The 72,089-nt window shown below is 38.6% G+C and overlaps 1 protein-coding gene, 1 non-coding gene and 1 pseudogene across 4 annotated transcripts; 2 read left to right on the forward strand and 1 right to left on the reverse strand.

Moving 5' to 3' along the window:
* Nucleotides 1-20,873: 20,873 nt before the first annotated feature.
* LOC107759885 (uncharacterized) lies at nucleotides 20,874-27,379 on the reverse strand. 3 transcript variants are annotated; one of them, XM_016577893.2, is made up of 9 exons: nucleotides 27,284-27,379; nucleotides 25,997-26,166; nucleotides 25,455-25,760; nucleotides 25,111-25,327; nucleotides 24,351-24,497; nucleotides 24,142-24,266; nucleotides 22,795-22,999; nucleotides 22,166-22,419; nucleotides 20,874-21,211 (listed from the first exon to the last, which is right to left on the reverse strand). In XM_016577893.2, exons 2-9 carry the CDS (start codon nucleotides 26,098-26,100, stop codon nucleotides 21,040-21,042), a joined length of 1,530 nt encoding a protein of 509 aa, XP_016433379.2. In that variant the 5' UTR covers nucleotides 26,101-26,166; nucleotides 27,284-27,379; the 3' UTR covers nucleotides 20,874-21,039. The 3 variants fall into 3 exon arrangements, with proteins under 3 accessions (XP_016433379.2, XP_016433378.2, XP_075075205.1); XM_016577892.2 differs by having other exon boundaries at nucleotides 27,117-27,297; XM_075219104.1 differs by lacking the exon at nucleotides 27,284-27,379 and adding an exon at nucleotides 27,029-27,280.
* Nucleotides 27,380-34,847: 7,468 nt separating this feature from the next.
* TRNAM-CAU (transfer RNA methionine (anticodon CAU)) lies at nucleotides 34,848-34,933 on the forward strand. The gene is given in 2 exon segments: nucleotides 34,848-34,885; nucleotides 34,898-34,933. It is a non-coding gene; the product is annotated as a tRNA-Met (tRNA).
* Nucleotides 34,934-34,993: 60 nt separating this feature from the next.
* Nucleotides 34,994-40,599, forward strand: LOC107759884 (guanine nucleotide-binding protein-like NSN1; annotated as a pseudogene).
* The last annotated feature ends 31,490 nt before the right edge of the window (nucleotides 40,600-72,089 follow it).

Raw genomic sequence — 72,089 nt, forward strand, 5'->3', positions numbered from 1 at the left:
ACGCAACTTATTAATCGATCACACACATAATAATTACAGCAATCATAAACAAATGACAGATTTGGACCAAATAAAAAGGTCTATTGAGATGAGAGGACGAACTGAACAGCAGGGGAAATCAATAAAACTAAACTAAGCAGACACATAGATAGAAAATCATAAATATAGAATAAAGGAAAAAGAAAAATACCTCAGAACCTCAGAATTATACGGACCCAAACTCGAACTCAGACCTAAGCACTTTGAGGTCGAACAGACTTTAATAAAAGTATTCTCAATTGAGAATACCTCGATTAAAGTCTATTAGACCCCAATCTTTCATTTAATTTGGACAGATTCCACGATTTGGAATTTTAGGGTTCCGTTTTTTTTAGATTTAGGGCTCGAGTGTTTCTAGCCAGATTCGAAAGGAACCAATGGTGTTTCAGGGGTGAGGGAAGCCTGGGGGTCACTTGGTATGAATTTGGGACGGATCTGGGTAAGTTCATGTTTGGCTCGAAACTCTGAGATGATTCGAGCCAAACGGTTTGAGGATCTGTGTTGGGGTGGCTAGAAGGTCATTGGGTATTAGTTTGGTGATCATCGGAGATGGTTGGGTTTTCAGGCCAACCTTCGGTTTAAGATTCGAAGAGTTGGGGCCTGATTCGAGGGGAGTTATGGTGATGGTTGGAAAGAGGAGGTCGAGGTAATTCAGGGGTGTTAAGGTGGTGACCGGCGGCGTCGTTGCCGCCGGGTTTCAAGTGAGAGGGAACTAGGGTGGCTAGAGTTTGGAGGGGTGTCGTCTCAGAGACGATGATGAACAGGAAGGTGAGGGGGTGTTTGGTTAGGAGGCTGGGGTATGAATTTAGTTTATATAGGGGAGGGGTGGTCTGATCTTGACCGTTGGATCAGGTAAGATCTACGGCCTGGATCAATTCATTTAACTACACGGTGTCGTTTGGTTTAGGTTGGGGAATGGGTCGGTCTCAGACGGGAGTGGGTCGGGTCATGGGGGAAGGCCTGGGAACCATCAGATCAAAAACAATGAACGGTCTCGATTAAATACAATCATACGGCATCGTTTGGTTTAATGAAAGAACTGAACTGGACCGTTGGACCTATTTGATCAACGGTCCAGATGAAAAATGCTAATACGGCGTCGTTTGGTTGTCTTGAGATTACCTGGACTGGCACCATCAAAACGACGTAGCTCTTGCCCTATACTACGTCGTTTGATGTTTTTTTGGGTTGACAGATCTAGGTCGGGTAGGAGGTGCAACCTTTGGGCCTGACTTTCTTTTAAAAACTGGCCCAGTGCAAATCTTTCTTCATTTTTGAACTCTTTTCCTTTTTCTTCTTTAATTTTCTAATTTAAACATAATTCCTAATTAATTGTAAAATCTAAATACAACTACAAATATTAATTAACACTTACAACAATTAACACACAAAACAAAACAAAAATGAAATCACACAATGGCACATTTAAAGGAAAAAATTACAATAATTACATATTTTTGTGATTTTCCTTCTTTTAAAACTCAATTATGGTTTAATTAATTCCTATTTGTAAGAAGCAAAAATACTAAGTGCACATGCCACATATTTTTTATTATTTCAATTAATTATAATAGGATAACCATTTACTGACAAAACACAAATAATTACTCAAAAATGCCACGCAAAATCCTAAAAATTGTACACCAAGAAAATGGAGGTTTTATTTTTTTATTTCTTTTGGAGAAGTTTTGTGAAGCAAAAATCTCGTGCTCACAAGTATTTTATCAATACTATTTAAGAATACTCATTTAATTAATTCTCCTGCAATTTAGGAATAGTTATTTAATTATTTCCTATTTTAATAGTCTAGAAAAACTAATAAAATTTTCCCTAAATTTTCGCGTATTGGTTTTACTCCCTACATTAGAATAGTTAAATACCTTCAAGGTTTTGGAGATCTTTTATGTAGTTAACATAATTCGGCCTAGCTGAAATTTTCTCCTCTTCCTCCGGCTCCTATATGTTGGAGTATTAAATGTTTTTATTTTGTAGTTAATAGAGTACCTTTTAGGTAGAGCCGTCAAAATGGGTTTGGACCGTGAGGCCAGCCTAATCTAGCCCGCTATTTGGGTAGGGTTAGGTTAGAATTTTTTGAGTTTAAAACTGAGGCTTATAAGCCCGGACCAAGTCAACCTGTTGGCCCTTGAGGCTTGATCGAGGCTGGGCCTGGTCAGCCCGTGGGCTAAAAGTTAATTAACTATTAAATATTTAATATTTACAAAAGTAAAAAGTAAAAAAACTATTAAAATAATCCCCATTCTACAATCCTAGATGTCTCATTTACCCTTCCATATCAACTAGAATTAGATTTTTGACATTCATGTAATATGACAAAATTAGTTTTTCTTTTGCTTAATTAATAATGAAGTCGAGAAGTTTTAGGTGGCCAATAATAATCTTTTTTCAAAAGAAAATATTATTCTAAGTGGCCAATGATCAGTTTGGATTACTTTAATACATTATTAACATTTAAACTGCTCTTCAGTACAGAAAAAGATCAAATTTAAATACACAAAAAAAAAAATTAACCACTAGCAAATTTCAAGAATTTTAAAATTTTTATGGATTATAATGATGAAATTCGCAAATGATGTTAATCCTAAATTTAAAAATCTCGGCATATAAACTTATTGAAGCAATCCCTGAATCTGAGAAAAATGAAAGAAAAGGTAAGAAAATATTCATGTAACTTTAAAAATGAAAGCTAGAGATATAGAGAATTTGCATTTCAATTACGAGATTCCTCGATAAATATCAAGATTTTTGTACGCTCTAAGCAAACAGAAGTTGTTACATGATAAATTGACTATATCACGAAAAAATATTTAAGGATTTAAAGAATTTTTTTTTAAAAATAAATAAATAAAGGGCAAGCCCGCCCTAGCCCGCGGCCTTTTTAGGGAAGGGTTGGGCTGATTATTTTAAGGTCCAATCATATGGCGGGTCGGCCCATCTTAGCCCACCAAAAATTAAAAGCTCACGAGGCTTGGATTGGATTGGGCTGGCCCGTTTTGACAGCTCTACTTTTAGGTTTAGGAGACCTTTTTGTGTAGTGAAAACGTTTTTGGCTAGCCCATATTTTCGCCTCTTGTTCAAATCCTTATGTTGGAGTATTAAATGATTTTATTTGCAACTAATGACTTCTAAGTTTAGGTGATTTTTTTGTAGTTAAAATTTTTTGCCTAATTCTCACGCACAATTTCTTTTTCTTTTTGATTAAGAGTGTTTATTATTTGGTAAAATCACGGTGTACCTAATCTCAATATGTAAATATACTTGCTAAAAGTTATATTTGAACATAAAATAAAAAATTTAAAATTTTGAAATGTATGAATGTTGATCCTATGTATAGCTAACTCAATAAAGGAAAAAATGGTACCTCATAAAATCCTCAATCATCATTCAATATGTTCAACATAAACATAGTTCCGGTTCTATATGTTCAACTTTTCACTTTTCAGAAGAATACATAGCTTTTGAAGATCTAAAAGCTTTTCTAAAAAATTGAAAAGCTATTTCAAATTCATTCTAATAGATATAAGAGAATTCTTTCTTTCTTGCGAGCAAAATACATAGAATATTATATATATATATATATATATATATATATATATATATATATATATATATTTAAAATTATTCTCATTATTTTAAAAACCTATACACAATAAATTAATTAACTTTTTACGTTTTGACAATATGCTCCATGTCAGACAAAATTGTAATTATGATTAATATAACTAATTTGATTTCTTCTAGCAAAGGTATTTTAATGCTAGCTAATATCTAAGAATTTAAAGCCGGCTAAAAATTACTACTCTAAGTTTTGGTAAATAAGATTGCTTGATTTTTTTTAAATTAAAAACCTGCCAAATAATTTGTATCGTACGAGAACTTTAAATTGGTGAGAATTATTTATGAACAAATATTTTATTCTCCAATAAAAGCAGTTACTACATATATAATTACGTAACTACTCAATGGTTGTTTATTAAAATTTTAAGGTGGTGTTTCTTTAAAAACGAAATGAAAGATTGTTTTCAAAAACCAAAATCAATTAAATAGGTCGCATATATGAATGAGTACATTCACATAAATTGAAAATTTATTGATGGGGTACTTAGAAATGGAAATTGTCATAATAAAAAATCTAAGATTTAAAAAATAACGTCTATATATGAATTACCTGTGACGACCCGGCCAGTTGTCTCATGAGTTACCGCTCTGTTTCCCCCATTTCTGCTTCTTATTGCTTTGTATAATGGTTCTACATGTGATCGGGTTGATTGGTTAGGGTTCGCAAAGGATTTGGTAAGGTTTGAGACACTTAGTCTCTTTTGAGGAAGGTTAAGTGGAAAAGTCAACCGGATGTTAACTTATATGTTAGAGGGTTCGGATGTGAGTTCTGATGGTTTGGTTAGCTTCAGGGAGTGATTTGGGACTTAGGAGCGTGATCAGAATGAGTTTTGGAGGTTCGGAGTAAATTTAGGCTTGAATTGGCTAAAGTGGATTTTTGGCGATTTTCGGTTGGTAGGTGAGATTTTGATACAGGGGTCGGAATGGAATTTCAAAAGTTGCAGTAGTTCCGTTGTGTCATTTGGGATGTGTGTGCAAAATTTCAGGTCATTCGGACGTGGTTTGGTTTGGAATACGGAAGATTTTGGAAACTTAGGCTTGAATCCGATGTGTTTTGGTTGATTTGATGTTGTTTGAGGGGTTTTGAAGATTGGTACAAGTTTGAATAAGGTTTTGGGATATGTTAGTGCCTTTGGTTGAGGTCCCGGAGGCCTCAGGTGAGTTTCGGATGGTCAATCGGACCATTTCATGAAGTTTGAAATTGCAGAAATCCGATGCTAAGTGTTGCAGACAAATGACCTTCGCGTTCGCGAGAGGGGAGCCGCGATCACGAATGGTTAGTTGGAGAAGGCTGAGATTTTGGCCTTCATGTTCACGAGGAAGGCTCCGCATTCGCAAAGGGCTGGGAAGTGATTCATCGCGTTCGCGAGGCAAGCTCCGTGTTCGCATAGAGGAAATTGGCTAGCTGGGTTTGAGGTGTTTTGTTCATCGCGTTCACGGGTGAGGGAGCGCGTTCGCGAAGAGTCAGGTTGTGGAACCATCGCATTCACGAGTGGCATGATGCGATTGCGAAGGAGGAATTTTGGTCAAAGGTGATTTGTGTTTCGCGAACGTGAGGCTTTGACCGCGTTCGCGAAGAAGAATTCCAGGCCTGGGCAGAATGTTTAAATACTCATCTTGTCCGCGATTTTGGGGTTTATTTCTTCCATTGTTGATCGTTTTTGGAGCTTTTTGAAGGGGGTTGAAGAGGGATTCAAGGGGAATCACTTGGAGATAAGAATTTTGGACTTAAAACTCGATTCTATTGTGAAATTTACCTAATAAATCATGGAATCAAAGCCAAAAATTGAGGGATTAGGGCTTGAGATTAAGAGACTTTAAAATCAGAATTTGAGGGGTGTTTGGACTCCGATTTCAGTGTTCTTGGTATGTATGGACTCGTGGGGAGATAAGAAATCTATTGATGTAAAAATTATCAAATTCCGAGACGTGGTCCCGGGGATCGGGTTTTGGTAATTTCGGAATTTATGTTGTAAATTGATTATTTTTGCTTGGGCTTCATTCCCTTAGCATATTTTGACGTCCTCGTTCTGATTTTGGATAGATTCAAAGCGAGTGGAGGCCGATTCGAGGGGCAAAGGCATCGCGAGCTAGAGATTTGACCGGTTCGAGGTGAGTAATGATTGTAAATGATGTTCTGAGGGTTTGAAACCCCGGATTGCACATCATAGTGTTATATTGAGGTGAGGCACACGCTTGATGACGAGCGTGGGATAGTGCACTATTGGGGATTGAGACTTGGTTTGTCCCGATTGATGATTTTACCGCGTATTTGACTGAAATCTATTTGCTATCATTATTATTTGGGTTGAATGCTATATTTGGGCCTTGTGTCAACTATTTGAACCCTTCGGGGATTTTTACTGATATTACCTCACTATTTTGACTTTATACTTGAACTCAGTCATATTATATTTCACTATTTTCGTACTCAGCCATGTTTACTTTGTTTTAAACACGTACATGATCTTTTAAATGATATTTTTGGGCTGAGAATCATGTTTTACTATTGTCCGAGAGGCTTGTGAGAATTTTGACTAAGTAAGGCCGAGGGCCTATGTTGCGAGGAAATATTTGATACTGATTATGAGGCCGAGGGCATGAGATATGTACGCCAGGAGGTGGCTTGATTGATATGAGGCCGAGGGCCTAGTGATGACGCCATGAGGTGGCTTGATATTGCGCTTGGGCCGTAAGGGGCCACTCCAGGAGTCTACACATCCTAGTGAGCGCGGGTACCCATTGTGATGTGAGAGTGAGCCCGAGGGGCTGGTATTGTTCTAAGAGGTTGCCCGAGGGGCAGATTGTTGATACTGTGCCCGAGGGGCGAACTTCCATGTGTTCATTTTTCCTTAATTGCCTGTCAATAACCTGTTACTTGTTGAAAAAGGATTTTTCTTATCTTTTCACTGGTTTACTATTTTCAAATGGTTTTTACTGCTTCATTATAGAATGTTTTGTGCCTTACGTATTTTCTTGCTTTCAGTCTTTATTTACATTTGTTACTCACTGAGTTGGAGTACTCACTTTACTCCATGCACCCTGTGTGCAGATTCAGGCATAGCTGGTCCCGCTCCCGAGTGCTGATCATTTCCAGCTTCAGGCGGATCCGAGGAGTCTTTAGGTAGTTGTTGGCGTTCGCAGCCCGGAGCTCCTCCCTATCTTATTTCTTTATGTCTTTAGTTTTTATATTGAACTCTGTAGTTGCATTGGGGTATTCCGTATTGTTAGATGCTCGTGACTTGTGGCACCCCGGTATCGGGCTGTGTTTGGGCTGTATTCTGTGTATTATACTATCATTTGCTTAAACTTTGGTTTATTTATTTATGTTTAGACTGTTTCTTAAATGCTTAACTGTTAATAATTGGAAAATGGGAAGTGTCGGCTGGCCTTGTCTTTACTGAGGCGCCATCAAGACTAGGTCTGGGTTTAGGGTCGTGACAAATTGGTATTAGAGCCTAGGTTACATAGGTCTCATGAGTCATGAGCAGGTTTAGTAGAGTCTCGCGGATCGGTACGGAGACGTCTGTATTTATCCTCGAGAGGCTACAGAACCTTTAGGAAAAACTTCATATTCTTGAAATTCTTGTCGTGCGTATTTGTTGATCCGAGTACTAAACTTTTGTTGTTCTATTCTCTCACAGATGGTGAGGACACGCGCTACTGGTCAGGATGGACGACCACCAGTACCACCAGATATGGCCACCAGAGGTCGAGGACGCGGCCGTGGTCGTAGTAGGGGCAGAGCAGCTAGGGTAGCACCTGTAGATCCACCAACTGCCCTAGTTTAGGATCAGGTCCCAGTTATGGACGCTCCAGCAGCACTAGCTGTGCCTATTGTGATTCTGGGTCTTCAGGAGGCCTTGGCTCAGATCTTATCAATTTGTACTGGCCTAGCTCGGGCGGTTTCAGCCACTACAGCCGCAGCTACTTCTCAGGCCGGGGGAGGCAATCAAACTCCCACCGCTCGTACACCTGAGCAGGTCGTGTAGGGACTTTAGACGCTGGGGGCACATCTAGCCCAGTCGGTTGCAGCTGCTCAGGACTATGTAGTTCCTGCCATACCGGAGGATGAGCAGCGTAGGTTGGAGAGATATGGTAGATTGCAGCCTCCGACCTTCAGTGGTGCAGAGGGCGAGGATGCCCAGGGCTTCTTAGATAAGTGTCAGAGGATGTTTCGTACAGCGGGTATTCTGGAGACCAGCAGGGTCAATTTCACTACTTATTAGTTTTCTAGAGCTGCCTTCACTTGGTGGGAGGCTTTTGAGAGGCGTAGGCCTGTTGGTGCAACACCCCTTACCTGGCAGCAGTTCTTTGTTCTCTTTTTGGAGAAGTATGTGTCGTAGTCCCGCATAGAGGAGCTGCGTAGGGAGTTTGAGTGTTTGCTTTAGGGAGAGATGATGGTGACACAGTACGAGATGAGGTTCTCCGAGTTAACTCGTCATGCTATTTGATGGTTCCGACAGATAGAGAGAGTATTAGGAGGTTTGTTGATGGCCTCACTTATCAGCTTCGTATTCTCATGACCAGGGAGAGGGTGATTAGTGCTACTTTCGAGGGGGTTATGGATATTGCTCTTGAGATTGAGTCTGTTCGTCGCCAGGAGCGCGAGGAGAGGGAGGCCAAGAGGCCTTGAGGATCTGGTAGTTATAGTGGTACTCCTTCGAGAGGTCAGTTTCAGCACGGCAGAGGTCGTCCATTCATGCATGCTCAACCAGCTTGCCCAGGTTATCGTGGGGCGTCATCGGGTCATGGTTATCACAGTTCTCATCAAGGCCAGTCATCACTTAGTGCCTTTGCAGCTCAGAGTTCATTCTGTGCTCCATTAGTTCAGGGCTCTTCTATGCCGAGCGCATCTGCTAGTCACTTCGGTGCGAGGGGTTCCCTTAAGTCCCCTTCTCCAGCACCTGGGAGTTGTTATGAGTGTGGTGAGATGGGTCATATATGGATGCAGTGCCCTCGTCGTCTTGCGAGCTCATCTCAGCAGAGGGGTCAGTCATCGGCTTCAGCGCCAGTTACTTCACCACCACCCGCCCAACCAGCTAGGGGTGGAGGTCAGTCAGCTAGGGGTCTCCCCAGAGGGGTAGGTCGATCAGGTGGCAGTCAGGCCCGTTTCTATGCACTTCCAAGAATACTCGATGCTATTGCTTTAGATGCTGTTATTACAGGTATTGTTTCAATCTGCCACAGAGATGCCTCTGTATTATTTGATCACAATTCCACCTTTTCTTATGTGTCATCATACTTTGCTCATTATTTAGGTACGCCCCGTGAGTTTTTTGCTTCACCTGTTCATATATCTACCCTAGTGGGCGATAATGTTGTTGTAGACCGTGTGTATCGGTTGTATGTGGTGACTATTGGGGGTTGGAGACCCGTATGGATCTTTTATTATTATATATGGTGGATTTCGATGTCATTTTGGGCATGGATTAGCTATTTCCGTGTCGTGCTATTCTGGACTGTCATGCTAAGACAGTCACATTGGCTATACCGGGTGTGCCACGGATCGAGTGGCGAGGTGTGATTGATTATGTTCCCAGTAGAGTGATCTCATTCTTGAAAGCACAACGTATGATTGGGAAGGGTTATCTTTCGTATCTAGCCTTTGTAAGGGATGTCGGTGCTGAGATTCCCAGTATTGATTCTGTTCCAGTTGTGAGGGATTTTCCCGATGTGTTTCCTACAGACCTGTCGGGCATGCCACCGGACAGGGATATTGATTTTGGTATTGACCTGGCGCCGGGCACTCAGCCCATTTCTATTCCGCCGTTTCAGGAACTAAAGGAGCAACTTCAAGAACTCCTTGATAAAGGGTTCATTCGGCCTAGTGTGTCACTTTGGGGTGCGCCGGTTCTATTTGTAAAGAAAAAGGATGGCACTATGAGAATGTGCATTGATTATAGGCAATTAAACAAGGTAACGATTAAGAACAAGTATCTTTTGCCTCGCATTGATGATTTATTCGACCAGCTTCAGGGAGTGAGAGTGTTCTCCAAGATTGATCTCCTTTTAGGTTATCACCAGTTGAAGATCGGGGACTCGGAAATTCTTAAGACAGTTTTACGACCCGATATGGTTATTATGAGTTCTTAGTGATGTCTTTTGGGCTGACCAATGCCCCAGCAGCATTCATGCATTTGATGAACAGTGTGTTCCGGCCTTATCTTGACTCGTTTGTCATAGTCTTCATTGATGATATTCCGGTATATTCACGTAGTCAGAAGGAGCACGCAGAGCATTTGAGAGTTGTGTTCAGAGATTGAGAGAGGAGAAGCTTTATGCAAAATTCTCCAAGTGTGAGTTTTGGCTCAGTTCAGTGGATTTCTTGGGGCACATGGTGTCAAGCGAGGGTATTCAGGTTGATCCGAAGAAGATAGAGGCGGTTCAGAGTTGGACCAGACCGTCCTCAGCCACAGAGATTCGCAGCTTTCTTAGTTTAGCGGGTTATTATTGTCGTTTTATTCAGGGATTCTCATCTATCGCATCGCCCTTGACCAAGTTGACTCAGAAAGGTGCTTCATTTGTATGGTCAGACGAGTGTGAGGAGTGCTTTCAGAAGCTCAAGACAGCTTTGACCACAGCTCCAGTGTTAGTTTTTCCATTAGCTTCAGGTTCATATACCGATTATTGTGATGCTTCGAGAGTTGGCATTGGTTGTGTATTGATGCAGGAGGGTAGAGTTATTGCTTATGATTTTCGTCAGTTGAAGCCCCATGAGAATAACTACCTCGTTCATAATTTGGAGTTGGCTGCCATAGTTCACGCATTGAAGATTTGGAGACATTACTTGTATGGTGTGTCTTGTGAGGTGTTTACTGATCATCGTAGCCTCCAACACTTATTCAAACAAAAGGATCTTAATTTGAGGCAGCGGAGATGGTTGGAGTTGCTTAAGGATTATGTTATTACTATATTGTACCATTCGGGAAAGGCCAATGTGGTGGTCGATGCCTTGAGCCGAAAGGCGGTGAGTATGGGGAGTTTGACATATATTCCAGTTAGGGAGAGACCTCTTGCGGTTGATGTGCAGGCCTTGGCCAATCGGTTCATGAGATTAGATGTTTCAGAGCTCAGTCGGGTATTGGCTTGTGTGGTTTCTCGGTCTTCCTTATATGATCGCATCAGAGAGTGTCAGTTTGATGATCCGCATTTGCTTATCCTTAAGGATAGAGTTTAGCATGATGATGCCAGAGATGTAACCATTGGTGATGATGGGGTGTTGAGGATGCAGGGCCGAATTTGTGTGCCCAATGTGGATGGGCTTCGGGAGTTGATCTTGGAGGAGGCCCATAGCTCGCAGTATTCCATTCATCCGAGTGCGGTGAAGATATATCAAGATTTGAGGCAGCACAATTGGTGGAGGAGAATGAAGAAAGACATTGTGGGATTTGTAGCTCGGTGTCTCAATTGTCAGTAGGTCAAATATGAGCATCAGAGACCAGATGGCTTGCTTCAGCAGATGGATATTCCCGAGTGGAAGTGGAAGAGGATCACTATGGACGTTGTTGTTGGGCTTCCACGGACTTTGAGGAAGTTCGATGCTATTTGGGTGATTGTGGATCGGCTGACCAAGTCCGCACACTTCATTCATGTGTGTACTACCTATTCTTCAGAGCGGTTGGCAGAGATCTATATCCGGGAGATTGTTCGTTTGCATGGTGTCCCAGTTTCCATCATTTCAGATAGGGGCACTCAGTTTACTTCGCAGTTTTGGAGGTCTGTGCAGTGAGAGTTGGGTACTCAGGTGGAGTTGAGCACAACTTTTCACCCTCAGACGGACGGGCAGTCTGAGCGCACTATTCAGATATTGAAGGACATGTTGCGTGCTTGTGTCATTAATTTCGGAGGGTCATGGTATCAGTTTCTACTGCTTGCAGAGTTTGCTTATAACAACAGCTACCAGTCGAGTATTCAGATAGCTCCATATGAGGTTTTGTATGGGAGGCAGTGTAGATCTCCAGTTGGTTGGTTTGAGCCCGGCGAGGCTAGGCTAATGGGGACATACATGGTGTAGGATGCTTTAGAAAAGGTGAAGGTAATTCAGGAGAGGCTTCATACAGCGCAGTCGAGGCAGAAGAGCTATGCTGATAGGAAGGTTCGGGATGTGTCCTACATGGTTGGCGAGAAGGTTTTGTTGAAGGTTTCACCTATGAAGGGTGTTATGAGATTCGGGAAGAAATGGAAATTGAGTCATCGGTTCATTGGGCCTTTTGAGGTGATTCGGAGGATTGGGGAGGTGGCTTATGAGCTTGCTTTGCCACCCAGCTTGTTAAGTGTGCATCCGGTATTTCATGTTTCTATGCTTCAGAAGTATATTGGGGATCCGTCTCATGTTTTTGATGTCGGCACGATTCAGTTGGATGATAATTTGACATATGATTTGGAGCCAATAGCTATTTTGGGTCGTCAGGTTCAAAATTTGAGGTCAAAGGATATAGTTTCAATGAAAGTGCAGTGGAGAGGTCCGCCCGTGGAGGAGGCAACCTGGGAGACCAAGCGGGAGATGCGGAGCATATATTCTCACCTGTTTGAGGCTTTAGGTATATTTCTTGACTCGTTCGAGGACGAACGTTTGTTTAAGTTGGGGGGGTTGTGACGACCCGGCCAGTCGTCTCATGAGTTACCGCTTTGTTTCCCCTATTTCTGCTTCTAATTTCTTTGTATGATGGTTCTATATGTGATCAGGTTGATTGGTTAGGGTTCGGAAAGGATTTGGTAAGGTTTGAGACACTTAGTCTCTTTTTTAGGAAGGTTAAGTTGGAAAAGTCAATCGTATATTGAATTATGTGTTAGAGGTCTCGGATGTGAGTTTCGATGGTTCGATAAGCTTCGGGAGGTGATTTGAGACTTATGAGCGTGATCGGAATGAGTTTTGGAGGTCCGGAGTAGATTTAGACTTGAATTGGCGAAAATGGATTTTTGGCGATTTCCGATTGGTATGTGAGATTTTGATACAGGGGTCGGAATGGAATTTCGAGAGTTGCAGTAGTTCCGTTGTGTCATTTGGGATGTGTGTGCAAAATTTCAGGTCATTCGGGCATGGTTTGGTTGGGTTTTTGATCAAAAGCGGAATTCGGAAGATTTTAGAAACTTAGGCTTGAATCTAGTGTGTTTTGGTTGATTTGATGTTGTTTGAGGGATTTTGAAGATTGGTACAAGTTTTAATAAGGTTTTGGAATATGTTAGTGTCTTTGGTTGAGGTCCCGGGGCCTTGGGTGAGTTTCGGGTGGTCAATCAAACCATTTCATGAAGTTTGGAATTGCAGAAATCTGCTGCTCAATGTTGCAGACAAATGACCTTCGCGTTCGCGAGAGGGGAGCCGCGATCACGAAGGGTTAGCTAGAGAAGGCTGAGATTTTGGCCTTCGCGTTCGTGAGGAAGGCTTCGCGTTCGCGAAGGGCTGAGAAGTGATTTATCGCGTTCGCATAGAGGAAATTGGCCAGCTGGGTTTAAGGTGTTTTGTTCATCGCGTTCGCCGGTGAGGGAGCGCGTTCGCGAAGAGTCAGGTTATGGAACCATCGCGTTCACGGGTGGCATGACACGATCGCAAAATAGGAATTTTGGTCAAAGGTGATTTGTGCTTCGCGAACGCGAGGCTTTGACCGCGTTCGCGAAGAAGGATTTCAGGCCTGGGCAGAATGTTTAAATACTCGTCTTGTCCGCGATTTTGGGGTTTATTTCTTCCATTGTTGATCGTTTTTGGAGCTTTTTGAAGGGGGATTGAAGAGACATTCAAGGGAAATCATTTGGAGGTAAGAATTTTGGGCTTAAAACTCGATTTTATTGTGAAATCTACCTAATAAACATGGAATCTACGCCAAAAATTGAGGGATTAGGGCTTGAGATTAAGAGACTTTAAAATCAGAATCTGAGGGGTCATTTGGACTCCGATTTCAGTGTTCTTGGTATGTATGGACTCGTGGGGAGATAAGGAATCTATTGATGTAAAAATTATCGAATTCCGAGACGTGGGACCGGGGGTCGGGTTTTAGTAATTTCGAGATTTATGTTGTAAATTGATTATTTTTGTTTGGGCTTCGTTCCCTTAGCATATTTTGACGTCCTCGTTCTGATTTTGGATAGATTCGACACGAGTGGAGGCCGATTCGAGGGGAAAAGGCATCGCGAGCTAGAGATTTGACCAGTTCGAGGTGAGTAATGATTGTAAATGATGTTCTAAAGGTTTGAAACCCCGGATTGCACATCGTAGTGCTATATTGAGGTTAGGCACACGCTTGATGACGAGCGTGGGGTCGTGCACTATTGGGGATTGTGATTTGGTCCGTCCCGATTGATGATTTTACCGCGTATTTGACTGAAATCTATTTGCTATCATCATTATTTGGGTTGAATGTCATATTTGGGCCTTGTGCCAACTATTTGAATCCTTCGGGGATTTTTACTGATATTTCTTCACTGTTTTGACTTTATACTTGAACTCAGTCATGTTATATTTTACTGTTTTCGTACTCAACCATGTTTACTCTGTTTTAAACACGTACATGATCTTTTAAATGATATTTTTGGGCTGAGAATCATGTATTACTATTGCCCGAGAGGCTTCTGAGGATTTTGACTGAGTAAGGCCAAGGGCCTATATTGAGAGGAAACATTTGATACTGATTATGAGGCCGAGGGCCTGAGATATGTACGCCACGAGGTGGCTTGATTGATATGAGGTCGAGGGCCTAGTGATGACGCCATTAGATGGCTTGATATTGCGTTTGGGCCGTAAGGGGGCCCTCCAGGAGTCTGCACACCCCCAATGAGCGCGGGTACCCATTGTGATGTGAGAGTGAGCCCGAGGGGCTGGTATTGTTCTGAGAGGTTGCCCGAGGGGCGGATTGTTGATACTGTGCCCGAGGGGCGAACTTCCATGTGTTCATTTTTCCTTAATTGCCTGTCAATTTCCTGTTACTTGTTGAAAAAGGATTTTTCTTATCTTTTCACTGGTTTACTGTTTTCAAATGGTTTTTACTGCTTCATGATAGAATGTTTTGTGCCTTACGTGTTTTCTTGCTTTCAGTCTTTATTTACATTTGTTACTCACTGAGTTGGAGTACTCACTTTACTCTTTGCACCCTGTGTGCATATTCAGGCGTAGCTGCTCCCCCTCCCGAGTGCTGATCATTTCCAGCTTTAGGTGGATCCGAGGAGTCTTTAGGTAGCTATTGGCGTTCGCAGCCCGAAGCTCCTCCCTATTTTGTTGCTTCATGTCTTTAGTTTTTGTATTGAACTCTGTAGTTGCATTGGGGTATTCCGTGTTGTTAGATGCTCGTGACTTGTGACACCCCGGTATCGGGCTGTGTTTGGGTTGTATTCCGCGTATTATACTATCATTTGCTTAAAACTTTGGTTTATTTATTCATGTTTAGATTGTTTCTTAAATGCTTAACTGTTAATAATTGAAAAATGGGAAGTGTCGGTTGGCCTTGTCTTCACAAGAGGCGCCATCACGACCAGGTCTGGATTTAAGGTCGTGACATTACCACACACACACACCCCCAACACACACAAAAAATATGTTTTCGAACAAATTAAATATATTATTGATAAATGATCTTTTTATTTCTTTTAAACCTCTTCATTATTTGTATATTGACTAATTTATTTTTTTTATGTAGCAATTTCTTCCCTCGTAAACTAGGTATGCGGGATTAATATTTTTAAATTTTAGGAACATACACTTTTATTTATAATAACTCAACTATAATTTTTAATATAATATTAATATGATTTTTTAAAAAAAATAACCCACTTAGATAAGATTCACGCGCAACGTGCATATCATAAAACTAGTTATGGATAATAAAATCCTTTTTTGTGATTACAATTTTATTTATCAATAAAATCCTTTTTGTTTAAAATTATTTGTGATTACAGTTTTATTTTTCTGTATAAACTTATTGCAAACACTTAGAAACTAAATACATTGTACTGTTGCTATGAATTCAAAAATTAATAATTATTAAACTATTAGTTATTTTTATGATATATTTATACACTGTGTCGAAATAACTGAATTTAGGTGAATACAATTGTATTTGTCTCGAAGGAACCATGGGGGGGAGAGAATTTCATAGGACCAATGACATCAACATTGAATCACAACTGCTAATCATTAGACAAAGGTTGTGGTGAAGTGGTAATTACTTCTTCATTCTTAATCGAAGGTCTCGGATTCAAGTTCTGTATATGGAATCGCCTTTGTGAGAAAGCGATTTACCCAAATGTAAAACTTCTCGATACAAATCAAGATCTAGTCGGGCCTCAATGCAAATATACTGAACACCGGGTGGAAAACCAATAATCTAGAATTATTTTTTATTTCTTCACTTTACACTTATAACTAGATCTGTTGTACAATAATATTGGAAGTAGAATAGCGACACTATTTTATGAAGTTTTGGTGATTATCAAATCATAGGCTCATGATACTCTTTGGGGTCAGCTTTCTTGGATTTTGTGTATTAAAGAAAAAACACAAGGAAACGTCCAAAGCAATTCAAATCATGTTACATTCAAAAACAGTGTGTTCTCTTCTTCTCTTATTCGCCCACGTTGCAGATTTTTGCATTAATGACCTCTAACTAGAACTTACCGCACAATATTTACAACAAATCATGTTATTTCTTTTCCACTATAGCACATCGATAAATTGAATCAAGGCGACACAATATTAATTACGATTATATATATAACAACAAGAACAACATACTGAGATTTAAACACAACTGAAGAATGATACGTAAATTTAGATGAATAGTAATGTTAAATTGAGTGCTCCTAGAATTTGCCTCAAAATACATTAAATTCAACAAGTAAAGATTAATTATCAAAACACATTAAACTCAACAAGTTAAAAAATTTCTTGCTATACAAGTCCATAGAAAGAAAATAAGGACGAAAACACAAAAGTCAGTGAAGAGAAAAGAAGTTCAAAATGCTAGGTAACAATAGTGACGATAACAACAAAGTTAGTACGTAGTAACAAACTTCTCGTCAGTGAAGAAGACAAGTAGCATTAATGGCTAATCAGAATAGGTGATGAAACAACAATAATAATAATAAGCGCCGGTACAAACTTGATATTCACCTATGTATATCCTTAATTTCAAGCTTACTTTTGCTAATCTTCTTTGTCGGCCTTTGAAGAGGCGGATCCAAAAGGAGTTCAATTGAACTTACTGTTTTCAACTCTGAACTATCTATGCATAAGAAGAGGCTATGGGCGTTCAATTGGACTTATTGTTTTCAACTCAAACTATCTATGCATACTGAGCTGCCGCTATGTGCGGGGTTTGGGGAAGGACCTATTGTATGTAGTCTTACAATGCATTTTTGCAAGAGGCTATTTTCACGGTTCGAACACGTGACCTCCAGGTCACATGATGAAGAAAAGGTTAAATATGTAATTTATACATGTAATAAGATTACATTCATTACTGACTATATCCTGGAATCGTAATGGAACTGTCGACTCTAGATCCTGGAAACGCAACAACAACAAACTCAATGTAATCCCATAACCTTGTAGAGATAGAGAGGCTATTTCCGATAAACCCTCGGCTGGAACAGTGGAAATCTTGGAAATGCCAAGAACAGATTTAACTTACCGGTTTGATGTTGGATTCGGCCCGCTAGGAACTGCATGCTCACTAGCTTCAAATTGTCTCTTAGTACCACTAGAAGAAGAAGATGATGAAGATCTACGAGGATTTGTGGGGATCTTTCTTGAGTTCAAGTTAATCGTAGCTGTAGCTGAAGAGGAATGATCATTGTTATCATGATCAGAAGAAGACTGAACAAAAATGAGGAAGAGGAAGAAAAGGGTGAAGAGGAAAATGAAAGAGTGAGAGTTAAATGTGGAGATTTCAGATTTTCTCAATGTTGTCATGCAATAATTAATCAATTGAAGACAGCAGAAAGGGAAGAGAGAGAGAGAGAAAACAAAAGACAGAAAGAAGGGGGACGAAGCTTTAGTTTGGAGAAATTAAAGTGGATGAAAGCCAGAAAAAGGAGAGATCTTATGGGATACACATTTGCTTAGAGAATTGAAGAACAAAAAAGAACCTATCCAACATGCAGGGATTATATATTGAAGGTGCAAGATTATGTTGAAATTGACTTTGGTGACCCTTCTTCTTAATAAGCATTTATATCAATTATTAACTAAAGTGATCACCCTAATATATCTGCTAAATTACATTGAGTGTTTTACCTTTTGTACGTGAATTTTATAGTATTTGGTCGCCTAAAATGTAACTATTAGTAATCATCCATAATTAGTAAGATTAGTAACCTATTTACGTGGATTTTGCGACAAGATTTGTGTGGTCTATTTAGTCATTTGATTTCACTTATAAGAGAAAAAACGACTCATTGATTTAGGTATTAAATCAGAAGATGAGAAAGAAAACAAGCAAACCAACAGCTGTAGATCTGCTATTCAAATATTGACAATTAGTGTCTAAAATAGGAAAAGAAATTAAACCAACCAATAATGTTTTCCATGACAAAGATTTAGGACTCAGAAGTCAAAGGAAAAGACCATTGACAAGATTATTTATGCAAATAGAGGATTGTGAAACGCACCAAAAAATAAGGAATATTGTAATTAGCACTTAACAGTATAACACACAGCTTCTCATCCTTTTTTTTGTGTAATAACATTATATTCATTAACCCCAAGTTGGTACTGGTATTTAAGAACAAAAAATGTACAGATTACAGGGGGTCTTGTATCTTATAAGGAATCTAAAAATTTACAAGTGATTCTGCATCCTCTATAGAAAAAACAATTCAGCTTAATTCTTTGTATGGAACCCGACACAATTGGTTTGGTTTGGTAATTGTAAAATCCGAACCAACCCGGCCTATGTATACCCATATCTATAGATATGCAAGTGAACCTGGATTTTACTGGCACTATTTGAATATCATGACCCACTAATCTTTATTTCAACAAATGCTAAATAATCTCTCGAGTCTAATCTTGGTGCCAACTTGACAAAAATATTTATCTTATACTTAGCCATTTTCCAGGCTATTTATTCTATATCCATAACAAAGTAAAACATGAGTAGATATATAATTGCCAATAGGCATAAAATAAATTCCAATACCCCGGGGTGGGGTGGCGGGGTTGCAGTAGACCTGTCTTAATCTAATTTGGTTGATGAGGTACAGATGAAAAAAATCTTAGTACTATTTTTAGGGCCTTTGCATGAAACCATAAAGCAAAATAATAATTGTACCTGTAGGATCGATATAAAGCTTTAGCACCTAGTTTTTGCTTTTTTCTTCTTTTCTTTTCTTTTCTTTGTGGGGACTAGAGAGGGGCATGGGGCCAATAATGCAGAAATAGACGTATATATTGGTCCCTATTTCATTTACTTTTTCAATTAATCATTTGGTATTCAATGACCCATGCACTGACCCAACTAATTCGAATTAACGTGGTATAGGCCTACTATGTGGGAAGAGGTAAAGCACTCCCTACTGAACATTATTCATTCTCAGGGCTCAAAGCCGAGGTCTCCAATTACGTGTATTGAAGGGCTCGAAACTGAGGTCTCCAATTACGTGTATTGAAGGAATTCCATCCTATCAGACCTCTTGGTACATTAATACCTAATTGAAACACTGATTTTGAGCTGCAGATTCTTTTTTTCTTTTCTTTTTCTGGATTTTTTGGAGCATCTTGATTCACATACGTTTCTTTCTCCTTAGTTCTGATCTTCAAAATTGAAACATGAAGCAACAAACATCTCAAGAGGAATTGAATAAAAGTAACATATGCTTTTTCTCTTTTGTACTGTCAAATCTTGCATGCCTGTATGACTGATAAGTATTGACTGAGCTAACTAAGCATGCATCATAAAAGTACCATCTGCCTTCATCTTCCATTCAAAGGCAGATTATCTTGTGGTCCTTTACTCCACAAAAAATTGATTATCGTTTATCTTGAGCACAATATATTGTTCAATGATTAGTCTCTAATATCAAGAAAAAAGAAACGAGACCAACTGCAATGCCACCCCATCAGAGACAATTTGAAACTAACTATATTACACCCCACCTGTTCTAAACTCAACTTAAACTAGATTCTTCGTAAAGTGAGCACATTTACAACAACAACAAACCCAATGTGATCCCACATAGTGGGAGGGCAGTGTGTACGCAGACCTTGCCCCTATCTCGTGGAGATAGAGAGGTTGTTTCCAATAGTGAACACATTTACAAATTTCAAAATCTATTTATTTTAAGATTTAGTACCACTCAAGAAATAGTTGAGGTGAATCCATGATTTGTATTTGATCGGCTCAATCTTTAAAATTCTTAGCACTAAACTCGCTATACTTCTGAATTTATGGGTTCATATACATATTTGTTGAAAGCAAACTGTATAACCCTGATAATTAGGTCTCCTAGGGAAAGTGAAAGTTCAAAGTGGGAAAAGGTTACTTTATGCAAAGTGAAACACTATGAAATAGTGTGAATTAATTAGTGTATAACAAGAATTTTCTTAGAGACTTATCGTGTAAAGGTGGTAGGACACAACAGAAAGGTTATCCTCTGAGATTACTTTTGCTTTTCTACCCACTCTTATTACCTACCCTGGTCTTGTCCTTGTCTCCAATGTTTGCATCCATTGGTTTCCATAATACTTTAGTGATTTGTGCAAAGTTGCAAACGTGCTAACAATTTTGTGATTTATGAGCTGAAGATTCTCTAGCTTCGGTTCTGGTCCTAGCCAAGAGTTCAAATACAGAGTGCAACTTCGAGCTTGACAAATATTGTAGATAACAGAACACTTCCAGTAATGCTCATACTCGTGATCTACGAAAAACTTTAGCACAGTTTGAGACAAAGTGGATAAGTAGCAACCAGAGATGCTACTGAAATCAAAATGATGAGACTATAATTATATATAGCAGAAGCTTCCGAACTAGTAGTATTTAAAGTGTGTGATCAAATGGAAAAACTTTTTCCCAGTAGCTTGACTCACTCGTTGAGAAAAGAACATGTAAAACAGATAAAGTTAATAGTGCTTTCATTGAGCACTGAGGTTCTGGAATTCTAAAAGCATTGATTAGCTTTCTTTTTAATTTGCGTTTCTTATATATAATGGTTTTCAGACAGCTAAATAAGTTGGGATTAATCTTGAATGAATTTGAAAGTAAATCTGCAGATGAGAGATAGAACAGTACCTTGTAGGACTTCCCTTCAACTATTGAGAAAAAAACTGAAGAATCCCAGCTACAGATCTCAGTAATACTGTATTCTTTGTCAATACATGTTTAAGATAATGCATCGGGAAAATTTTGTAGCAAACACAAAAAGGAGACTGGCCAGTGCCTAGTTCTTCCACCGCAGGGATTGTCTTATCCCAGTGTAAATAAGCCCCAATGATCTCCCTATCAAACAAACCAGAAAGAATGAGATTGCATCACTCACCTTAGCGATAACAGTTCTCATCAATGGCATTGCAATATCAGCCAATTCAAGGAAAAGACTGTAGTAGTATCTCCTGTAAAGGATAAGAAAACACAGGTTGGTAAGTTAATTTTCTTTTGGACAATGCCTCCACAGGCAAAGAAATTGGGACCTATAGAGAATTGGAACACATTCAGAAATATAACAAGATGACGAGACTAATAGTAACTAGCATCTGATTTAAAATAAAAAAAAATAAGAGCAGTTTTCCCAAGTATTCCAGGAATAAGAATTTTGACCACAAACCGCAATTAATCATTCAATAGTTTCATATGCCACATCGACAGCACATGAAACCTCAATACCAATTAAAGACAGCTTGACAACCTCAATATTTGAAATCAACCATCTCATGATTCAACATTTAACAGTCTTAGGACTAACTTTTTTATATAAATTTGAACTGTATTTCATAATCAAAAACCACTAACTAATACAGTTGCCAACCACGAATTTTTATAAATTCCTCAATCATCAACACTATTCTGGATTCCATTTCTTCTTTTGTACACTAACCCCCGCATTTTTGTAAATAATTTCTTAATTTGTCAAAAATGCCCGAGCTTTTAAGGTACCATCAAATCCTTGGTTTAGAACTATACATCTTCACCTGAATGTCCAGAATTACAAAATGTAACTCTCAAGTAAAGAAGTTACGCATTTCCTATTCCTACAATTGAAATAATCTCAATCGAGTTAATTTTCAGTCTGAGTTTGATACTTTGTTTAGCGAGTCAAGAACTGGAAAACAAAAGCTTAATTCTTCTAACAGTTGAACTTTTATTCTTTTAAATGTTAAAAGTAAATGTCCTGTTCTAACATCCAGTCTCAAATAGCATGAGTAATGAACTAGAATACCATAAAACATTATCACTAAGAATCTTGCAAATAGCCGACGAAGACCCAGAGGGCTTCACAGTGGACATAAAAGAAGAAAAACAGTCAATGTGATATGGAGGAGGTATGAGCTGTGAAGGCCTCTACTTACCACCCAGTCAAAGCCCTTAGTTCCTTGGTCCGCTTAACAGGCACAGATATATGGTCGATCACAAGAACATTCAATTGACGTGACACTGGTCTAGAACTTATTACATTAAGCTTCTTCCACCAATTAATAGTTTGATCCTTGTCCTTGCTAGATTCCTCAACAAGTTGGTATTGAAATGTGCACAAGTCAAACCGATCTTCATACATGGAGACAACTACTTCCATGTTCTGATGCAACCACTGATTGAGAGCAACCTGTTAAAATGTTTTAAAATGTGACATTAATCTCAGCATCTTTATAGTACAAAGAGTATGTTCCTTCATTCACTGCTGGTGGCTTATGGTAGTATACTCCAAGCCATTTGTTTTTCTCACAAAGCAGTAAAGCGAAAAGCACAAAGAACTGATAAGGTCCATGCAACTTGAAGCAAAAAGCAAGAAGTGAAGCACATGCTTCTTTGAAGTGAAGCGCACAATTGTAATTATTCTCAAAAAGAGCAAATGTGACTGTGTGAAGACTGAAGACAAGTTCTATATAATGCAGAGAGCATTCGGTCTCATAGCATGAAGCATTGACTTATACATGAATGCAATAACCAAATATATGGTGCCATAAGCAAAAGTTAATACCTCGTTGCGTAACTTCTGAAGTGCTCTGGTTGACATTGTACATAAACTCAAACCAAGGTTGTTCATTTCATTTGACATGCTACTATCAACAGAAATAAGGCCCAAATACATACTTGCAATCCCATCTGCTAACATAATCACCAGATCCTCCAGTATAGAGACCCCATGCTCCATAAACAAGCTGTTATCATAAAGGTCATCCTTCCTGTCATATTCAGCATTACAGCACATTAAGGCATCTTTTTGGACAATTTTCTTTCTTAATCAGGACTGGTTCGAAACTCAGAAGGAACATCTAAATAAACCAATTAAGAGGAAAATGTAACATAGTAACACATTAGAAGTTCCAGTTCTATTTATGTGGAGCTACAGTTTACCGCCATAGATCTCCATGTGAAAAGCACTTCAAAGTCTGCACATGGTAAAATCAGCATTGTTGAGGCGCGCTTTAGCGCGCGTCAGTCCTGAAGCTAGGTATAGTGCAACATAGGCACTCCCCTTTCCAATACAGACACAAAGGCGGTAAGCGCCGGAAGATAGAACAAAACAAAAATATAGTTGACAAAGTAATATCTTAATTGTTACAAGAATGTTAGCAACATGTATGTTAATGATAAGGAATTGAAAATCACAAATTTAGAATAGGAAATTAGCCACTTAATTTTATGTGTTATTTTTATTTTTTGGTAACTGAAAAATCTGTTGTTTCCAACTTCGAAACTCGGTGCATATTAGGCCCGCCTCTCTACCTACTCCACGTAAATACCAAACTTGGTTCAGCCGCCAAGATTCAAACTCGTACTCATGATGTGCGACTACACGTATTTCAGTTGTACAGCCTTAGCCCTTGAACCAAAGATCTAAGGGCTCATCTAAAATAGAGAATTATCTAAGGAATTCTCACAAAAAGATAAAAGATGCAAATGGGTCAATGACTCCTCCAACAAACCAGAGATGTAAGAAGCTTTAAGGCTAACGGTAGCTCTTCAGTGACAAGAGAGATTCAAACTGCAAATGAAGAGTAGCTATTTTTACCATATCTAAGACCGTAAGGTACACAGCTTAAATTAAGACATGGAATAGTGTTTAGGACCAGGTAGCAGTTAGTGAACCAAAGAAATCAAAGCATTCTCAACCCTCTCAAGGACAATGGTTAATAAAAGAATACAGAGTGATAATAACACCCAGTTCTACTAAGTACAAGATACATGAACAATGCAGAAATTATTGTTGATGTCAGGGTTAAAATACTACTTCATTTAATTAAAAAGAAGGTAAAGAAACAAAAGAACACATCCTAAAATCATAGTCATTCTAAATTCACATGACTGGAAGAAGTGATATTACCTGATAAAACCAAATCTAAGAAAACAAATCAGTTCTGCATACAGATCCTCCTTCCCTGACTTTTTTATATTCATCAGGACATTACCATGTCCATCTAACTTATCAATCACAATGGAGAGACATTCCTGACAATATATTGGAAGAAGAGATACCTAAGTAAGTCACAAGAATGTACTTAACAAGAAAAGGATATATTTTTCAGGTCATACCTTGTTGGTTTTGTTACTTTTTAGAAGCAGTTCCTCTTCCAGCCAAGTTACACATAAAGGCTGACATGAGTTCTTAATGACATCATTATAAATGGCCAAGAAATTTCCCTTGCTTAAGGTAGCAGCATTCGCGGAAATACAATCAACCTGTAAAAGTTGCAAAATCATAAGTGATGACAACGAAACCACCTGCTTGTGTAGACAAAAAGAAATGGAAAATAGTCAAAGTGAATAATCATGAGTACTCCCTGCTAAAACACTACTACAAAATTAAAAAGTACACTCCCCTTGTGTAACGACCCGGCCGGTCGTTGTGTGTATTTGATCCCCGTTCCCCATTTGATACTCCTCTTGTGTGTATTTGTTGTTATGTGACTTGCGGGGATAGTTGGTTTGATTCCGGGAAGGTTTTGAAGTGAGTTGGAACACTTAGTTCCATTGTTGGAAGCTTAAGTACCTCCAGTATCACAAAAAAGTAATATTGACCACGGAAAAAATGACTTAGAAGTATTCTTAGAAAAGGTCAAATCCTGAACACAACCTTGAGGGATGCAAAGGCATGCATCAATGAAATGGTAGTGCACCAAATGCATCAATGAAATGGTATTTAACATTTTCCTTTATCTTCTATAAGTTTCATTAGTAATTACATTTAAACAGCCTTAATTACCTAATGTGTGATCAAAGAGAAATCTTCCATTCTAAAAAATCACCAACGTTCTATTCAAATTCACAGGGCAATAATAGAGACAGTGCCTGCCTCTTTCTTGAGTAACTGAAAAGATGCCCAAAGTAACCTCAACCTTGGACCCTCGGCAAGAGCATATAAATTTGAAGGCTGTCTTCTACGGTTTTGTTCGAATTCAACAGCTGCAGCACCAAAGTCCAATTCTTCTTTTGCAGAAGACAGAGAACTCAGGAGTTTTCCTTTCACTACATCCCAGGCAAATTTTGTGTTAATGTCATTGTCCTTTCTCCTGGCACAGCAAATAAAAGAAGAAATATCAGCAATAAAGAATGATACGTAAATTAAACCAAGTCAAAGAAAGTGAGCTACTAATACTACTTGCATCAGTAAAATGTTTCATCTAATACCGTTCTTACCTACCATAAGAGGAAGTCCCATCACTGTCCACATTTTTGCTTTGGATCTGTTCTCTAGTATTTGAAGGTATTACACCAGCTAGATATGTAAGAAAAATACTAGTCATCAGAAGCATTTGATCAATGGCAGGAACCAATTCAGAAGTTATTGCTGCATCAGCATTAACAAGAGAAGCGACGCTAAAACCCCTCTTCCAACTATGCATGTTTGGTCTGCTCTCCAGTTTTGTTAAGCTAGGAGTAATGAGCTTTGATATATTTGATGAAGGCAAGCGAGATACTCCACAATTTCCAAAGCAAAATCCCCTGAACCAAAAAATTGCAAGTATCAGACTACCACATAAAAAAAAATTCAAAAAGCTGGCTGTTGAACAATAAAAGAGGAGAGCATATTAAATCAAGAACAATTAAACAGCGTAAAGGGCACGTATCTTTGAGCATTCCCATCAAGTCTAACAACCAAAATACTAAGAGGATAAACAAGCTTCAAGCTTATAATAATGGTCAAATAAAACTGGAGTTATTGAAAGAGGAAATAAGACCTGTGTATCAACATAGCTAAGCTTTTAGACACAGAGAGCTGCTCTGAGAAATTTCCTTTGACCAGCAGCCTAGAACTTGATGGAAAGGCCACGAGTTCTGCCATCTATATTTTGCAGTCTTCCCAGTCAGAAGATCCTGTTGCTGGTTCGCATCCTACGAAAGGCCCAATCTGTCTCGGTTTCCCAAGCAACAGATACATAAAGCAAAAATAAATTTCATCGGTTGAGAATGTAAGAAAATTATGCTCTCCTACAATGCAAGAATAAAACCACAAATATGCATCCTAAGTGATCTACAGAAGCCATACATTTATACACATATATTCCATAAGAAAACATATTTGCCTTCTGTTTTCTGATAAGTACATATTTGCCTTTGTTTGTAATTGTATTAATACAGGGCTCATGGGATACTAACAAACTGTTTTACCATTTTTGTGCTCAGAAAGGCACCAGAGTCACTCCTGTACCCCTACTCCCATTCCCTCTCTTTGAAGAAAGAGGCAGCTAGTAGAGGTACGGGGATCGATAATTGTCACAAATGTCAATCTTACATGTTCTTATCAGAAAAAAGAAATGAGGAAGCCAGCTAGCTAGGTAACTCACTAAACTCAACATCCTGCATCAGAAATGACCTAAAATGCACCTTACAATACATGCACATTGTAACCAGACTACGGAAAGCTAGAACTGACACTTGAACCCTTCAAGCAAATTACAGTCTGCTCTTATCAGCATGACACAAAAGTATGACATAAGATACACAGGTGCACTTATCGAGGACCGCTAACACTGGTAATTCACAGAGTTCACTTACTGCATTCTGCTTGAATTATAACAAATAATTTTACAGATTTTTTAAATATATTTATACTCAAGTCCAAACTATTTTCCCACGGATTTAAAGGTGTTAGGCTCCTCCTCTATTGCACTATAGAGAGTTCAAATGCACAATGTTGCAGAATGCGGTTACAGTCGTGAAGCACATCAATAAGCTACGGTTCATTTACCGCCTCGTATTCATCAACTTACCTGTACACTTGCTTGAATTGATTGGTGCTTAGACATTTTAAGCAATTGAAAACTTGAAATTGAGAGTGAACAATGAAAAATGCATTACCTAGAAGTGTAAAGCTGTAAATGAACTTGGAATTGGAAACAACGACATAGATCGTAATTACATAGCTCCAGTACAATGAAAAGTAGCATTAATGGAGAAGTCAAAGGAGAAAATGATAGCGAAAAGCAGAATAAGGATGAGGATTTGTGGATGAGAAATGTGCGTACCTTGAGCTGGGGATAACCAACAGAATGACCCGACGAAGCACCAAAGGCCCACTCCCTAGGCAACGAACAACCACTCGAGGGTGAGCTATTTTCCCCTCTCTTTTTTTTCTTTTTTTTCTTTTTTTTTTTTGTTTTTTTTGTTCTTCGCCCAAAGTACTTTTCGAAATTAAAAGTATTACACACCTCATTAGTTCATTAGTGTTATAAATATATTATATTATGGATGTTCATTTAATATTTCGTTGTAAATAATCTTCCTGAAGAAGCTTATTCATATGGGACTCCACCGTAAATATATTTATCTATTTAGTACTCTATTGTAAATAAGCTTCCTGAAGAAGTTTATCACTTCGGTACCCGGTTATGGATAAACATTATCCTAGGTAGAAGATTATCCATACCGGGTATAATAAGTTTATCCATTCAGTACTCCGTTATGGATAAACATTGCTCTCAGTAGAAGATTATTCATATCTCGTATAGTAGCAGCTTACACAACAACTTGCGTAGCAGCTTGTAGTAGCAGCTTGCGTAGCAGCTTACACGGCAACTTCCTTTCTTCTATAAATAGAAGAGATTTCAGTTCATTATGTACATCAGTTTGAAGTTGAATAATATATCAGTTTCTCTCTATACTTGTCTTTACTTTATAGTCTTTATTTTATAACACGTTATCAGCACGAGACTCTGCCATCTCGAGCAAATATTTTGAAAGTATTTGAGGTAAGAACTTTCTTTTCCTAAATAATGTCAAATCTTTCTAAACTTGAATTTGTAGCCCTGGATATATCGGGCAAAAGCTACATGTCTTGGGTGCTTGATGCTGAAATTCATCTTGATGCGATGGGTCTGGCAGACACCATCAAAGACAAAAATCAGGCATCAAACAAAGACCGTGCCAAAGCAATGATATTCCTACGCCATCACCTTGATGAGGTCCTGAAAATGGAATATCTTACGGTTAAAGATCCAGTCATACTGTGGAATAATTTGAAAGATAGATATGACCACCTGAAGATGGTCGTTCTTCCACAGGCACGATATGATTGGATTCATCTAAGGCTACAAGATTTTAAATCTACTGATGAGTATAATTCTGCTATGTTCAGAATTATTTCTCAATTGAAATTATGTGGTGATAATATTATTGATCATGATATGTTGGAGAAAACTTTCACCACTTTTCATGCCTCGAATATGCTCCTGCAGCAGCAATATCGAGAGATGGGATTCAAAAGGTATTCTGAACTTATCTCACATCTTCTTATAGCTGAGCAACATAATGGGCTATTAATGAAAAATCATGAAAGTCGATCTACTGGTTCTTGTCCATTCCCTGGAGTGAATGAGACGAACTTCCACCAGGCTAAACGTGGAAAAGGTCGTGGCCCCAGTCGTGGTCAGGGAAGAAACTCTAATCATGGTAATAATAATGCACCAAAGAACCCTCCTCGCCACCAGCAGTGGAAAAGGAAGGAACAAAAGCATGAAGCGGTGCAAGCACCAAATGCAGAAAATGCATGCTATAGATGTGGAGAAAAAGGGCACTGGTCACGTACCTGTCGTATGCCAAAGCACCTGGTTGAGCTTTATCAAGCCTCCCTAAAGAAGACAGAGAAAAATGTTGAAGCAAATTTTATTTCTGAAGATAATTTAGACTTCATGCATTTGGATATAACTGATTACCTTGCACTCCCAGAAGGAGAAACAAGTCATGTAATCGGTGGTGAATCTGTAGAAATGTAAATATTTTAATTTTTGTTGTTTGTAATAGATACTATGATTATGTAATTATTGTACATAAAGAAAAAAAATTATGATTTGATAATGATGTTTACTATAATATATCTTATTTATGTCATTTTGAAGAATATGGATAATATTATTAGATCAACTTAAACTCTAGCAGAGTTTGCAAGAAATATAAACCATCAGAAGTAGTTATATTTCATATATCTCATTGTAATTATATTTTGTTAACCACCAGAAGTGGTATATGTCTATGATCACCCAGAAGTAATAATTTAGGCTTTCTATGGTTACAATTGAAGATAAGCTACATAAATATTCTCTATATTAAATGCACGTCTCGATTTGCTCCTGAAGTAGTAAATATTTTAAAAGAGGTTGAGGCATCACAATTTGATGTGATTAATGCGCATTCAGATAATTATGTTCGATTTCCTGAAGGATGAGAACTTTGGATAATATTAATCCATTCCCTGAAGTGAATGTGACAATATTAATATTCGGGTAAATATGAACACGCTCTTGATGTGAATATATTACAATTCACCTTCAGAAGAGGTAATATAATTAAGAGAATATATACTCAATATTTCATATTTTAAATTTGCTCCTGAAGAAGTAACACAATTGAAATTGCCTCCTGAAGTAGGAAAATATTATGAAGAAGAGTTTTCTTATGCTTAAACAATTATTTTACATTGTTTATTTGATTGTGATTTTCTCTCATGATACAAGAAGTGTATGAGAAATATTTGATAGTACAAAATGTATCAACAACTCCTGAAGAGCTAACTGTTTGCCTAAAGGATACATGACACCAGTAGTGCCCGATAAATATTAGACTGTGGATAATTAATGAAGGCTCTCGAAGAGCTTATATACAAATATGTCATTTCATATTATATGATTATGGTCAAAACATATGTTGTAGTAAACCTGAAGTTTACTAATACAAATGGCTATCATATTGAGACTACAAATGATTGGAAGATTGATAATCTTCATGTTTCCACAATCATAGGGGGTAAAATAATATGTATGTGAGAAGTTACTTGTCTTATTCTTTAATTTGTACTATATTATGTATCACAGTAAACCAGAAGTTTACTAAAGCAAAAGTTTATGCCATAGTAAACCAGAAGTTTACTAAGAGATAACACATGACATGATAAACTTGAAGTTTTCATTTACCATTTTTAAATGAGCTATTTGAGAATTCAGATAAGCATATACTAAAGAAATAGAAGATTCTTCAGAAATTCTCATGTGTTGCTTGTTCTCATAATGAATTGATTATACCAGCTAAAGTTGGGACTAAGACCCTTATTCTGAAATATATAAAAGGTGAATATGGGCCCGTTAACCTATCATGTGAACCATTTATAGGTGCATATATGAGATGGTTACATGTGTAATTATTGTCAACCTGCAGTTTGGCATTTGGAATTGCTTTTCTCGATTAAGAGCATAATTTTCATATTATGAAATCAAGACAGTTCATCTTGATGATGCTGGTTTATATCCAAGCTGGTTTAGCATTGAATACCTCTTATTAATGGATAAACCATTGCTTATGAGAACAAAGCTTCATGTGTTGGTCTAAGATTTTCTGAATTGCATATAGCAACACTTGTATGCATCAGATCAACAATATATGATAAGTCCTCCCTTCACAATTGGTTTAAGATCAGAAACCAAATATTTTTACTATCTTTTGTTGCGTGGTATATGATTAATTTCTCTACCATAATACACAAAGATATGTTTCCCAAAGATGATTGGGGATATATGTTAGTTTTTCTAACATTTGGGGGATGCAATAAACAGTTGAAAAATATGCTATATGAATCGAATTATCATGATCCTCACTTAGAAGATAATTCAAGTTGAATGCCAGAAGCATTTGCTGATCCAAAATTAAATATCATATTTCATCTGCAAATGCTCCTATTAAAATTAAAATCCCTGAAGGATAGAGTTTACTGTACGCATGAAGCGTGGTAGACCAATCGGTTCCAAAGGTAACAATCCTTGAAAAAAAGTAGGAGCTAATGATCAAAATGATCATAATGATGAGGAAATAAGCTCTAGAAGAGCCCACGACATAACATTTCATGAAACTCCCGAAAGAGTTCAGGTACCTGAAAATAAAGAAAGTGATGAGATCTCCACAAGTTATGTCGCTTCGGAACTGACAAAAAATGATCGTCGACGATATATTTAATACAATATAGTGCACAATATTGTAAAAGATTATGAGGATCAGACTAGCAGTCCGACACTTGAAGATGTCATACCATTTAGATACAAGTCTTCACCTATATGACTTATTTGACTAAATCTATATGAAGATCCTTGAAGGACGGCAAATGCCTGAAGCATATAATTCAAAGTCTTGAGAAATGTACTCGATCAAATTATAAAGATCTTTGTACGGTTTAAAGCAATTTGTGCGTGTGTGGTATAACCGCCTCAGTAAATATTTGCTGAAAGAAAGTTACATAAATTATGTTATTTGTCCATGTATTTTTATAAAGAAAATGTCATCAGAATTTGTTACACTTGTTGTTTATGTTGGTGACATAAATTGGAACTCCATAAGAGCTCCAAGAGGGTCTTAAAAATGCTTTTACATGGACAAAGTGTACCCATTAAGTACGCCAATGGATATTCAATCACTTGAATTGAATAAGGATCCGTTCCAACTTCTATAAGAGGATGAGGAGCTCCTTGGTCCTGAAATACTTTCTCTCGGTGTAGATGGTGCACTTATTTATCTTGCTAATGCTAACAAAAGTGGTGTAGATCGTATTGGTAATAAAGATGCAGGTTATTTATCCGATACTCACAAAGCTCAATTTCAAACCGGTAAGCAGAGAGTGCATATGATTGAGATCAGTGATTCATTCGAGAAACATGTGGGTTGGAATGTGATAAAAGACCCATAATATTATACGAAGACAATGTTTCATGCATAGCACTATTAAAGGGAGGATTTATAAAAGGAGATAGAACGAAGAACATTTCACCAGAATTATTCTACACACACGATCTTCAGAAAAGTGGTGACATTGATGTGCAACAAATCCGTTCAAGTGATAATCCAACAGATTTATTCATTAAATCTTTGCCAACTTCAACTTTTGAGAAGACGGTATATAAGATTGGAATGCAGAGACTCAAATATTTGAAACAAGATTTTCATTAGGGGGAGTAAAATATGCGATGCGCTCTTTTTCCCTTATTAAGGTTTTTTCCCATGGGGTTTTCCTTATAAGGTTTTTAATGAGGCACCTAGCAATGCGTATTACTAAATATGTGTACTCTTTTTCCTTCACTAGGATTTTTCCCACGTGGTTTTTCCTAGTAAGGTTTTAATGAGACACATTATATTTTAATGAACATCCAAGGGGAAGTGTTATAAATATATTATATTATGAATGTTCATTTAGTACTCCGTTGTAAATAATCTTCCTGAAGAAGCTTATCCATATAGGACTCTACCGTAAATATGTTTATCTATTTAGTACTCTATTGAAAATAAGCTTCCTGAAGAAGTTTATCACTTCGGTACCCGGTTATGGATAAACATTACCCTAGGTAGAAGATTATCCATACCGGGTATAATAAGTTTATCCATTCAGTATTCCGTTATGGATAAACATTGCTCTTAGTAGAAGATTATCCATATCTGGTATAGTAGCAGCTTACACAGCAGCTTACACAGCAACTTGCGTAGCAGCTTACACAACAACTTGTAATAGCAGCTTATACAACAGCTTGTAGTAGCAGCTTGCGTATCAGCTTACACAGCAGCTTGCGTAACAGCTTACACAGCAACTTCCTTTCTTCTATAAATAGAAGAGATTTCAGTTCATTATGTACATCAGTTTGAAGTTGAATAATATATCAGTTTCTCTCTATACTTGTCTTTACTTTATAGTCTTTATTTTATAACAATTAGCTCTTATTATTTGTATTTTTTTTGTTATACTTGGGAGAAGTAAAATTATTTTTTTCTCTATTTAATAGGAAAGCCATCGCATTTTATCTATATCGTTTCGCATAGTCCGGACTCCGGAGCAACAAATCGTGTTTTATTAATTAATTTTATTAATCAATAAGGACGAAAATATAGCTCGTTTTTGTAATAATAAGAGCATAATTAACTCTAGAAATTATCAAGGCATATATACGGTCAAACCTCTCTATAATAGTCTCATTTGTTCGCAATATTTTTGGATGTTATAGCGAAATGTTATTATAGAGAACATATATTATAGCGTAACATGAAAATTGGTTCCGAAAAAACTTCACTTTTATAGAGAAGAGTTGTTATATAGGGATGTTGTTATAGAGATGTCTCACTGAAGATCATTTTGCATAGTGCATGAGCAAATCTAACCGTTTTAAACACAAAAAATAAAATTAACGCAAATGTTACAAGTAAATAAAAATATGGCATGAGAAGTCTATTTTCACCGGATGATTATAATTTTGAATGTTCATCGACGAGTAAATTGTACTTCAATGGTTATATTGTAACGACGTGCATACATATAATTCGAATTTCGATCTTCATAAATAAAAAAAATAAAGGAATTTTCAAAAAGCATTATAGTTTAGTGGCTATTAACTTCCTATAGCTACCATATATACCTTTGATTCCTATAGCTAAGATTTTGTTGCAACCAGACTGTATTCGTTGTATTCGCGCTACTGTATTCATGAATACAATTGCGAAATTCGCCTAATAAGTAGGGAGTTCAGCTGTTTAATAACGGAAAGGGATCAATTAACGTGTATCACTCCTAATTTCCAGTTGTTTAATTATGTATTCCATCTATTCACGCGAATGTATTTATAAACATAATGAGGTAATACGCCTAAAAGATAGTGATTACGGGTGTTTAATAACGGAAAGCACAATATTGAAGTGTATTTAATTTCACTATATTGAATTTAGTTGTATTCAAAACAATAAAAAATCTTGAAATAAGGTGTATATCGTTCTATTCAATACGACTGTATACATTGTACTCAATTCACCGATATGCATTAGGCACTATTATACATTGTATTCAATTCACCATATTCAATTCGATTGTATTCAAACAATAAAAGATCATAAAAAATAGTAATATTCGGCTGTATTAAAAAATATAGACCTTAGGAATACATAAAATATAGGCAAAAAAATTAATGTATTTATATAAAAATATAATATCTTTGAGCGTATTTGTACAGAATACGATGTATTTGTATCATTGTATGTGGCTCAATAGCAAAGAAGATAAGAAATCCGTCCAAGCAGAATACTATATACATCGTGTTAAAGCTAAAATGGAGACGAATAAAAAATCCGGCCCTCAAATCTTCTCCGGAGTCTCTATTTCAGATTCCAAAGGCTTAATCTGTAGTCATGGCTAGATCCGTTCGCCTACTCTCTCTTCGCTTCAGATCTATTCTCTTTCCTTCAGAAAGTCCACCACCACCATAAAAGATGGCTGCTACGACGGTTGCATTGATGGATAAGAGAGAGAGATTTGAGGGAGAATAGAGAGTATTGAGAATCTTGATGAAAGAACATAACAAGCATATTTCACGCGTATGATATAAAATAAGTACCCATTTTGCTATAAAATAGAAAGGGTAGCTATAACTAATAATATTTTGAGCTTACTTTGGTTTATAATAAATAGGGTGTAATAGTTTGTCGTAGGAGGTAAAATTTCCTAAAGAAAAATTGGAGTTAGATGTTAGCAGTCAACAGGACTACATTTAATTGCAAAGACAAATGAGGAAACAGACATCTGGGGTGGTGGCGCAGTTGGCTAGCGCGTAGGTCTCATAGCATATCGAGTGATCCTGAGGTCGAGAGTTCGAGCCTCTCTCACCCCATTAATCTTTTGCTGTTTTGCAGTTTCTCCCATTTAAGGACCCTTCCCCGCTTCGAATAAACCCGAAGACCATTGCCTATTTGACCCGCGTATACGAAACCCGACCTTTTTGGATAGTTCCCCCTCCCAAAACCCTACGCTTAACTCATAAACCCTAAATCAATTTCCCACTTCCTCTCTGAAACCGTACAGTTCTTTTCCAGCAAACAAAAATGGTGAAGAAAAGCAAGAGTAAGCACAATTACTACTCTAATTCTATCAATATTCAAAAGTTTCTTTTGATTTTTGGTGTTGATTTTTTTTTTTTTTTGGGTGTTGTAGAGAGTAAGAGCAACAGGGTATCACTGAAGAAGAAGTACAAGATTATAAGGAAAGTAAAAGAGCATCACAAGAAGAAATCCAAAGAGGCGAAAAAGTTGGGCCTTAATAAAAAGACTAAGGCAGAAAAGGACCCAGGAATCCCCAATGATTGGCCATTTAAGGAACAAGAGCTTAAGGCTCTTGAGGCTCGTCGTGCTCGTGCTCTTGAAGAATTGGAGCAGAAGAAAGCTTCCCGAAAAGAAAGGGTAATAATTTTTTTCTATTGATGTGTTTTAATTCCAAATAAAGTATAATATATATTGAGGATTCATATAGCTGACTTTAACTAGTTTGGAGTTGAGGCGTAGCTGTTGTTATTGTTGTAAGATAGTTTTGATGCGTTGCTTTACCAGATTATCTGTTATTGGAATGTTATCTTACAATTGAGAGACCGCGCAAGGGTTGCACTGGCTTGGGTATCATAAAAAAGAGATCTTTTTTGCTAAATTTTCAAAATTTTATTGATTGAGGCTTGTCACTTTAATCTTGCTTAACTTGAAATGTTGAATGGCCTTTGTGAGCTTGCATTTACTTGGTATCATAAAAAAAGATATTTTTGCTATATTTTCAAAGTTTGATTGATTAAAACTTGTCGCACTAATCATGCTCAACTTGAAATGTCGAATGGCCTGTGCGGAATCTATATTGGGGACTCAAATAGCTGACTCCAACTAATATGGAAGCATAGTTGTTGTTATCGTTGTAAGATGGTTTTGATGCTTTGCTTCACCTGATCAATCAGATATTCTGTAATTGGAACATTGTCTTACTATTGAAAGGCTGTGAAAGGGTGCCTTGACTTGGGTATTCTAAAATAGAGATATTTTTGCTATGTTTTCAGAGTTTGATTGACTAATGCTTGACTGCTTGTCATGTAATCATGCTCCACTTGAAATGTTGAACTGCGTTTGTGTAAATCATACAAATAATTGTAGAATTCACTGATTTTCACAGGTTCTCTGCAAGAATAAATTGATTTAAAAATGCTTTACTCAATTAACACAATATCCTTGAAGTGGGTAAGAGACTGCATGGCCATGTTCATTTTATGGTGGGAAGAACTTGTCTTCCCTAGCGGATAGCTTTTCTTGCTGTCAGAGCTTTATCGTCCCGCAGTTCTTTTTCTTCATGGTATTTGTGGCAGTTATTTAACTACCATGCATTGGCTTCCAGGCTAAGAAGAGAAAGCTAGGACTGATCGAGGATGATGATATGAATAAACCTCCCAACATGGCTTCGACAATGGAGGAACGAGGAAAGGGCGATTCAACTACTTTTGTTAAAATCCGTGGTATGTCAAAGCCTTCTATGCTTCGCATTGTCATGGGTCGGTTGTGGGAGGAAGTTTAGTGGGTTTGCTTTTCTTCTCTTTGGTATATTACACTTGCTTGTCTGATGCAGATAACTCGGAAAGAGCTTTCTACAAGGAGTTAGTCAAAGTGGTTGAAGCTTCTGATGTAATTTTGGAAGTGCTTGATGCCCGAGATCCTCTTGGTACTCGCTGTCTTGACATGGAAAAAATGGTGATGAGATCGGGACCTGAGAAACATCTCGTGCTACTCCTCAATAAAATTGGTATCCCTTTTCTCGTTTAATTTATAGTAGCATTATCATGTATCCGCTTTAACTTTCATTTTATGGAGAATTAGATGAAAGCTACTATCATTTTCTAATACCCATGTGTCTGTGCTATTCTAAGTAAAAGGTGGTCAGCTCTGTGGTTCTTGTTTGACCAGTGAATGAGTGACCAGTGACTTATAGAAGCAAAAAAGAAGTGGAATGATTTTTTCCGTGATACAAGTATATGTTTGGATAAATTTGTATATATATACCTTGCTAAAAAAAATGTACTATATATTTACACCTCTGTTTCTTCTTTTTAATATATGTCAGCAGACCTTCTCCAGGGGGGGCTTTGATTATGCAATATTTTGATAGCAAGCTTCAATTAGTTTATGCACTATCTAATATGATGGTTTGAAAAGTTACTCCTTACATTTCATAGGGATGACATTATTTACTTTTTGACTTTGTAATCAGATCTTGTCCCTCGGGAAGCCGCAGAAAAGTGGCTAAAGTATCTGCGAGAGGAACTACCAACTGTTGCTTCAAGTGTAGCACCCAAGAGCAGAAGTCAAATTTGTGCTGGAAGTCTTCCTCAAGGGCTGGAAAACCTACCAATCTTTTGCAGACAAGTGATTGTCTTGGAGCTGAGCCTCTCATAAAGTTGCTAAAGAATTACTCACGGAGCCATGAGGTATTTTCAGCATCATTTTCTTTGTTGGGTTCTCACCTATTTATCTTGCTGCTCAGCTCTGGAATACGCCTTAACTTTAACTTCTATATTTTGTGTACTGTGTCTACTCATGCTTCTTATTTGGTTGCATGTGCAAACTAAGCTACGTTTGTTCTCACCTGGTTTTCAATGTAATCAAGTTGAGTCATTGTTCAACCTACAGCAACCCTCGTCCTTTATGTAGAGAGACATCTGGCAATGCCAAGCTCACAGTTGTGGAATTTAAATTGCTGGTTTTGTTACAGTTGCAATAGGTCTGGGGTTTGCAATGACTTGTACGTCTATGTAGGGATAAATATGAGATGTAGAGAACCTAATTTGCCTGAAAAGACAATTGTTGCAGCATTGGAATTAATTGGGACCGAATAGAGCAGAATTGAAATAAAGGATTCATATAGCCGGCTCTAACTAGTTTGGAGTAGAAGCATAGTTGATTGATTGAGATTGATTGTACAACTCTGCTTGCCTCTTGGGACCACAAAGTTCCATGGGGACATCAGATAGATGCTCTCTGATTCTAGTAGATAACCCTGGATAAAATTCAAAGCTTGAAGAAGCTTCAACTCTTTAACTGTCTCTCCATCCTCCCCTTCACCTGGATATCTTTCGACACTCTTGTCTCTCACTGGCTCAATCTGTCCAATCATGAACAGTAACTTGCTTTTAGGTCAGTATCTAACTTGCACTTATCATAGCGTTTCAACCTCGAAAATCCGTCATGGTGTGCAGCACCTATAATGGTTTGGTGCCGCCACCAAATGACTGTCTTAACTCTTTTTAGTGCACTTTGAGTAATTTTTTCCATAATGCCTATGGCATCCTTTTCTCGATGAATTTCTTGGCTTTCTGGGTGTTTGGGGAAAAAGGAAGGGAGTAATAAATGAAAATAAGGAAATTTAGCGTACTGCATTGGACTTTGGTGTATGGGACATGAACTACCAACCTGTCTTTAGTCAATGCTAATGTAATTTTAATTGCATTTTTTGCTTTAGTTATGCTGGTTCTATGCTAATGGTAAGTCTTTCTGCAGATTAAAAAATCAATCACTGTTGGTATCATTGGTCTGCCAAATGTTGGTAAAAGTAGTCTGATTAATAGCTTGAAGAGATCTCACGTAGTCAATGTTGGTGCTACACCTGGATTAACTAGATCCATGCAAGAGGTCCAGTTAGACAAGAATGTTAAGTTGTTGGACTGCCCTGGGATTGTGATGCTTAGGTCATCATCACAGAATGATGCAGCTATTGCTCTTCGAAATTGCAAGAGGATAGAGAAGTTAGATGCCCCAGTTGGTCCTGGTAACTGGATTTGGTTTTAGCATCTTGAAATAACTTTTATGTTCTATTTCAATTAGTATATCAATGTGGCTGACTTTGCTAGTACTGTGGTTTGTGCAGTAAAGGAGATTCTTAAACTATGTCCGGCCAGGATGTTGGTAACTATATACAAGGTTCCTAGCTTTGATTCAGTCGATGACTTTCTTCAGAAAGTCGCTACTGTTAGGGGTAAGCTGAAAAAGGGTGGAATTGTTGACATCGATTCTGCAGCAAGGATTGTGCTGCATGACTGGAATGAGGGTATGTGTGATAACTGCTAGTTTTCCTCCAGGAAAGATTTGAATTTGAAATAAATGCATATTTATGCATATGCTAGTAGTTTGATGTCTCCTTGACAAATTTCAGGGAAAATACCATACTACCATGCCCCCGTCTAGGAATGAGGGGGAGCATTCAGAGGTAAAGATAGTTTCAGAACTTGGAAAAGAGTTCAATGTGGAAGAAGCTTATGGAAGTGAATCCTCGATTATTGGAAGCCTGAAATCAGTCAATGATTATCACCCAGTTGAAGTTCCATCTAATCACCCTGTTCAACTTTGACGAGACCGTGCTAGAGGTGTGTGATTTGCTTCAAGATTGTTTTCTTTTTTAATCAGTCCTTTTATGCATTCTTCTTAACATCCTGTTGATTCTGTAACTGATGTTCACTTGCTCTGCAAATTGAAATGTTGCCTACAGTGCTCATTATGCACTAATAGCACTGTAATATTGTTGATTCCTGAACTAACAAATGGGATTTGATCGAATGGAATACATCACTTGTTATGAATTTAGATCAGAAGCTGCATAATTAAGTTATAGAACTTCTTGTCATTGTTTAATTATCTTCAGGTTTCTGTTATTCAAGAATTTAGGTCTGTTCAAAAACCTTTTTTTTAAGTCTTTCAATATAAGAGCACCTATAAGTAAAAAAGAAAACAAGAGAGGGGCTTCTCTTGAATCCAAGTTTGTTCAAATTATCCTCTGCCTCACCCATGTCTGAACAAGTCGTGACATCTATTAACAATGCATTTTTAAACTGCAGGACAATTTGGAGCAGCCAGTGACTCGGAGTGCTAATGCAACGGACAACCTTGTTAATGAAGACAGAGATGAGGCGATGGACGCAGGAGAAGATGATGTAGGCCAGACAAGTGGCAAGAGTGCTAGTAGCAGACAAAATGAGAAGTTATATGCTGAGGAAGGCATGTTAAATAACAAACTTAGAAAAGCTGAGAAGAAAAGGATGAGGAAAGATAAAGCCTCTACTACCAGTGATATGATGGATGATGATTATGACTTTAAAGTAGATTATTTCAGTAAGGAATCAATCATGGATAATGCTAAAGATGATGTGATAACTGGTGAAAGTAAGAAAAACAGATTTGAGATACCATCTGGATTGGGAGTGAGTTGGATAATGAATGAAGAGCTGCCGCAATGAAATATCGTTTTTGGCGGTGGACAGAATTCCTCGGTACTTGTACTGGTGGAAGATATTGGTGCGTTATAGAACTCGAGGTGCGCCTAAGCTGGCTCGACCTCTACGTTTTTGGAAAAAAGAAAATTGTTGTTTTTTATAAGATCTCATGGTGGAAAGTTATTTGCCTTGTAAATTTTTTATTTGAGATTAAAATTTTCCTGTTAACTACATAAATTAAGGCAATTTTAATTTAGGTAAACTTGTTCTGTAGATATGTATTTTGTTTCTCTGCTAAACAAATTTTATCACTTGGCAAACCAAAAAAGGAAAAAGGAGTCATGAAACTCTAATCATTACATAGTTGCAGAAGGGAACAGTTAGCTTAGATGAGAAAACGTACTTAATTTAGATGCATCTTTGCTTGAAAAGATCATTGCCGAATAGTACGTTCGTTTGATATGGACTGAAAATACGCAAAATCAGGAATCCAAGAATACAGTAAATTAGCACAATCCGTGCGTGATTGTAGTATTAAGTCTTCGTAAATATCTAAAAAAACAAGTCTTTTAATTAAGAATTTAGCTTCTAGACAATGTAAAAGAAAAAATATTTGTGCGTAATTGTTGTATTAAGTCTTCGTAAATATCTAAAAAACAAGCCTTTTAATTAAGAATTTAGCTTCTATATGATGACAGTGTAAAAAAGAAAATATTTGTAAGCTGTGTCAGCTAGCACCTAAGGGTGTGACTTAGTGGTCAATGAAGTGAGTGAGACCTTGAAGTCTTTGGTTCAAATCCCAGCGAAGACAAAACACACTAGGTGATGTCTTTCCATGTGTCCAAGCCATGAAGATCTTTGATGCTAGACAGTTGATGAATTATTTGATGAAGTTGCAAATTTTTCATAGCCACTTCATACCGGACTTTTGTAGCCACTTTTTAGAGGAGTTCTATATTCAAAGAGCAAGAATTGCATACCAACTAATCGTTTTTATTTGATAAAGAAAACAAAATTAAACTTTAAGCATATTTTATTCCTAATCATGCATCTTGAAAATCATGTCGCATTCAAAATCTTTAAGATCTTGAGTAGTTAAATATTGTTATTGAACAAGTGTAATTTCTGGTAAGAAATATCTGTCTTCCTAGCACACGGATTGTCATGGAAAAGAAATGACCATTCAAATCATGCAAATTAATGTATGACCTATTATTATCTTGCAACATCTGAAGTTATTGAGGTGAAAGATAGGCAGTTCCTACTGCTTGAGGAAATAGCAATTTGCTTTTCTTTTTTACAATCATCCGAAGCACTTAACACTTTTGTTGTAAGAAGAGTTACATTAGCCCCACCAACATTGTCAATGAATTGTTGTACCTCATCCGACACTTCTGCTATTACAACTGCTGCATTTTGATTTGGATGAACCTCACCAGCCCCACCAACATGCTAGACTTCACCTGCTGCATTTTCACCTACAAATTGCCCATTTCCAATTTCAACGTTTTCTAATCCAACACCAAACCCTTCATTATTTCCACCAAGTCCAATCAAATTACCATAGTTCCATAAGCCTATTAAGATCATGATGATTGTCTTGGCCATTGATAATTTCAAGATTGTTAATACCATCAAGATTATCAAGGTCTACACAATCAAAATTGTTAACACCATCAAGATAGTTAACACCCAAATTGTTTGGCAAGAAAATTTCTTCAGATTTTGGAGGTATTTCCTCATTTAAGAGGTGAAGAAAATCTAGAAGTATTTCTTGGTTTAGTTTTTTTTTTAATTGTATATCAAGAGCATGTGGAGGAGGAGCAACTTCATCCATTTTGGAAGAAAGAGAATCCCAAGCTTTAGATAATATGAACACTAAGATTGAGCCATCTTACATCCATCTTCATCATTCACCGGCAACATGCAACCTCCCACTAATAGAGGTATATGATAACTCTTGCAATATTTTAAGAAATATTTAAGGTTAATGTAATATTTTTCAAATTCTCATCGCCTAATAATGTCAATTTTTACCATTGAGTAGAATATAAAAAATAATTATATATATTGGGATAGTGCAAACCTATTTTAAATTAAAAAGTTAATCTTTAATTTAAAATATGGTGGAAAGGTATTTGCCTTGTAAATTTTTTTATTTGAGATCACAATTTTCCTGTTAACTACATAAAATTAAGGCAATTATATTTTAAGTAAACTTTTCCTGGAAATATATATATTTTGTTTTTTTTTGCTAAACAAATTTTATCACTTGGGAAATCAATAAAGGGAAAAGGAGTCATGAAACTCTACACTATTAAATAGTTGCAGAAGGGAACAATTAGCTTAGATGAGAAAAAGTACTTGATTAAGATGTAAGCATGTACGAAGTGCATCTTGCTTGATGTATTGGATGAGAACTAAAGTAAAGCCAATGTATAATCACTTCCAAAAATACTTGGCATTTATATTAGGGGTGGTAAATGAGCGGGTTGAGCTGAATTTGGGCAGGGTGATAATTTGAACCCAAATCCATCCAACTCGCCCAGAGATTAATGGGTTGAGCTACAAATATTTTAGCTCATGGGTCTATCTGGGCTGAGCCCAAGTTAACCCATTATAGCCCATTGTGACCCATTAAGCATCCCAAATACAATCAATGAAACTCACCCAAAGGCCAAAACAAACAAATCTCAACCCAACTTATTTAGAAATTTACTTAGTTGCCCCAATTTTACCTTTTTTTTTTTTTTTTTGTGTTTTCAATTTTTTATTTTTTTGTTTTTCTGCACCACCTAAGAAAAGTTACATGAGTCCGTTCACACCTCCTTTTTATCCGAGGGGAATATAAGGGAGTTTTTCCAATTTAAGTAACATAAATCAAAATGAGATTATTTAATTAATTCAGAGTCGCGCGCTAAACCCCTCAATTTTTTTCTTTACTTTTTTTTTGTATTTTTAATTTTCTATTTTTTTTTCTGTACCACCACCCACCCACTTCAACCCCTCCTCCGCTAACCCCCTCAATTTTTTTTTTACTTTTTTTTTTTGTATTTTTAATTTTTAATTTTTTTATTTTTCTGCACCACCCACTCACCCTACCCTCATACCCCCCTTCAATTTTTTTTATATTTTTAATTCTCTATTTTCTATTTTTTCGTTTTTCTGCACCACCCACCCCAATCATCCCACCTCCACCCGCAAAATATTTTTTAAGTTACACATATTAAGGTAAAAGGCCTTTTTTATGTAAGATGAACATGATTCTAAAACATGGGTCAAGTTGAGCGGTTTGGGCTATGACCCATTGTTTAGCCTATCTTGACCCATCCCATCTTAGCCCAAGTACACTTTGGGTTGGGATGGACAATGACCCATTTATTGACCTAACACATCTTGACCCGCTCAAATTTAGCCCAACCCACCCATTTGCCACCCCTACAAGAAATGCACTAGAAGAGAAAGCTTTAAACAACAAGATGTCTTTCCACAAATTACATCGAATATGCAATTTGTAATCCAAAATACACAAGAAATAAAAGGTCCAACGAATCTAAAAAAGGACTATTATGTCCCTGCAAAAGCTCTAAGAGTTGATGTAAGTACAAAAGGGGCTACTTATTTGGCAGAGTTCGACTTGTGACAGTCAAACCTTATTATTTCATCACTATCTTTCCATATTTGACAAAAATGCATACAATATAATCAACAACGACAACAACAACATTCAACCTGCATTCATTGTCTTTTAGCTCTTTATTTATTTCTTTCTTTTTCTGTGCTATGCATAACCATACCAAGTGATAACTGGAGTCTACAAGCTCCAAATTACCAGTTTACATACAACAACACTAAGAGCTAAATTATCAAGAATAAATAACATAATCCATAAGGAAAAGGTTCTCCAAAAGCGCTCAACTTTCCAAACAAGCAATCAACGCAATAAGATCTACTCCAAAATCACCTACTCGGTTGAAAATCATAGCTTTTATAGCTACTTTATAAAATCTTAAGTAATCAATTGAAATCCTAACTTTAAAGGGGGGAAAAAAGAAACTTTTTTCCCGAGCTCAATTCAAAACCCTATGACCTATTTTCTTGTACGATCCAAACTAGGTGATCCATCAATATAAATGTAGATAAGGAAGGCGAGACTACAAAGAGAGATGGAGAAAGAGAGAATGTTGCGATCCTAGCGAAGACAATTGAATTTGATCAGAAACAACACCGTATATCAACGGAATGTAAAAGGATGATTAATTGATTATTATTCACAAACAATAGTATCAGTACAAAGAATGATCTTTGCAATTGAACACCACAAAAAGAATTATTGTAAGTCTCTATGACTAAAAACATTCCCACTTTATTGACTTATGGAAAAATTACAAGTTTAGTAAGACCCTCTTGGTTTATATATGACCATAGCCTCACTAATTGCCCTTGCTGCAGTCCCAATATTTGAACAACTCTATTCCAATTTCCGCAAAGAAACATCTGTCTTCCTCGCATCCGGGTTGTCATGGAAAATAGATGACCATTCAAATCATGCAAATTAATATCTGACATATTATTATCTTGAAACATCTGAAGCTGTTGAGGTGAAAGATAGTCAGTTCCTACTACTTTAGGAATTAACAATCTGCTTTCCTTTTTACTAACATCCGAAGAACTTAACACTTTCCTTGTATGAAAAGTTACATGAGTGTCACGACCCTAAATCCAGACCCGGTCGTGATGGCGCCTCTCGTAAATACAAGGCCAATCGACACTTCTCATTTTTTCCAATTATTAACAATTTAGCATTTAGAAACAGTCTAAACATGAATAAATAATCCAAAGTAGCAGATAATATCATAAATACGCGGAAGAATAACCCAACACAGCCCTAACCGGGGTGTCACTAGTCATGAGCATCTATAAAACCTAATACAAAACTAAAAGGTCTACAACTAGTACAAAAGTCTGATATGAGATAGAAATGATAAAGAGGGAGAAACACGGGTCTGCGGACATCAAACAGCTACCTTGTGAACTCCGAATGTACGTCGGGAGCTCTCAACTCGCACTGGCGGATCATCAACACTTGAATCTGCACAAAGGGGTGCAGGAAGTAAAATGAGTACTCCAACTCAGTGAGTAACAAATGTAAATAAAGACTGAAAGCAAGAAATCACGTAAAACACAAAGCATTCTATAATGAAGCAGTAAAACCATTTAAAAATCAGTGATTTAGTGAAAGATAGGCAAAATCCTTTGTATCAAATTTTACTTCCTGAAAAGCCTTTTTCAACAATTAAGCAGGTAATTGACAAGCAATTATGAAAAATAAACACATAAAAGTTTGCCCCTCAGGCACAGTATCAACAAATCCGCCACTCGGTCAATATCTCAGAACAATACCAGCCCCTCGGGCAATCATATAGAACAATACTAGCCCCTCAGGCTCAATCTCACATTATAATGGGTACCCGCGCTCACTGGGGGTGTGCAGACTCCTGAAGGGGCCCCTTACGGCCCAAGCGCAATAACAAGCCATCTCGTGGCATCAAACTAGGCCCTCGGCCTCATATCAATCAAGCCACCTCGTGGCGCACATATCTCAGGCCCTCGGCCTCAAATAAGTATCAGTGTTTCCTCACAACATAGGCCCTCGACCTTACTCAGTCAAAAATCCTCACAAGCCCCTCGGGCAATAGTAGTGTCACACCTCCTTTATATACCCCCCCTAAAGAGCATATATAAGGGAGTTTTTCCAATTAAAGGACAATCGAAACGAGATCTATTTATTAAAATTTAGAGTCGCCACTTGAGATATTTAGGGTGTCCCAAGTCACCGGTTCCAAATCCCGAATCGAGAAAATTGACTCTATTTATGGTCTGCGAACACAGAAATCCGGGTAAGGAATTCTGTTAACCAGGGAAAAGGTGTTAGGCACTCCCGAGTTCCGTTGTTCTAGAACGGTCGCTTTGATTATACTTGGCTTTGACTAAATTGTTTAATTACTGACTTTAGACCCTATATGCATTTATCCTTTACCGCTTTTTAATTAAGAAAACTATCTTGAAACGGGTCACGCGTACGTGTACCCATTTGTTTGGCGTGTGAAAAATCATGTCACGCGAACGTGTCCACAATTAATAACACTTTATTATTATAAAAAAAAAGAGATTTGGCTAAAGTTGCACGTGTCTAAAGCAAACTATAAACATTTGTCATTTTGTATGATTAAATGGTAGACGACGCAACTCGAACTATATGAGCTAATTTAATTAATAACCTACGAAAACCCATTTGTATTATTAAGAATGTTTGTTCGAAGTTGCGCGAACGCATACTACGAATTGGTTTTTAGAATTGTAATCATATCACGTGAACGTGTACACAATCACAATTGTATTTTAAACGGCCCTAAAGGTTTCTCTACGAATATTTGTTACTGTACCTTTATATTATGAGATTAGCACAAGAAGACATTTCTTACTAAGTGTCTAATTATGGCTCACCTCTTAATTACTCGGAATGGCCTGACTCAAATAAAGAGGAAGCCCAAAAGAACTCAAAAATGATAACTTAAAACTAAGCTTAAAAGGGGATAAATAAACAAGGGATCCGTTCCTTTTGAGTCTAAACCCCACGACGTATTTGCAATTACAACACTTAAGAATTGAAATAAGTTGGGCCAAACTCGTTAATGGGCCCAACTTGTACACACGAGGCGGAAAAGGAGAAATTCAGGGTCAAGGCTTAATGCCTTATTCTCATCCCAGACCAAGGCTCAATAGAGCCCAAATGGGCATTTCACGTTTCCAATTTCACATTTCACCATACCAAATAGGAGATTGATCTTTACCATTTTTACATTTCCAATCATCAAACAAATGGTCAAACAAATATAAGCTTTAACGTTTATGGACAGACCATAATGCATGAAATGACCAAGTACAAACACCACTGAACTGAATTTGACAAACTGCAGCTACCAGTTATCATCCTCTAAATATTTGGATAGCGTATATGCTTAACCCATCACAGTCAACTTGAGATTAATCTATAATTTGCAAAACAGAAGCAACAAAATAGCAGATGCAGCGAAACTCATACCCAAAAGCACAAAACTGCATGACTGTTTTACCAACACAATTAAGCTGAGTGTCTTTCCCAGTCCTGTTAAACTACTACGCAACTAATCAAACAATAATTATTGCGGCTAATTTTCATGTTAGCAACCTATTAATTACAACCATCATAATAAACAATCACTGCACTAAGTAGACACCAAATCATGAGACACGGAAACAGTAGCACTGATCAAAGGAGCCCAGACATATTGGAACTATTTCATTTCATTCTGCAAATCAAAGCTTCATACATAGCTTCTAAATTCAGAAAATGTGTACCTAGAGAGCAAAATAAGATAAACGATGGGGATCAACACAACAAGATAATATCAGTAGATAAGCAACAACACCAGCTAGAACACAACCCCGGATTGAAGGAATTGAACCCACAGAATCAATTAAGTCCAATGGAACAGTAATTTTAAGCAACTTGACCCAAAACTTTCCAGGAATTAACCTCAAGTCATGTTAAATCTATGTAAATCAGAAAACAGCTCCAGAAAATCAGAGAAGTTTTTAGATTTCTAGCTTTTCCCAAATCTCCTGTGAATTTTTTTTTGTATATATTTTTTGATTTCAGTCTTTTTTTGGTCTCTCTAAGGTGTAAAAAAAAACTGTCTTGAATGAGAAGAAGACTTTCTTTTAAAGGCTGAGGGTCTGCTGTGTGCCTTCCAAGGTAAGGCAGTTAGATTTTTTCCAAAATACCTTCATAGGGCATCTTTCAAAACTGATTTTTGGACAGCTGTCCAGTTCCTTCAGATATTTTCAATTTGCAGCCTGTTTTCCCTAACCATTTTGGGCAACTGTCCATTTAGGAAGCTTCCCATCAGTTATTAAAGATTCTTTAAGTTGAAACAATCTCCAAAATTACCCCCTAAAGTTCCCCATTATTCACTTACCCCCTTAAATTCTGAATGCTCACAATCACAATAGCTTGAATACCCTTCATACATAAACATGAATTCAGAAAATGTTCTTGAAACAAGAATTAAGGCGAACGATGAACTATACTTGACTCAGTTCCAAAATTAATTCACAAATGTGAAATGAAATCCATCGGAAAGAAGAAAATCTCGTGAATTGAAACCAAATTAAACTCAAACCTTACGAAGCCGATTATCATCGACAACTACGCAAACAAGCTAACTAACAAACTTACAACCAGAATATAATGCAATTAAGCAAGAGACGAAAATTCTGAAGAACGAAAACTGGAAAAACAAACAACCAAGCAAACAAACAGAAGAGATCAACAAGAAACCAATCGACGAAAAGGAAATTCTCCCAAACCTGCTTCGGCAAGAACTGCATGAACTTGAACAACCTTGGAGGAGACAGTGAACCTTTAACGGTCATTAATCGGTTGTCCTTAGCAAAAGACAAACGGTTAATGACGGTATTGGGTTCACTTGACCTTGCTAAGCCAGAAAGGAACCCAGGGAGAAACTTGGCTATCCGGACCTCTGCTCTACTACTGACGGACCATTTTGAAACGAAACACACACGTATTTGTGGCAGGAAGGAGATGAGGGGTTGCATGGTGTGATTTTGATTCGAGGCGATGGAAGGGGATTTGAGAAGAACTGTTTGGAGATTTGGGACGGGGAGGTGGAAGGGAGTTCATGGTGTTAATTCGGTGGCGATTGGACGCCGATGCCGCCACCGGACGGTGGGGAATTCTGGGGCGGCTACTAGGGTTTGGGGGGCAAGGTTCTGAAGTTGGGGGCGTTGGGACGAAGAACTGAGGGTGTGTGTGTGTGTTCGGACATATATATATACTCCCCAGGCTTTAGTTCCGAGCCGTTCTATCAAGTGGGGATCAACGGCTCAGATTGACACTGGTCGAAACGGCGTCATTTCGCTTGAAGGGGAATTCGGACCGGGTCAGGCGGGTTTGGGCTGGGATTGTACAGATATGGGGGGCAATTGGACTGAAGGGGGGTTTGATTAAATGGCCCAAATCCGAATTTCCCTTTGTTTTTTTGAACCTTTTCTCTTTTTCAATTTCCAAATTTCTTTTCTTTTCAAAATTAGAAATAAATCCTAAATTAATTATTAAAACTAATATTATCCTATAAAATTAAACTAATTAAACTCTAAAAATAATTACCATAATTAATTAAATACAAAATTAAAGAAAGCTAACAAAATTCGAGAAATTAAAATTAAAATGCAAAAATGAACTATTTTTGTAATTTTTCCATTTTTATAAAACACTAAATTACTAATTATTTCAAACATGCAAAAAATTAAATCCTAAATGCAAATACAACATATTTTGTATTTTTCATTAATTAACAAACAAAACGCACAGACAAAAAATGCAAATAATAAATAGCAAATGCCACAAAATCCACAAAATTGCAAATAATGAAACGAAATTACTTTATTTTGAATTTACGGGAGTATTTCATGTAGGGCAAAAATCACGTGCTCACAGCTGCCCCTATTTGTTCGGAAATGCGAAGAGTTTTCGTGCAAAGATAAAGTGAGCGGATACGAGCGATTTTTGCCCGTTTGAATACTCCGTGGAAAGCATTTTTGAAAGATTTGACTGCACCCTGCCTCTGAGGTTGCCTACATATTCTTGGCTAAAAAGGAATCATGTCAGTGTAGTTCGGGAAGTTTTAGTAGCTGGGACTACCATGAAGCTGTGATTTCACTGTTGTTGTTGTTGCTGCTGCTATTGCTTACTGAACCTCCTTATTACACCATGTCAAAATAAAATAAAAAGCTATACTAGACTATGATCTATGGATTACAAAAGTCCTATCTATATCTTTAAACTTGATCTTGTGCTTCTTGTTGCCTTGTTGTTCTCCATTCTTTTGGAGACATCCGTTTGTTGCCATCTTGAATTGTAAACTGAGATGTTTTCCCCTTCTTCAGGTGGGTGCCTGACTGCTGAACTTGATATGTATTCCCTACTCTCCAGGCGGGCTCCTGACTGCTGACTTGAAAGTATTCCTTGCTTTCTAGGCGGGCTCCTGACTTCAACTTGAAATGTATTCCCTGCTCTTCAGGCGGGCTCCTGACTTCAAAATAAACAAAACAAAGAATTTGAAAGCTAAAACTTAAATTGTACTCCCTTGTTCTCCAGGAGGTCTCCTGACTGTTGCGCTTGAATGTATTCCCTGCTCTTCAGGCGAGCTCCTAACTTCAACTTGAAATGAATTCCCTGCTCTCCAGGCAGGTTCCTGACTTCAAATAGACAAAACAAAGAATTTGAAAGCTAAAACTTAAATTGTACTCCCTTGTTCTCCAGGAGGGCTCCTGACCGCTGACTTGAAACATATTCCCTGCTCTCCAGGCGGGCCCCTGACTTCAAAATAGACAAAACAAAGAAAAATTTTCCGCCCCAGTTTGGTGGCTGGGCACAGCTATGAGTGTAAAACTAAATCATATTACCAAGTATTACTAAGAATTGAAAGCGAAATCCCATTATTCAGGGGATCCTGACAACTCTTAACTAAACGACAATTTAGAATCTAAGTTATATCTTCTACAGGTCTGACTTCTGCTAAATCTTGCTATCTAAGAGGATCTTTAAACTACTCCCCATTATCCAGGAGGGTCCTGAAAATCAAAAGTCCAATTTATTTTAAGAGTGACAACTTTTATGGCTGAATTATACTACCCTACAACAGACTTTACGCTAAATGTTATTATCTAATTGAACTCTTAAACTAAGTCCAATTATTCAGGAGGGTCCTGAAAACTCCTAATTGAATTCTATCTCGAACATGCACACTTCTAAGTCAACTTATATTCCTTTGGGATACATTTATGCTAAATTATGCTATTTCTGAACTTTTAAACTAGGTCCCATTTTCCAGGAGGGTCCTGAAAATCAAAACAAACCTGTTTTGTGACTGCCTTTCTCCACGGAGAGTTTCTCCGAATCCAACGAATTTTCTGCCCCTGTTTCAATCAAAGAAAATTTTGTCAGTTTAAAGTGGTGGTTAGCTGATGACATTCTTGCTGAAGGTCTTTCTGCTGCAATGTTTGTTCTGACTGGCTTCTCCGAACTGGCCCTGAACCGCTTTGACTTTCTGACTGACTTTCAAACCCCATGACTTTGACGAGCCGAGTGTTCTATACCCCCGTTGTTGTCTTACCTCTGACCCCTTTATCTGAACTTTTGCGTCTCGCATGACATTACCAAACCATTCCACCGATAAAGCTTCCGGTGATTCCTTGTATTCCCCTCTTTCGTCGTGTTATCCTTAGTATGCTTTGACCACTCCATGCTTTGCAATTTTGGAAGTAGGTAGTGAGCTTTGAAATCCTTTTCACTCGATTTGAACAAGACTGACATTGAAACATCTTTAGATAAATACCTAAAAGAAAATGAAATGTAATAACTTCGCGGGTTAAGGATAAGAAGAATCCAAAACCAGATGACTGCTACCAAAGGAGAAAGAAAAGAAACTTATCTGGGTGGACAGCTGGTACCAATGATCATGACATGCATTTCGGATTAGTCGGCCCAATCTGTCCAACCAATCAACTTTCAGTTGCCGTACTTTGTTGCCCCAGAATTTCTATGACTTGACTACTTTTTACCCAAACCTCGGCCTTGTTCATCCTGCGGTGCCTTGAAACAGTTTTCCCACCAACAGACCTTTCTCACTTGTTGACTTTTGAACTCACTATCGCCTCAAGGTGCCCGTGAGGGTTTTCACCAATAAGACTCTCTCGTTTTAATTTCTCTCAACTCCCGTCACCTTACGGTGCCCATGAAGGTTTTCACCAATAAGACTCTCTCATTTTATTTCTCTCAACTCCCGTCGCCGTACGGTGCCTGTGAAGGTTTTCACCAATAAGACTCTCTCATTTATTTTTCCTGCTGGAACCAGAGTGCTGCCCCTGACGTGAATTACCATTAGCTGCTTGACTTGGAATTTCTCAAAGACTGATCAGAAGGTCTTTCTTTGGACCGTAATGTGGGCTTCTGGACGGGGTTAGAAAGAAAGGGTATAAAAGGCTCAAACAATTCAAATGAGTTAGAATTACAACTTTCGGAATTAGATTTCTCACAACAACCACAACTTCTGACCCAGTTTCTTTCTTGGGGACTTTCGGATTTTCGTTTTGATGAGACCAACCGTGAGGCTGCCTACGTATCCTTAAAAGGAATCAGGTCGAATGTAGTTCATGTCATAGAAATTACTTTGTTGTTGCGATTTTTCTTTTCTCTCTTTCTTTTCTTTCTCTCTTTTTTTCTTCTGTTATTCTTCTTTTCTCTCTTTTTTCTTTTTCTTTTTTTTTTCTCTTTTTGCTTTTCTCTTTTCTTTTCTTTTCTTTCTCTTTCTTCTCTCTTTTCATTTTCCTTCTCCTTTTCCTTTCTTGTTCGTTCTTTCTTTTTCTTTTTACTTATCCTCCGCACTTGCGTTTTTGAATTGTGTCGTTGATCCTGAAAGAGGGGTATGAAAGAAAATAAATAAGGCTCAAAAGGGGTGACAAGGGATAAAGTGTTTAGATAGCAGAACAAAACGTCTTCGTCATTTCAATCTTCAAAATATGCCAAATACAAACAAGTTCAATCAAAGAAAGGAATCATACATAGTATCTCTTGACTGCATCGGAATTGATAGCCATTTCTACACATTTTCCTTCTACATCTGTCAAATATAACACACCATTGGACAACACTCTAGTTACAACAAAAGGCCCCTGCCAATTTGGGGCGAACTTTCCCTTTGCTTCAGCCTGATGAGGCAAGATACGTCTCAACACTAACTGACCCACTTCAAACTTCCGTGGACGTACCTTCTTGTTATATCCCTCGCCGTTCTCTGTTGGTACAATTGGACGTGACACACTGCTGCCAATCTCTTTTCATCATTCAACGTCATCAATTTTTGCCAAGCGAGTTTTGACCCATTCAACGTCATCAATTTTTGCCTCAGCAACAATCCGAAGGGATGGGATTTCAATTTCTGTGGGTATTACTGCCTCCGTGCCATACACCAACAAATAGGGAGTAGCCCCTACTAAAGTACGGACAGTAGTGTGATATCCCAGCAATGCAAACGACAACTTTTCATGCCATTGTCTAGAACCTTCCACCATTTTTCTAAGTATCTTCTTTGTATTCTTGTTGGCTGCCTCGACTGCTCCATTCGCCTTAGGGAAATATGGGGTGGAATTGCGATGTATAATCTTAAACTACTGACATGTCTTTGTCATTAGATGACTGTTGAGATTGGCACCATTGTCCGTGATGATTACCTTCGGAATCCCGAACCGACAGATGATATTTGAATGCACAAAATCGATCACTACTTTCTTGGTCACAGATTTGAAAGTTTTCGCTTCAACCCACTTGGTGAAATAATCAATGGTTACCAGAATAAACCTGTGTCCGTTTGATGCTGCTGGCTCGATCAGACCAATGACGTCCATGCCTCAGGCAACAAAGGGCCATGGTGCCGACATTGTATGCAATTCAGATGGTGGGGAGTGAATCAAATCTCCGTGTACCTGGCATTGATGGCACTTGCGCACAAAACTGATGCAATCTCGCTCCATAGTGAGCCAGTAATAACCTGCTCGGAGAATCTTCTTTGCCAGAACGTACCTGCTCATATGCAGTCCATAAACTCCGGAGTGTACCTCATTCATGATTACTGTGGCCTGTCTTGCATCTATGCATCTTAATAATCCAAGATCTGGAGTTCTTTTGTATAACAGCCCTCCACTGAAGAAAAATCCGCTTGCCAATCGTCGAATTATTTTTTTCTAATCACCTGTGGCCTGTACCGTATATACCCCCATCCGGAGGTATTCTTTTATATCATGGAACCATGGCTCCCCATCAAGTTCTTCTTCTACCATATTACAGTAAGCATGCTGATCACGGACCTGAATCTACAAAGGGTCTACATAAGCCCTATCTGGATGATGTAACATTGATGCCAGAGTGGCCAAAGCATCAGCGACTTCATTATGGATCCTTGGGATATGCCTGAATTTTATCGACTGAAACCGCTGGCAAAGATCATGCAAACATTGTTTGTACGGTATGAGTTTCAAATCCCGTGTTTCCCATTCTCCCTGAATCTGATGCACCAGGAGGTCCGAATCACCCAAGACCAAGACTTCTTGGACACCCATATCCACAGCTAACCTCAAACCCAGAATACATGCCTCGTACTCAGCCATGTTGTTGGTACAGTAAAAACGAAGCTGAACCGTAACAGGGTAGTGCTGCTCTATTTCAGAAATAAGTACTGCTCCTATCCCCACGCCTTTCATGTTTGCGGCTCCGTCAAAGAAAAGATTCCATCCAGGCTTCTCTCCTTGTTCTAACTCATCAATGTGCATCACCTCTTCATCAGGGAAATATGTTTTCAAAGGTTCATAATCTTCATCAACGGGTTCTCGGCCAAATGGTCCGCCAAGGCCTGTGCTTTCATTGCAGTTCGGGTCACGTAGACAATGTCAAACTCTGTGAGCAGGATCTGCCACTTTGCAAGCCTCCCTGTGGGCATAGGCTTCTGAAAGATATACTTCAATGGATCCAAGCGAGATATGAGGTAAGTAGTATAAGATGACAAATAATGTTTCAATTTCTGCGCCACCCAAGTTAGGGCGCAACATGTCCTCTCAAGTTGGGTGTACTTAACCTCGTACGGTGTAAATTTCTTGCTGAGATAATATATGTCCTGCTCCTTCCTACCAGTGATATCATGTTGACCCAGTACACAGCCGAATGAATTGTCCAATACCGTCAAATATAGAATCAAAGGTTGCCATGGTTCTGGCGGGACCAACACGGGTGGATTTGACAAATACCCCTTTATCCTATCAAAAGCCTCCTAACATTCATCTGTCCATCTGACCGCAGCGTCTTTCTTTAACAGCTTGAAGATGAGCTCACAAGTTGTCGTGAGCTGAGCGATGAACCTGCTGATATAATTCAATCTCCCCAACAAACTCATCACCTCGGTCTTGTTCTTCGGAGGTGGCAATTCCTGGATGGCCTTGACTTTTGATGGGTCCAATTCAATAACCCGGCGGCTGACTACGAACCCCAACAACTTTCCAAACGGCACCCCAAAAGCACACTTTGCAGGATTAAGCTTGAGATTGTACCTGCGAAGCCTTTAGAAGAACTTCTTCAGATCCCTGACATGGTCAGACTGCTTCTTAGACTTCACGATCACATCATCCACGTACACCTCGATTTCCTGGTGTATCATATCATATAATATTGTTGTCATTGCCCTCATGTAGGTTGCCCCAGCATTTTTCAAACCAAATGGCATGACCTGATAGCAGTACATTCCCCATAGCGTGATGAATGCCGTCTTTTCAGCATCTTCCTCGTCCATTAAAATCTGATGATAACCCGCGTAACAATCCACAAAAGAACCAATCTCATGTTTGGCACAATTGTCAATCAATATATGGATGTTTGGCAGGGGAAAATTATCCTTCAGACTTGCTTTGTTGAGATCCCTATAATCAACGCACACCCTGGTCTTGCCATCCTTCTTTGGCACAGGCACAACATTGGCTAATCAGGTGGGATACCGCATGACCCGAATGACTTTCGCATCGAACTGCTTGGTGACCTCTTCTTTGATCTTTACACTCATATCCGTTTTGAACTTTCTCAGCTTCTGTTTGATAGGAGGGAATGCCGGGTCAGTGGGCAACTTGTGAACCACTAAATCAGTGCTTAGACCCGGCATGTCGTCATAGGACCATGCAAAAACGTCTTTGTATTCGAACAGTGCTTTGATTATCTCCCCCCTGAGTGGAGGTTCCAGATGGATACTTATTTTAGTTTCACGGACATTTCTTGGTCCCCTAGATTAACTGCTTTTGTATCATTCAAATTAGGTTTGGGTTTTTTCTCAAAATGACTTAGTTCCTTACTAATTTCTTCATAGGCCTCATCATCATCAAATTCCAACTCGTCATCACACTCAATTTCTTGTATTATTATTTCAGAGTTAGATTGGCTTCTAAAACTGGGCCGAAGATTCCTCATGCATGTCATGTCATTGATATCAGCATAAAAAGAACTGTACAAAAGAAGACAACAAAAATAAAATTAGAAGAAATGAAAGAAAAGGAACAATTGCATTTCATTGAATATAAAGATAACAGGGTTCTAACACATCCAACTGGACGGAACATAACATCTGAATTACAGACCCTAGAATGATCCAAACAACTAAAAGAAAATCAAAACCCACTACCAAGACTCCCTCCGGATAGGAAGAGGAGTAGCTTCCCAGTTGTTGACTTTTGCACGTGGTCCCACAAATTGCACATCTGCCTTGCTGGACCCTTCCCCAGCCTGAATCATATTGACCTCGGCGAATAACCTTTCGAACCCCTTCTCCAAATCTCCATCGGCTCTAATCAGTGGTCTAGGGACCCTTGACAATAGTTGCTTTCTGGTACCCGACCTGACGAATGACCTAGACAGATGCGGGACTGGATTTGGCAATGCATATGCTTTCTTTTTCATTTTCCTAGCTCTTTTCACGTCTGCAACGGTAGGGTTGAACCCCAGACCAAAAGTATCTAGATTCCTTGGAAGGGAGACTGGCTGCACAATACCTTGCAGAGATGTACCCAAACCCTTGCCCGATACGAAACCGTTTTTCAACATCTCGACAGCTACCATGACTGATGCCGCAACCATATTTGGAGTTGGCACGCACTTTCCTTCCGGAATTTTCTCTACCGATACTGTGTCAAAAACCTGATAAACCCATGGTCCCTTGCCATCGTCAACCTCTATGAACGGCACAATGGCACCCTTGGGCACACACAAATTATCTTCGCCATGTACAACAATTTCCTATCGATCCCATTCAAACTTGACCATTTGATGCAGAGTAGACGGGACTGCTTTGGCAGCATCGATCCAGGGTCGTCCCAACAACAGATTGTATAAAACAACCACATCGAGCACCTGAAATTCCATAGTAAATTCAACTGGCCCTATTGTGAGCTCAAGCACTATATCCCCGACTGAATCCTTCCCTCCACCGTCGAATCCCCGAACGAAAATACTGTTCTTGTGAATTCTTTCATCCTCCACTTGCAGCTTGTTCAATGTGGTGAGAGGACAGATGTTCGCGCTAGACCCGTCTTCAACCAGTACCCGAGTAACCGCGGAGTCTTCGCATTTCACCGTCAGATAGAGGGCTCTATTGTGCTCGGTGCTCTCCATGGGCAACTCATCATCGGAAAAGTTGACTCGATTTACCTCAAATATATTGTTAGCTATCTTTTCCAAGTGGTTTACTGAGATTTTGTCAGAAACGTGCGCTTCGTTCAATATCTTCATCAAAGCTCGACGGTGCTCATCAGAATGGATCAGTAATGACAAGAGCGAGATCTGAGCCGGTGTTTTCCTCAACTGCTCCACAATGGAATAATCCTGTACTTTCATCTTTTTCAAAAATTCCTCTGCTTCTTCCTCGGACACAGCTTTCTTCACCGACACTGGATTGTCTTTGGAAATTTTAGCTTTTCTCAACTCTTCGGGGGCAAAACATCTCCCCGATCGAGTCAAACCATGGGTCTCGCACACTTTTTCTCTAACCTCGTTCTCCTGGTAAGTTACTGTCACTCGTTCATAATTCCACGGGACCGCCTTGCTTCTGATCACTGGAAGCTGAGTTACTGGTTTTATAATAACAGGCTCTGTGCGAGCACCTTTCACGACCATGACAGGTTTATTTGTAACCCCTGGTACCACCACTTTAGCTTTCTCTGGTTTCACTGCAACAGTACTTGACGACCCTTTCTCGGCTACCACAGCTGGCTTGTTGTCTACCTCTTTCCGCTAGACCACTAATTTCCCACTGGTTACCTTTTCCTTTGAATTGGTTTCACTAGAGTAGATCATCATCACCGTCTGCGAGAGTTTCTTAGCCTCCCCTCCCTTGTGTATTAACTCAATCATATGAGTTTCATGGTGAGTTGGTAGCGGATTCTGGTTGATATTTGGTGTTTCTGGGGCTTGAACCTCGATCCGATGAGTATCAATGAGCTCTTGTACAACTGTTTTTAGTTTCCAGCATTTCTCTGTGTCATGGCCCAGGGCCCCTGAACAACTCACAATTTACCGAGCGATCAAGATTTCTGGGAAGGGGATTCGGCATTTTAGCCTTGATCGGATTCAACATGACCAACTGTCTCAATTTGTGGAATAGGCTGGTATATGATTCTCCCAATGGAGTGAAAGTCTTCTGCTTCTGCACCCTTTCATTCTTAAAGGCTAGATTGGGCCGAAACCTGTTCCAGGGGGTTTTTTGTAGGCTTTTGGGGGTGGATGGGTATTTTGTGGATTTTGGTAGGGACTCTGTGGAGCTGGCGTACGCCATTGCGCGTGAGCGGGAGGTTGGTATAAGTTTATGTGTGATAGACAGAAAAATGGGGATCTGGCGGTGGGTAGTAGTTTTGTGGTGGGCTATATGGAGTGTGAGGGTATGTTTGGGGATTGGGTCGAGGATGGTTGTAGAATGGTGGAAGGTTCCTGGATCCACCCCAAGCTGCCGACTCGATCGTTGCAACATCCTCTTTCTTCTTCTTTCCGAGTACACCCCCAGTACCGTTTTGAATGGCCTGGGTGGTTGCTTTGATTGCTGAGTAACTCATGATCTTATTGGACTTGAGTCCCTCCTCAACCATGCCTCCCATTTTCACAACTTCATTAAAGGACTTGCCCACTGCTGACACCAAATGACCAAAATAAGTGGGCTCCAAAGCCTGCAAGAAATAATCAACCATCTCGCTTTCTTTCATCGGGGGGTCAATCCTCGCTGCTTGCTCTCTCTAACAGAACCCATATTCTCGGAAACTCTCACCGGGCTTCTTCTGAATCTTCGTCAATGACAGACGATCTGGGATGATTTCGAGATTATACTGAAAATAACAGGCGAAGGCTTGGGCCAAATCGTCCCATGTATACCACCTGCTATGATCTTGTCTGGTGTACCATTCTAGCGCTTACCCACTTAAAATTTGACTGAAATACGCCATCAACACTTCATCTCTTCCACATTCTCCTCTCATCTTGCTACAGAACCCTCTTAAGTGTGCTACCGGGTCGCCATGCCCATCGTACAGATCAAACTTGGGCATTTTGGACCCCGCTGACAACTGAACATCTGGGAACAGACATAAATCCTTATAGGCCACACTTACTTGGCCTCCCAGCCCCCTCATATCTTAGAACGATTGCTCTAAACTTTTGACCTTTCTGATCATCTCTTCATGCTCAGGATTTCTGGGTGGTTTCTCGGTCTCTACCGGGATATCAAGTTGAGGAGTGTAAGGATATGGTTCTGGAACTTTGAAGGTGGGTTCAGGGGGATAGTACTGGTTATCGTGAGTTTGGAACAAGGGTTCACTGGATGATTGATGTAATGTAGCATGTGAAGGTGCCACAAAAACAGGTGTAATTGGCGGGGGAGGGTACAGGACTTGTTTGGGTGGTGGAGCTTGACAAGTATGGGAAGTGGTGCCTTGGCATTGTTGGTAGAGGGGAAAGGCTGGAGATGAGTTCACAGTAGGAGGTTCCTGAGGTTGGGCTAATAGTGGGATATAAGCAGGATTGGCAGGATAAACCAGTGGTGGATGCCCCTTCGCCCAAGCTTGGTACATTTCAGCCATCTACTATTTCAACTTATACATTTCCTCCCTCATTGCATTAACGTCCATTTCTTCCACCTCTTTCGATGGGTCGATAATACTTGTTTCCAGTTCCTGGTCGATCATATTCAGCCTGTCTTTCGATCGGGTGTTGTAGGAGTGAGTTGCCAGAATGCCAGTCAACTAACCACCTGCCTGAACTTAATACATCAAACAAATAACCTTGTTAGCGATTAGGCTTTAACAGATTGGTAACCGCACATTGGGCGTGAATGCACCTAAACAGTTAACCGTCTCTCTATTATGTATTTGATCGGTTGCATGCATCATCTCGGCCTTTTCTTTCTTTTAGTTGCAAACATCCCCTTTTCTTTTCTTTCCTTTCCCTTCCTTTCATTCTGGCCTTTGTTCTCTCCTTGTTTTTACTCTCTCTTATTTTCTCTTTTTCTTTCTTGTTTTTACGCTCTTTCCTTTTCTTTACTCTCTTGTTTTTCCTCTTATTTCTTTACCTTTTTTTTTCTCTTTCTTTTTCTTTCTTTTATTTCTTTTGGTTATGGTTGAATCCTATGGAGATTGCCTACATATCATGACCCCGCATGAATCAAACCGAGCGTAGTTCTGGTGGATAAGTGTAAAATAAAGTAAAAACATTTGGGATTTTCAATTTTCATATAAAAACGCTATTACAAAGACTGAAACTAACAGACTCAAAAGAAACTAATAGACTCAAGATACAGACTCAAAAACAAACAACTCGCATGCTCTAATAACAGAAATACAGACTCTGAAACAACTGGCAGACTTTAACAGAAAGAAAACACAGACTCAAGAAATCACGAATACACCAATGCCTCATCTGTCCCTGGGACCCGGGGGGCGTCATTCGGCCTTGCTGTGGCCGACTTGCTAAATCCTCCTGAAGGTGGTAGAGATCTTCTATTGCCCGACGAACAAAAATCATCACAGTGGCGAAGAACATGGATCTCGTCATATCCTCACAGCTACTGCACTTCATTGCGATATAGTTGGCAACCCTTTTGACTCGCTCTCTTATGACGCCCTTCTCTTGCAACAAACGCCCAATTTGTTCAGTTTTGGCTTCCAAAGTTCATTCAGCTACCTGGTTCTACTCTTGGAGTTGTTGCAAGTCCCTTTCTAGCCGTGCCATTAAGGCATAACAATGTTCTCTTTCAACCTTAAAATTTTTGGCTTGTTTAGCCATTTCCCCCTCGAGAATGCCGATTGCCTTTTCCCAACCTGTGACCCCTCTTTCATATCTTTCTTTCATATGTTGAATGAAAGCTGCACACCCCTCAGCGCTTTTGGCCAACCTTGCCTGTGCTTTTGCTAGTTCAGACTCAGCTTTCTGCAGGTTATCTTCGTAGTCACGTACCTTTTGAGTGAGGTTGTAAATGAGCCTCTCATCTTTCCTGCTTCGGCCCGGGTTCTCGGCTTCAATTTTCAACTGTCGAACTTGAGCTCTGAGGGCCTTATTTTCCCGCACCAATCTTCTCCTTTCACATTTGGCCTCTTGTGCCTGCAAATCATTATTGAAGGTGACATTTCTCAATTCTTCTCGCAGACCGTGGATAATGGCCTTATATTCCTTCTCCTTATCCCCCCAAGCTAACCTCTCATGAATTTTATCATCAAAGGCTTGAACATGAGGCCTTTTGGTGGGCCTCTTGGGATTTAGCACGTTGTTTACATAAGACATTTCCTCAAACCAAGCAGCATAATTTGGATCTACTTCCCCCTTGGTGACGTCTGGTACCTGGGTGCCATTTTTTAGATACCGACAGCTATTCCAATCCTGCTGAATTACAGCCTCAGGCAATGCAGCTTCTGGATGCAACTCTATGACCTAGATGCTTAGATCTTCATCTTCAGGCACAATCTGATACCTCCCCAATTGCCTCAAGACCCTCTGCGGTGCATATGGCTGAATACTCCTTACACCCATTATCCTCAGGTATCCTTTGGTAGCAGTCAGATAGATGGCTTCTGTCCTTGGGAGCCATCCTATAGTCCACTCAACCTGACCTGCGTCGAGAGCTTTCAAATGAGAAACCCATACTTCAAATCTTTCTGGTGTGTTGTAATCTTTTATCCTCTCCTCGTAACTAATGATGAAGTTGTTTGGGCTCGAACTGTAACTCATGAATCTGGGATGATGGCGAAGATGCTCGATCAACCACATTTGCAGAATGGTACTGCAACCCTCAAAATACTGAGCCCCTGCTTTGCATACAGTCAATGCGTGATAGATATCTGCTAGCACCAACGGAGCAAGTGTATGATCTTCCTTGGTAGTGAGAATTTGTGCAATTCTAGCCATACGAATGTCCACCGTTCCTTTCTCATTTGGAAAAACCATGATCCCTAAGAATGCCACAATAAATGCGAACCGAAAATGAATTTGCCAAAGGCCCTTGTTTTGTTTGTTGCTTAGGCCCTTTTCATGCATTTCAAAACCAGAGGAATGCCCGAACCTGAAGTATAAGAAATGGAAAGCACAGCACCCGTTGCTCACACGTTCCTTATTTGTCTGTTTACTAATATTTAAGAGGTCAAAGAACTTGTGCACCGATGAAGCCCTTGGAAATATTAGTTGTTGCTTCCTCAAGTCCCGCCCGAATTCAATGTACCCGGCTATTTCCTCCAAAGTAGAGGTGATCTCGAAATCTGAGAAATGAAAGACATTGTGGACAGGAACATTCGTCTAGATCATTCCACCACATACGCAAGTGTAGCCGAGCATATTCCCTGACCACTTCTGGCGGTTCTTGGATGGTACTCATTGTTCCTGTGGAGGATTAAGATTAGGGTTTGACTCGAGTTGACCCTTTTGTAAATAGTTTTTCGAAGAAGAAAAGAAAAAGAACAAATAAAAGAAGAAAAGAACCATAATCTCTTCCCCTGTATGCCAACTTTAGCCAAATAGCTGTTTTCGCAAATGCGGCCCCTTCCCAATTTCACGCAAATTTTGAGGCCGGGGGAATTATTTTATGACCCCTCACAAGCTTGTCTATTCTTTTATGAAAATAGCCTTTCGACAACTAAAAAATACTCTGAGGCTACCTCGGCAAGAATAGTTTAAGACATAGCCGAAGCTGGATCGACTTATTTTGACCAAAATCAAGATTGCATTCACTCGACCACCGACTCTCTTTTCTTGTTTTTCTTTTCTCTTATTTTCAAAAATAAGGCCGAACCTTATGTAGGTTGCCTACGTATCCCACATCCGGTGAGAATCAGACCTTCGTAGTACGGTCAGTTTTGACACATTTGAAAGAACACAATGTTTGACTCTTTTAAAAATAACCCTTTTTTTTGAAACATTTTTGGGCAGAGTTTCAGGACGCTTTTCAAATACCGGGATGTTTTAGAACCGGGTCTTATTTCCTTCCCTATATCACTCTTGGTTTTGCTCTCTTCTTTTTTCGCTTTATTTTCCCCAGCCGGTTAGCATGCAAGCCAAAACAAATAAATATTCACATAGCACATAGGCTGCATCAGGATAGTCTGTTATTTCGGGCACACCTGTCCTAGATGGACCCAACCCCTGTGTTAAGTCCCCTAAGTTAAATGCACATGATGCAAACAAACGTTCCTACTAGGGATCCGACATGGAGCTGTGTTTTTCTAGATTTAAATCCTGGGGTTTTGGTCTAGACTTGGGGGGCCGAGGAGGGGGCGACGTACCGGGAGCACTGAAGTCTACCCAGCCTTGTCGCTTGCCCAGACTCGTTCTATTTGGTAGAATTTCTATAGAAAAAGCGGGCTACGTGAACGTATGCACCATTTTCAGAAGACTCAGATGAGTGGCGTAAGAAGATAGTTATATACAATCCAAATAATATTAAAGCGGTAAACAAACATCATTTAGCACAAAAGGTTCACATAATACAGTAATATCAACAATAAATAAAGCCAAGTAAAAATTATGTTAACAAGCTCGAATTCTTGAAACCTGAACTAGAGATTCTGGGTTCGATCTCCAGCAGAGTCGCCAGAGCTGTCACACCTCCTTTTTACACCCCCCTAAAGAGCGTATATAAGGGAGTTTTTCCAATTAAAGGACAATCGAAACGAGATCTATTTATTAAAATTCAGAGTTGCCACTTGGGATATTTAGGGTGTCCCAAGTCACCGGTTCCAAATCCCGAATCGAGGAAATTAACTCTATTTACGGTCTGCGAACACAGAAATCCGAGTAAGGAATTCTGTTAATCCGGGAGAAGGTGTTAGGCACTCCCGAGTTCCGTGGTTCTAGCACGGTCGCTTTGATTAAACTTGGCTTTGACTAAATTGTTTAATTACTGACTTTAGATCCTATGTGCATTTATCCTTAACTGCTTTTTAATTAAGAAAACTATGTCGAAACGGGTCACGCGTACGTGTACCCATTTGTTTGACGTGTGAAAAATCATGTCACGCGAGCGTGTACACAATTAATAACACTTTATTATTATAAAAAAAAGAGATTTGGCTAAAGTTGCGCGTGTCTAAAGCAAACTATAAACATTTGTTATTTTGTACGATTAAATGGTAGACGACGCATCTCGGACTATATGAGCTAATTTAGATAATAACCTACGAAAACCCATTTGTATTATTAAGAATGTTTGTTCGAAGTTGCGCGAACGCATACTCCGAATTGGTTTTTAGACTTGTAATCATATCACGCGAACGTGTACACAATCACAATTGTATTTTAAACGGCCCTAAAGGTTTCTCTACGAATATTTGTTACTGTACCTTTATATTATAAGATTAGCACAAGAAGCCATTTGTTACTAAGTGTCTCATTATGGCTCACCTCTTAATTACTCGGAATGGCCTGACTCAAATAAAGAGGAAGCCCAAACGAACTCAAAAATGATAACTTAAAACTAAGTTTAAAATGGGATAAATAAACAAGGGGTCCGTTCTTTTTGAATCTAAACCCCACGACGTATTTGCAATTACAACACTTAAGAATTGAAATAAGATGGGCCAAACTCGTTAACGGGCCCAACTTGTACACACGAGGCGGAAAAGGAGAAATTCAGGGTCAAGGCTTAATGCCTTATTCTCATCCCAGACCAAGGCTCAATAGAGCCCAAATGGGCATTTCACGTTTCCAATTTCACATTTCACCATACCAAATAGGAGATTGATCTTTACCATTTTCACATTTCCAATCATCAAGCAAATGGGCAAACAAATATAAGCTTTAACGTTTATGGACAGACCATAATGCATGAAATGACCAAGTACAAACACCACTGAACTGAATTTGACAAATTGCAGCTACCAGTTATCATCCTCTAAACATTTGGATAGCGTATATGCTTAACCCATCACAGTCAACTTGAGATTAATCTATAATTTGCAAAACAGAAGCAACAAAATAGCAGATGCAGCGAAACTCATACCCAAAAGCACAAAACTGCATGACTGTTTTACCAACACAATTCAGCTGAGTGTCTTTCCCAGTCCTGTTAAACTACTACGCAACTAATCAAACAGTAATTATTGCGGCTAATTTTCATGTTAGCAACCTATTAGTTACAACCATCATAATAAACAATCACTGCACTAAGTAAACACCAAATCATGAGACACGAAAACAGTAGCACTGATCAAAGGAGCCCAAACATATTGGAGCTATTTCATTTCATTCTGCAAATCAAAGCTTCATACATAGCTTCTAAATTCAGAAAATGTGTATCTGGAGAGCAAAATAAGATAAACAATGGGGATCAGCACAACAAGATAGTATCAGTTGATAAGCAATAACACCAGCTAGAATACAACCCCGGATTGAAGGAATTGAACCCACAGAATCAATTAAGTCCAATGGAACAGTAATTTTAAGCAACTTGACCCAAAACTTTCCAGGAATTAACCTCAAGTCATGTTAAATCTATGTAAATCAGAAAACAGCTTCAGAAAATCAGAGAAGTTTTTAGATTTCTAGCTTTTCCCAAATCTCATGTGAATTTTTTTTGTATATATTTTTTGATTTCAGTCTTTTTTGGTCTCTCTAAGGTGTAAAAAAAACTGTCTTGAATGAGAAGAAGGCTTTCTTTTAAAGGCTGAGGGTCTGCTGTGTGCCTTCCAAGGCAAGACAGTCAGATTTTTTCCAAAGTACCCTCATAGGGCATCTTTCAAAACTGATTTTTGGACAGCTGTCCATTTCCTTCAGATATTTTCAATTTACAGCCTGTTTTCCCTAACCATTTTGGGCAGCTGTCCGTTTAGGAAGCTTCCCGTCAGTTATTAAAGATTCTTTAAGTTGAAACAATCTCCAAAATTACCCCCTAAAGTTCCCCATTATTCACTTACCCCACTTAAATTATGAATGCTCACAATCACAATAACAGTAAACAAACGGGCTGACACTTTCAAACAAATTGAAATTCAAAACAACTATTGAAATTATGAGAAGCTAGCTTGAATACCCTTCACACATAAACATGAATTCAGAAAATGTTTTTGAAACAAGAATTAAGGCGAACGATGAACTATACTTGACTCAGTTCCAAAATTAATTCACAAATGTGAAATGAAACCCAGCGGAAAGAAGAAAATCTCGTGAATTGAAACCAAATTAAACTCAAACCTTACGAAGCCGATTGTCATCGACAACTACGCAAACAAGCTAACTAACAAACTTACAACCAGAATATAATGCAATTAAGCAAGAGACGAAAATTCTGAAGGACAAAAACTGGAAAAACAAATAACCAAGCAAACAAACAGAAGAGATCAACAAGAAACCAATCGACGCAAAGGAAATTCTCCCAAACCTGCTTCGGCAAGAACTGCATGAACTCGAACAACCTTGGAGGAGACAGTGAACCTTTGACAGTCATTAATCAGTTGTCCTTAGCAAAAGACAAACGATTAATGACGGTATTGGGTTCACTTGACCTTGCTAAGCCAGAAAGGAACACATGGAGAGACTTGGCTATCTGGACCTCTGCTCTACCACTGACGAACCATTTTGAAATGAAACACACACGTATTTGAGGCAGGAAGGAGATGAGGGGTTGCATGGTGTGATTTTGGGTGGATCTGGAAATTTTAGGGTTTCCGGCGCTAACCTCAGATCTGAGATTCGAGGCGATGGAAGGGGATTTGAGAAGAACTGTTTGGAGATTTGGGACGGGGAGGTGGAAGGGAGTTCATGGTGTTAATTCGGTGGCGATTGGACGCCGGCTCCGCCACCGAACGGTGGGGAATTCTGGGGCGGCTACTAGGGTTTGGGGGGCAGAGTTCTGAAGTTGGGGGTGTTGGGATGATAAACTGAGGGGTGTGTGTGTGTTCGGACATATATATACTCCCCAGGCTTTAGTTCCGAGCCGTTCGATCAAGTTGGGATCAACGGCTCAGATTGACACTGGTCGAAACGGCGTCGTTTCGCTTGAAGGGGAATCTGGACCGGGTCAGGCGAGTTTGGGCTGGGATTGTACAGATCTGGGGGGCAATTGGGCTGAAGGGAGTTTAATTAAATGGCCCAAATCCGAATTTCCCTTTGTTTTTTTGAACCTTTTCTCTTTTTCAATTTCCAAATTTCTTTTCTTTTCAAAATTAGAAATAAATCCTAAATTAATTATTAAAACTAATATTATCCTATCAAATTAAACTAATTAAACTCTAAAAATAATTACCATAACTAATTAAATACCAAATTAAAGAAATCTAATAAAATTCGAGAAATTAAAATTAAAATGCAAAAATGAACTATTTTTGTAATTTTTCCATTTTTATATAACGCTAAATTACTAATTATTTCAAACATGCAAAAAATTAAATCCTAAATGCAAATGCAGCATATTTTGTATTTTTCATTAATTAACAAACGAAATGCACAGACAAAAAATGCAAATAATTAACAGCAAATGCCACAAAATCCACAAAATTGCAAATAATGAAACGAAATTACTTTATTTTGAATTTATGGGAGTATTTAATGTATGGCAAAAATCACGTGCTCACAGCTGCCCCTCTTTGCTCGGAAACACAAAAAGTTTTCGTGCAAAGATAAGTGAGCGGATACGAGCAATTTTTGACCGTTTGAATACTCGGTGGAAAGCATTTTTGAAAGATTTGACCGCACCCTGCTTCTGAGGTTGCCTACATATCCTTGGCTAAAAAGGAATCAGGTCAGTGTAGTTCAGGAAGTTTGGGTAAAATTATCAATCGGGACGGACCAAGTCACAATCCCCAATAGTGCACGACCCCACGTTCGTCATCAAGCGTGTGACTCACCTCGATATAGCACTACGATGTGCAATCCAGGGTTTCAAACCCTCAGAATATTATTTACAATCATTACTCACCTCGAACCGGTCAAATCTCTAACTCGCGATGCCTTTGCCCCTCGAATCGGCCTCCACTCGTGTCGATTCTATCCAAAATCAGAACGAGACGTCAAAATATGCTAAGGGAACGAAGCCCAAGCGAAAATAATCAAAATACAACACAAATTCCGAAATTACCAAAACCCGACCCCCGGTCCCACATCTCAGAATTCAATAATTTTTAGCTCAATAGATTCCTTATCTCCCCACGAGTTCATACATATCAAAAGTTCTCAAATCCGACCCCAAATGGTCCTTCAAATCCACAATTAAAAGGCCTAAGTTTCCAAGCCCTAGTTTCCCCAATTTTAACCTTTGATTTCCATAATTTCTAGCTCTAATCCATGAATAATAGCATAGGAACGAGTTTTAGGTCCAAATTCCTTACCTCAATGAAGTTCTCTTGAAATCCCTCTCTCAAATCTCCCAAAAAGCTCTCAACCCGAGGTAAAAAATGGTGAAATAACTCAAATTCATGAAATGAAATAACTTATATGTTCTGCCCAGACCTTTTCGCATCTACGACACAATACCCGCTTCTACAGTACCGCATTTGCGGTTAAATCCTCCGCTTCTACGAAAATCACTTATCCAGCCTAAATCGCATCTGCGACCACACTGTCGCAGATGCGGTCATCTTACCGCTTCTGCGGTCTCTGCTCACCTGACCCTTTTTCGCTTCTGCGATGGATCTCCCGCACGTGCGGCGCCGTACCTGCTGTCCCTAATTCGCAGGTGCAAAAATATCAGAAGCAGCAATTCAGCAGCTGGAACACAATCCAAACTTCCCGTCAACCATCCGAAATCACCCCGAGGCCCTCGGGACCTCAATCAAAAGCACAAACATATCCTAATACCTTATTCGAACTTGTTCCAATCATCAAAACACCTCAAACAACATCAAATCACCCAAAACACATCGGATTCAAGCCAAACTTTCTAAATCTTTCGAATTTTGCTTTTGATCAAAAACCCAACCAAACCACATTCGAATGACCTGAAATTTTGCGCACAAATCCCAAATGACACAACAGAACTACTGCAACTCTCGGAAATCGCCAAAATATCAACTTCGCCAATTCAAACCTAAATCTACTCCGAACCTCCAAAATCCATTCCTATCGCACTCTAAGTCCCAAATCACCTCCCGAAGCTAACGGAACCACCAGAACTCACATCTGGGCCTTCTAACACAGAAGTCAACGTCTTGTTGATTTTTCCAACTCAAGCTTCCTCAAAAGAGACTAAGTGTCTCCACTTTAACAAAATCATTCCGGATTCGATCCGACCAACCTGATACCACATAACACGGATAACAAAGCATAAAAAAGCAGAAATGGGGAAAACGGAGCGGTAACTCATGAGACGACTGGTCGGGTCGTCACAATGAGCCCTGTCACATCTCCTTTTTATCCGAGGGGGATATAAGAGAGTTTTTCCAATTTAAGTGACATAAATCGAAATGGATTATTTAATTAATTCTATAGTCGCACACTAACCCCCTCAATTTCTTTCTTTACTTTTTTTTTGTATTTTTAATTTTCTATTTTCTAATTTTTCTGCATCACCCACCCATCCTCCCACCCCACGCGCTAACCCCCTCAGTTTTTTCTTTATTTTTTTGTATTTTCGATTTTCTATTTTTTTTTCTGCACCGCCCACTCACCCTACCCTCGTATCCCCCCCGTGCAAACCCCATCAATTTGTTATTTTTTTGTAATTTTAATTCTCTATTTTCTATTTTTTCGTTTTTCTGCACCACCCACCCACCCCAATCCTCCCACCTCTACCCGCAAAATATTTTTCAAGTTACACATTTTAAGGTAAAAGGCTTTTTTATGCAAGATAGGCGTGATTCTAAAACATGGGTCAAATTAGGCGGTTTGGGCTATGACCCATTAATTAGCCCATCTTAGCCCCAGAACACTTTGGGCTAGGATGAGCAATGACCCATTTATTGACCTAACACATCTTGACCCGCCCAAATTCAGCCCAACCCACCCATTTGCCACTCTACAAGAAATGACCTAGAAGAGAAAGCTTTAAACAAGAAAATGGCTTTCCACAAATTACATCCAATATGCAATTTGTAATCCAAAATACACAAGAAATAAAAGGTCCAACAAATCTAGAAAATAACTATTATGTCCCTGCAAAAGCTCTAAGAGTTGATGTAAGTGCAAAAGGGGCAACTTATTTAGTAGAGTTCAACTTGTGACAGTCAAACTTTATTATTTCATCACTATCTTTCCATACTTGACAAAAATATGTACAATATAATCAACAACGACAACAACAACAACATTCAACCTGCATTCAGTATCTTTTAGCTCTTTATTTCTTTCTTTCTTTTTCTGTGCTATGCATAACCATACTAAGTGATAACTAGAGTCTATAGGCTCAAAATTACCAGTTTACATACAACAACACTAAGAGCTAAATTAGCAAGAATAAACAACATAATCCATAAGAAAAAGGTTCTCCAAAAGCGCTCAACTTTCCAAACAAGCAATCAACGCAATAAGATCTACTCCAAAATCACCTACTCGGTTGAAAATCATAGCATTTATAGCTACTTTATAAAATCTTAAGTAATTAATTGAAATCCTAACTTTAAAGGGAAAAAAGAAACTTTTTTTCCGAGATCAATTCAAAACCCTATGACCTATTTTCTTGCACGATCCAAACTAGGTGATCCATCAATATAGATGTAGATAAGGAAGGCGAGACTTACAAAGAGAGATGGAGAAAGAGAAAATATTGGGATCCTAGCGAAGACAATTGAATTTGATCAGAAACAACACCGTATATCAACGGAATGTAAAAGGATGATTAATTGATTATTATTCACAAACAATAGTATCAGTACAAAGAATAATTTTTGCAATTTGAACAGTGTGAGCACGTGATTTTTGTTTCGCACGACAATCGCTCCAAAAGAAATAAAAAAATAATAATAATTGGCCCTGCTGTACAAATTTTGGATTTTTACATGGCACTTTGTTGGTTATTTACGATTTTTGCCCATTTTTACTTTATTAAAACAAAATACAAAAAAATGTGTGTGTCATGCATAATTCGAACCGTAATCCGGTCGTTAAACAGAAAATCATAAATAGGCATCTTCGTCCGTGATTTTATTTTGTTTGATTTTACCTGTTTTGAAATATTTTAGTGTGTGTGCAAATAATTGTATTGAGTGTGTATTTAATTTTAATTTGATTTTTTTTGCTTAGTTTTGTTTTTAAAATAAAATAAAAAAGAAAAAAAGAAAAAAAATCTTTTCTTCTTCCGGATTGGGCCAATTTATTAAAATTGGCCCAAACAAACAACGTTCAAACCAGGCCTGCCCGGTCCGCACCAGCTGATACCCAGGGTGTCCAAACGACGCCGTTTTGGTCCAAACTGATCTGGGCCGTTGATCTCAGATTGATCAACGGCCAAGATCGCCTCCCCATAACCCACTAATGACCCCGACCCGTTTCCACCCGGACCGACCCAAACCCTCTAAAAGATGAAACGACACCGTTTCCCTCAAGCTGAAGGATCCTGGCCCTTCATCACATCTCATCCAATGGCCAGGATCCGCCCACCCACTAACTATATAAGTCTCTAACCTTACCTTGCCCCCCATCTGATACCCCAGCTCCCGTCTTCAC

The sequence above is a fragment of the Nicotiana tabacum genome, chromosome 8, assembly GCF_000715075.1.
Source record: "Nicotiana tabacum cultivar K326 chromosome 8, ASM71507v2, whole genome shotgun sequence".
Lineage (NCBI taxonomy): Eukaryota > Viridiplantae > Streptophyta > Magnoliopsida > Solanales > Solanaceae > Nicotiana > Nicotiana tabacum.

What these genes read in the sequence shown, in the direction of transcription:
- LOC107759885 (XM_016577893.2), bottom strand. Translation starts at nt 26,100, where the DNA reads ATGGCAGAACTCGTGGCCTTTCCATCAAGTTCTAGGCTGCTGGTCAAA. An exon ending in TTAGCTATGTTGATACACAG is followed by an intron (nt 25,761 to 25,996) that starts GTCTTATTTCCT and finishes TTTTTGGTTCAG; the next exon opens with GGGATTTTGCTTTGGAAATT. An exon ending in TTCAGTTACTCAAGAAAGAG is followed by an intron (nt 24,498 to 25,110) that starts GCAGGCACTGTC and finishes CAACTTTTACAG; the next exon opens with GTTGATTGTATTTCCGCGAA.